A 72089-nucleotide genomic window follows, 5' to 3' on the forward strand; every position below is an offset into this window, starting at 1 on the left:
CTACAGGGCAGCATAGCAGATAACAGCCCATTCCCCACTTCTGACTCTTTCTTTCATTACAGACTGAAAAAACAAATACCGTATGCTAACACATATATATGGAATTTAAGGAAATAAATGTCATCAAGAACCTAGGAGTAAAACAGGAATAAAGACACAGACCTTCTAGAGCATGGACTTGAGGATATGGGGAGGGGGAAGGGTAAGCTGTTGCAAAGCAAGAGAGTGACATGGCCATATATACACTACCAAACGTAAAATAGATAGCTAGTGGGAAGCAGCCGCATAGCACAGGGAGACCAGCTCGGTGCTCTGTGACCACCTAGAGGGGTGGGATAGGGAGGGTGGGAGGGAGGGAGATGCAAGAGGGAAGAGATATGGGAACATATGTATATGTATAACTGATTCACTTTGTTATAAAGCAGAAACTAACACACCAGTGTAAAGCAATTATACTCCAATGAAGATGTAAAAAAAAAAAGAAAGAAAGAAAGAATCCGCCTACCATTGCAGGGGACACAGGTTCGAGCCCTGGTCTAGGAAGATCCCACAAGCCGTGGAGCAACTAAGCTCGTGCACCACAGCTACTGAACCTGTGCTCTACAGCCCGCAAGCCACAACTACTTAGCCTATGCTCCATAACTACTAAAGCCCACATGCCTAGAGCCTGTGCTCCACAAAAAGAGAAGCCACCGCAATGAGAAGCCCATGCACCACAACAGAGTAGCCCCCACTCGCCACAACTAGAGAAAGCCTGCAGCAACAAAGACCCAACACAGCCAAAAATAAATAAATAAATATTTTTAAAAAAATAGACGTTAATTTTATCCAATAGAAAACACGCTTTTATTCCCTTCTTTTTCTAGTAAAATTCTAAATTATTTAAACAATTTTCTACATCTAAAATATTACATTATACTTTGTCACGTGCATAAGTATGTGATCTTAAATCCAAAATAAAAATTCTGTCATCTTTAACAATAACAGATATATGATAATTTGATAAAAGAGTTCAATGATACAACTTGTACTATAATTTCAAAGTTTTCTATTATATTTAATTTCAAATTTTGTAACTCTTTTAGGTACTTTGAAAAATAAATCCAGTATACATGTGCACATTTCAACTAAGTAGAAATAGCCTATCACTATTCTCTGAATACCTGCTCATTATAATTCATGTTTACATATTAATGTGCAGTACAAATTTATAAACATGAACATATGAAACTTTGAAAGGAAATAATACTAGTCTTTTTCCTCTCAATATTTTATTGAAACGCCATGTTAAAATTTGGCCAGCACCACACATGTAAATAGTTTTAATACTGGATGTGTTTAAAATGTTCTGTATATTTATTTATTCTATGTTGACATCTAAACCATATTTATTTGCACAGTTTTAATACAAATTATCATTTAATTGCAGACCAAACCTAAGAAGATTAAATGTATATGAAGGCACCTATATCAAAGCAACAGCCACCAATGCCTAAGCTATGCATTTGGTTGTTTTAAATTGCTCTAATAAACATGTTAAATTCCAGTAAAATCAACTGGTAAACTGTTGCTGTATGCCAGGATATTATTGTTATTTTGGCTAAATAAAGATTTTTCTGCAGAAAGGCAACATATCCCTAAATTGGAGTATAAACATTGTACTTCCACCCTGTCAATTCAATTCACAAAATACAGTACATGCAATTAGACATTTCTAAGTATATTTAAATTTGCCTTTCCACACAAGTATATGTAATTAATAGTATAAGTATGCAATGATTAGATGTTCTTTATAGCATCCTTATTTTTGAGAAGAGGAGGGAGAAAAAGCAACATAGTATAAATTATTTTAAAACAAAACTAAACTAAAACCCCACTGGTTATATAAATTATAGTGTGACATCTGGAATTTATCAAATTGCATATTCAAATAAGGAAAGTATTTGTTATTGAAGTTTAATAAAGGGATAACAACTGTGTATTACCCTACTATATACATGGCCATATAGCAATATTGTCTCAAAGCATCTAGGTTTGTAATTAGAATTTTTGTATATTTTTGTAAAATATATTTTACATATTTGTACAAAACTTGTATTTCAATTATGCTTTGGCTTAGCATTCATCAGTAACTGTTAAAAGATACATGTTACCAGCTTTATGTGCACCGTGATTTTCCCCAATGTGCATACTATAAATGATTAGGATAATGAAAGGGAAATCTTCCATAATGTCCAAAAAAGATGCTTGTCTTTATTCATTGTTGGCACTTTTTCAAGTTGTCATCACATAGAACTCTGATCATTCAAAGACTGATTCACTGATTCATCCCTTGCTGATTCTAATTGTTCATTTATTTTTGTGCCATAGACATACTTAAACCTCACAAAAGAATGAAGTCATGTCTACTCCTAGACTGTATGTATAACCCATGCCTAATAACAGTGAAATATCATGAATATCTACCTTCATAACTTGAAGAAAATATAATTCTTTATTTTTGTAATACAGCGAGTAGGAGCAATGATATTAATGTTTGAAGACTCTAATATTATGTAATCTAGAATTATGTATTAGAATTTGAAATGTAATGTCCAGAGGGCATAACCCTTCTGTTTAATGAAACAAATAAGTTTTGATGTTCTAAGTTTGTTACCTAAAGTTATATTTTGGTGAGTAAAATATAATGAATAGAGGATTTATCCACTTAGACATATGTTCTGCAAACAGGCTCAAACTTGAATTCAAGCCCTTGATTTCATCTTGACTGTTCCACAAAGTAGAACCTTTCTGACACAGGAATTTGACTATAGGTCTCAGCTTGACTGGAGGTTGTGCAAAGATAAGGCAACATTCACTTATTTCCTGTCTCAATGCACAAATTTTACAGAGTTGATGAAAAGTTTATTTCCTCTATATTTATTTGAGGTAAGTCATATAACTAGGTCAGGTTAAGAATCAGATTTTATAAATATAGATAACTGAATTTAAATGATTTCTTTTGAATGGGATGAAAGGATGGATGTATATATATGGTCAAACCAAATGGAAATACCAGTTTTAATTATTAGACTTGGGAGTCTACTAAGTATCATTTGGCCACTTTCATTTGCTAACTATTTCATACCTTATCTAACTAGAGTGGCTTTAGATTTCTGTAGGTTTTTTAAAGCAAACCTTATATTTAGTTGACACAGCTGAAATTAATATAATTCCATAGCATTTTGTTTTTTATTCCATAATCATAGCCTCAGTTTACCAAGTTACTCAAGTTTTGCACCATCCTATTGGGTAGTAATTATTTATTATAAAATAGTAAGGGCACTAAATACAATTTGTGCATGAATTAGAGCTGTTAGCAAGTTACTCGTCTGTTTCCTGCAGATGAGTAACTTGCTCAGAAAATAGGGGACTGCTTACTGAACTTCTTAAGGTCTCTTCCAAGTCTAATTTTCTATAAAGAATTTCTCTTGGTTACTTCTTCTTTTTCAATTAAAATTATGAAATGACAATTTATGAACAATGTTTAAAAATGGCTTAAAATAGATGTCTAGTTTCTAGCCTTTAAATTTTTGCTCCTTAATATAAATCACCTTTACACATATAGTTCTGTATTATCAATTTTATATGGGTTACATATAGAAAAATTATCTGAAATATAAAGTATGGGGTATATGTACTTGAGCAGCTACAAAATTTATGCCGTCTCTTAAATAATCATTAAAAAGTAACCCAGAAATTTTCTGGATTTTGCAATCAAATTCTTTATGTTATGTTGTTAGTTGCTAAGTATCTGCCATCAGAATAAGTTTTACTACAATCTGATGCGGGAGTTTCTGCTTTAAAAAATCATAATTTATTTTAGTGGTAAAAGTTAGCCTACAGCTTTCCTGCTTTGGAGTAGACAGAAATAAAGTGTACTTTCTACTTTAATCCTTGACTTGATAAACTTGGGTAGTACAGGTTTTCTGCCTTAAAGATTTTTATAGCAGGTACCTAATTAGTCTGGGCCATAAATAATATTTCATCTTGACTAGAATACTCAGTTTGAATGTAACTATGTGCTGTTCTATCCCTAAGCCCAGAAGTGAAGGGGCATATCATTTTAATACATATATAAGAAGGTATATTTATAAGGTACATTTGAGAGGAAAAAACATTTTGAGCAAAATAAATAATAATGACATGCTCTCCCTAATATGTGTTGGAAAACTTTTAAAAAGCAGTTTATCAATGTCTTTAGTTTGTTAAGTCATACCATTGTGATATGAAGGGCCCTGGCTTAATAAATTGTAGAGCTAGTAGCATGAAAAATTAAAATTCAATTCATCTTAAGGATATAGAGGTTATATATAGGTTATACTTAAGTCTTCAGAAAATTTAGGACCAGGTGAAAGGAAACTTTTCAACTTCATAGCCTAAAATAAAGTCTCATTTATGTTACGCTACTTTTGTCCAATTTACCATGATTGATGCAGAGGACTGAAATTAAATTGTACCATTGTAATGATGTTTTCATATTTATGGATTCAAATATATTCTCTCCCTTCAAATCATAACTTCTCAGTCTTTTTGGAGAGCTACAACAATTTGTTTTTGTAAACTGTGTATACAAAATACCGGGTTTGGGGCTTCCCTGGTGGCGCAGTGGTTGAGAGTCTGCCTGCCGATGCAGGGTACATGGGTTCGTGCCCCGGTCCGGGAGGATCCCACATGCCGCGGAGCGGCTGGGCCCGTGAGCCATGGCCACTGAGCCTGTGCGTCCAGAGCCTGTGCTCCGCAACGGTAGATGCCACAAAAGTGAGAGGCCCGCGTATCACAAACAAACAAACAAAAAATACCGGGTTTGTTAAGGACTAAGTAAACAAGCATCACCTGAGAATTACCCAAAAAATAAAAGAGAATAAAAGATCAAATTTATTTAGAATACTTTGCTTTTCATTTAATCTTTGTGTTCCTTCAGGATTAAATGGTCCTTAGGCTGCAAATATTAATATTAATATTAGAATGTTTATGTCTTTATTTGTACCTTAAAATTGAGATTAGTAGTTCCTTCAACAGCAGAGTATAAAAGTATAATGCAAATGAACAATGAAATTTTTCTACAGTTACTAGATAGATAATTACAATGAAGCCAATATTCATAGATAAAAACTGTAATTGTTTCACTACCTTCACAGGAATTAAATCCACCTTCCTTTGGTCATTGTCAATATGCAAGAGGCAGTTGATGTGGTAAACAGGCTTCACTATAATTAGAGATTTCATCACCTGAAGTCACTTTTCACTGGTAGCCTACCTCATCAAACAATGTTTACTGAGTATCTTATTTTGAGGCCTAAGGCTACTGTAATCAGCCTTCTTAAGAACATATCATAAGGCACTTTAAATGCAGAATAGAGGAATACCCTCTGATAATGAAGCTTTTTAAGCCCATTAGCTCTTGACCTTTTTTGGCTACAAATAAAGAAAATATATGCTTACATGTAATTGTTTTAGAAACTTGACTATTCCATTAAAGGCAATGGTTAATTTTTGGATACCAACGAGCATGATTGCATTTGCCTTCTATTAAAGAAACTTGACTGTTTTCATTCACTTTGAGATGGTTGGTAGCATTTACCAGTCTAGATGGCATGGAGAAGTTGTACCTATAAAAGCCATAGGAAGGATGGAATGAGCAACCAATTGCTTCCTGGGCAATGGGGTTGGGTGATAAAATATTTCCAGGTGCCTGTAATCCATACAACATTTGACTGGAAGAATTAGATGCTTGTTGACACTGTCCATTGCAGTCTTCAGATGAACCGTATTTTGAATTGGTGGCCCCCAAGGAAGATAAAATGGGAACTTCCATCATGAGTGGGGCTAAAGACTGAGAACTGTTACTGCTTGCTAGCCTTTCAGGAGCAGGCAAGACAAGAGGCTGCTGTCGCCAAAAATTAGTTGGGCAAATCTTGTAGCAAAGGGGCAGGTTGATATTGTGTAGGTACACCTCTGGACAGGGCATTCCAAGGGAGCTTGTAGGTATGTGAAATGTTGGAGGGGAGCAAGGTGGAGAAAGCAAAGAGTTCAAAGGAGAGGGAGCCCCTCCACTAGAGGTCGCTGGAGATGAGCCATTGCTTCCACCTGTGAATGACAATGCAGTCAATGAACAATGAACTAAATGTTCCTACTGAATCAGTAATCATGTCCATAACTATCCCTGCTTCATTCTTAGATTAGCTTTCCTTGCAAGTTCACAGTCATTTTAAGTCCTTTGGAAAAGAACATTCCTCTGACCAAAGTTGAATATGGTATCTCTACTACAACCACTATTACTTTTGGCATTATTATTATGTATCATGCATTGAGCATTCACTATGCTTTAGAACTATACTAGGCACTTGAACAACATTTATTCAGTGAATTAAAAAAGAAGCCCAATTAAATATGATCCAGAGCCAATTATATCTTACAAGTAAAAGCTGTTTTTTAACCATAAAAAATTACTAAAATAAGCACTTGATTAAATTGAACAGTTTTTTTGAGATTTTATAGAAAACTTCAGTCTGATTAAAAATCAGTGCATATGAAAGTAATCTTATAAATTAAAATAACATTTAAATATATTAGTTTTTTTCTTATATGAAAATCATAGACGGGGAAATTTCCATAGTGTACTATATCAAGAGTAAAAGACAGTCTTGCAGGTTAAAAATACCAAGATAAAAATGAAAGTGTTCATATCAATGTTGCCAGGTGATCTTTTATGGTTGCCTAGCATCTACTAAAATTAGGGATAGATATAAGGTCCAGGAAAATCTAGACTTTACACCTTATATTTGTAAATATTTAAATTTAAAAAAAATTGGTTATTGACTGAACTTGATCAAATTTTGTGGGGTTTTTTTTAGGGGCTACTGTTTTTCTTAACTATTTTTGTATACAGACATAGGCTAATCCTTTATCAAGAGCGTGGCAAATATATTCTATAATTAAACATCCAAAAGTTATTAAAAAAAACTGGTACCCCTTTTCTTTGCAATTTGAGAGCATTCTGGACATTTTAAATAATTAAGAAAATTGTGTATTTTAAATTATCAATTAATGATCAAGGTTAGCATTATTTTTAAATTAGTGCACCATGTGTTGACTTGGATATTTTAAAAGCATGCTGCCTAGATTCTATTAAAGTGATACTACTAAATAAGTGTTCAAATTTTTCTATGCAACTCTCTAAACCAAATTAATACAGTCAATTGAGTGAAATATTTCACTAAATGATTAGACTTGATCTCTTCACATTTCAATTAGCTGTTATGGTATCATGTAAAATTCAAGCTAACTATAATGTGATGGTAACCTTCAATTCATGTTTAAAGACAAACAACTTTAATGGAGTTAAGACAAATGGGTAAAATGATTCCATATTGCTCACGAATAAAGATCTTCTATTTATCCTTAAATATCAGAGTAAATGAAGGTATGCATTCTTCCACCAGAAAGCAGGCATTGTCAAATTATTATTTAGTCATGTAATGTACTACTTGAGAACAAATACCTTGCAAATATTTTAAATGCTTACGACAATTAAACTAATTGCCATGGCTTAGTATTGTTTTCAACATTTATTTTCCCTAGTCACAACAAAAGGAAAATTAGAGTCAAGTGATGATGAAATTGAATGGGAGTCATTTTTATCATGTGCTGAAAGTTTCTCATAAAATATTTATTTCAATATCTAACATGCTTGCAAATAAGACCACTAGTGCACCACAGGCAGATCCTAAGGAATATGAGATAGTGAGATGCTGAAGAATCCAAGTGATTTCTATAGCTCTCAGGATGTATGATAACTCAAGAAGACACAAGGCAGTAAATCCACCATTACCACGTTTATGCTCTTTTCTTTCTTGCCAGTTACCCTCCCTTTTTGCTTCTTACCTCCTCATCAGGATAAATATACACCCACTTGATTTTAAACACACATTTTCTGGCATATACTTATCCACTTGTGTAGTATTTGTACAGAGGTTCTGGCTGTTGTTATTTCATTAACATTTACAAATAAAAATTAATAAAACTTTTCTTACTTGGTGTGTCTGCACCAAAAGTTTTAAAATCCAAAGTGAGAGAAGGCCTCCATGGGTAGGTCTCTAAAACCCCATCCAATACACCTCTGAAAAAGAGATTCAAACTTTAGCAAGTCCAGAATGCAATTCCTGAAAATAATAATTTGTGTAAGCTTTTGAGTTATTTTGTTATAGTTTTTAGGGGTGAATATCTGAAATGTTTTCCTTTTATAGATAGACTTCTGAATAAAATTCCCCGTGATTATTCCATGAATAAAAACCTAAGAATCTAGAATAAGCAATATCTTAAAAGTGGGTTGGGGAGGGAGTGGGAGGAGGCAAGATTTTGAAGACAAAACGTCCAGGTTTCTTTCTTACTACCTATTTATTAGTTACAAAATTTAGGGACTCAGTCTCTGAACCACAGTTTCCTTAGCTGTTATACCTGTGAAGAGGGCTATATAAATATTAGATGTGACTGTTATATCATTTACCTGTTTCTTCCGGGATCTCTAAATCCTTTAGCAAAAGGATTCCTGTCTATTTTCAGTTTGGTGATCTATGGATTCAAAAGAGAAAGAAAGATAAAGTCAGTACCCTCAGTAAAAACACTGTCACTGTTTCTTTTAATGGTTACAAAAACCACACAAGTTTTCAACATGTAATATGGCATGTTAAATAAATGTAAGCATATTGCTAAGTCAAATTTGAAATGTTTTATCTCCTGACACTCTTTGTTCTACTCTCCTTTCTATCCTTTCTAACACAAGATCCACACAATTCATAATCAATCTTGCCTTGATGACAATGCAATAATGCTATGAATTTCTTTTTAATTGTGGAAAATTCAATCCATATAGTACAGCTTCACTCTTTCCCTAAAGTTTCTCTGGAGCCATCCCTGCTTGCCTGGGACTTAGTTGGCTTTACCTGCTGGTTTTGGTAAGCTGTCACTGTGGTGAACTCAGTTTCTTTAAAGGAGAATGTTTTAACCCCTTCAGCAGGCAGGGACTGAATCCGGGACATGTCGACCCTGCTGTCCTGCTTCATCACATGCACACGGGGCTTGTACTTGTGCATGGACTGCAGAATGATCTGGAGGAGAAATCAGTGGTCAAATGCTGCCTAGTAATTGGCTTCCCCTCCCCCACACTGCCCCCCTCTCATCAGCACCCCCAACCTTCCCACACAAAAGTGAAGCTAAACCAGAAAGCCTAGGCTAGCCACACACAAGGACTTTTCTTTGCCATTTGGCCCTGGACAGAGGCCTTCAGGCATAAGGGGTTTCAGGAATGGGGCACCACAGCACACCAGAAAGCAGTGATTCCATTTCCAGTTGGGGTCCTTTCCTGCTTCCAAATGTGGGTGACCATGTGATATTCCCAAGTGTTATTGGGATCTAACTGCCTGCCATAAGTTCTCTGGGCTTAGGTAACTGATGGGAAAGCATTTGACATCCCCCACCTCCTAAGCCCAGGAGCATCCTTCTTCCTTTTGTGGCTGGCACAGGGCCAGGCCAAGCAGGGCAGAGGTGAGGTGCACCTGGGAAGAAGGTTCAAGATCTAGGTGACTTGAAAAGGCCTTCCATCGGGGCGGGTTGTGGAGAAGATTTTCACCATACCATGTCACACAGAAGGTGCCCATCATGGGAAGGCAATCAGAGCCCACAGTGATTGCCAGGGAGGCTGAAGTGCCAGAGAGCTCAGGGAAGCATTCCCTTTCACTGTCTCAGACTAGGCATCCTGGCTTAAACAAGTCTCCTTTGGTCCTCAAACTCCTTTCACTCACCATCCCCAACGCCCAGCACTCTCAGATGCCAAATAAAAGTCACAAGAGCTACTTTGGCCACAGGCCTAGAACTTGGACAGTTCCTAAAGACTACAATTAGCAGATCTGGAAGACACCTCCTTGGCTTCTCCAGGGTGACCTTCCGGCTGACACCTTGGCATCCCCCTCCTCTCCTCGGAACAAAGGATCGCACACACTTACATGGCCTTTGTCGTCCATCTCGTTGTTGGTGAGTTTCACGCGATCGAAGCTGATGATCTGACGCATCCATGTCTCTCCCGAACAAGGCGAGTCCGGGTGAACATAGAACCTGGGAGTGATGCATGAGTGGTCTGTATTCCCGGCTACCATCCACTGCGAGCTGTGATACACATACCTGAAAATGCGCGGAGTGTGGCTTTAGGCGCAGCGGGCCAAAGCCAGGAGCAGGGACTACCGCGATCCCGTCCTAAAGGCTTCGGCCAAGGTTTGCCTGCTAATCTCAAAGGCAACTAGTAAAAGATACAACTTCATTTCTAAAGATCGTCCAGGGATAGAAAGCAAACTGTAAATAAGCATATACGTCATTAAAATGTAGTGAAGTGCCAGGGCAAGTATAATGTCATGGGATTTCAGAGTCTGGTTTGCATTTCCTCACAGAAACCGCAACAAAAATTCATCTAACCCGTTTTACTGAGCAGAGACACCCGAAAAATCCTCCTGTCCTACAAGCGTCAGGGAAGAAGCAGAAGTGTGAGGGAAAGTGTCTGTGCAGCCCACCGCCACCAGACCAGTAGTCTTGGAAGCCCCTTTGTCCACAATGCTTTACATGAGAATACCCTCAAGGAACTCTGCCCGCTGCGGCCTCGGGGCTGATTTTCGCATTGTCTTCAATCTCAACCGCTAAATTATGCGCCGAATTCCCAAGCCAGCTGAAACGTGATAAGCAGCTTGTTCTGCTATTTCTGGGCTACGGCCCCAGCAGGCTCTTGAGCCCAGCCTTCTTTTTGCCCCTCACTCCCAGAATTGGGTGCGTTGCCGGCTGTTTCCTAGAAAGGCTAGGCACCCACTTCGGTCTAACGCTCACAGGCCGAGTGCGGGCAGATGCCGCCCAACCCCCATACCCCTGAGCTAAAGCGCTGGCCGACCCGAGCTTCTGGGCTGCCAGCAAAGAAGGGCCTCTTGGCTTTAGATCAGTTCGGCCACTTTTAGCCTGCTTTAAGTAGAGAGCTTACATCAAGAGAAAGGTTACTTGTATTCTCTGGGACCTGGCCTCCACTTCAGGGGAGAGGCTAAGGAAGGAAGAAAAATAGACTTAGGCAAGATAACTGCTAGACTAGCTTTGGATGGCAAATCAGGGCATCGCTCAAGGACCCTGCTGCTAAATTAGCACATCCCAGAGCCCGGTAGGGCCCCAGAAGCCCAGGTATTTCTCCCCAAATTCCTTTAAACAGCTTCCCTCCCAGATGCCTGAGCCAAAACCCTCTGCAGTTTGCAGAGCCAAGGCTAGAGCAGCGGGTAGGCAAGAGGTTTGGGGTGCACTGAAGCACCAGCTGGAACCTGTGATCCAGGAGTGAGAGGAAAGAAAAACAAGCCTGCTTTTCTCTCAGTCTGAACTCCCTGAACTCCAGTTTGAGGGAGAAAATTCAACTCTCAAAGCCCACAGGAGAGCAATTATCCCTACCATGATAGAGTTTTCAAAACAGCACTCTCAGGTTCCATAGATATGAATCCCCATTCCCAGCCTGTGGTACCCTCCTTTGGGCCTGGTTACCTATAGCGTTTGGAATCCACCGGCACCACATCGATGGCCACATAGTACTGTTTCCCTGGGTCCAGTCCTTTTATCTTGACCCGAACAGAGGGGAACATCCTCCTGTGGGAGAGAAAATAGCGACTGACCTGGGCGCTATTAGAAACATTTGGCGCCAGGGGGGGTTGGGGACAAATGAAAAGTAAAGGAATAAACTATACTCTTCTTATTCTAGACAGGTTCAGTGAATGAGATTTGCTACATGAGGAAAGATTGTTGGTTACATGTTTGATTGAACAAACTCAGGATTTTTGAGTGGATCAGAATATCCTTACCACAAGGCTTTGTCCACCCCACTTCCTATCACCACCATAATAAAAAGCTATAGAAGAAAAAGTAGGAAAGAAACAGCTGTGCCTCTCCCCTGAGTTTTCAGCGGTACTTTCTGTGAGGCAGATTTGGGAAAGACTGAAATTAGGAAGATTCACACACAGAAAAATTACCCAGCTGATGTGAAGAAAATGCCGCACAGGAAAAGGTGGAAGAGGGAAAGCCCCACCTCAAATTGACCTGGGCTCAGGACAGTGGGCTGAGAGCCTGCTAGATGGGATATTGTCCACTGATAACTGTGAGGCTTTAACAGAAAGGCCTGGCCATAGCTTAAGATGTGGGGGTGGCATCTGGCACCTGCCTTGGGAGATCTAATTTTTGTCATATACTACACAGGCAGGAGCTGCAAGAACGAGTTCTTGGAATCAGGGTGTGCAGGAAAGAAAGGCCGAGCCACTAACATGGGCCAGGCAAGGCCTAGTCTGGTCGATTGAGAGGCACTGGCTTCCAATACCTGTCTGGGGTGGGATTATGGGGAGAAGGGTACCAAAGCATAAAACTGGAGGCACCCATCTTATGAGAGCAGAACATTAAGTGCCTACTGTGTGCGGCCCTTGAACAGCTTGGGCAAAGCCGAACCTGCCCGCCTTGGTAATGATCATCTCAGTTCCAATGTCATGAAATCTCTTCCACAGCTCGGATCCTTGAAGCTCCACTTGGATAGAATCTTTTTCTTCCAGACTTCCGAAGCTGTTGCAGCCGCCGCTGCCGCCTCTACAGCCTGAGAAGGTAGTTGCTAAGGGCTCTGTCTTGGGTCGCTTTTCTGCTGGACACAGAGACGCTGAGAGTTTGAGAGAGCTTCGCAGTTCCCGCGCCCCCTTCTCGCTGACGCCTGTCTCAGAACAGACCGTCCTTGTCTCTTCCCCGGGAACCTTGGCGTCGGATCTCCAAATTCCCCACAACACCCACTCTGGCCCCCTGATGGAGAGAAAGGGGCCCAGGTAGCGCCCTGTGAAATGCATGACCCTTCTTCAAATTTGCCCATCCTCGTCTCTCTCGGAGACTTTTCGTCCCTGATGCTGAATCCCCTCGGGATCTGGGTCCATGCCCTGTTTTCTACCCCGAGAAACATTCACCCTCTGGCTCTCAGGGCTTCCGGGAGTTTGGAGAGTCTCGCTTCATAAATCTGTGGGGACCCTCCCCTTCACCGCAAATGAACCACAACACTATGGGCTTAACGTGGAGGCTCTGAAACTTCCCCCTACAGCCAGATGGCTGAGGTATCCCCGCCGCCCCGTACGCGGCCATCGCTGGGCCAAGACATCCTTTGATAGGGCTAGCCGCCCTCCTGCAGCGACGCGGCGCTAGTCTGAGACCTTCCGATCCAGCAAGCCATGGTAGCCGGCGCTGGGGTTTGGGCCGCGGTAGGGGTACTCACCAGGCTGCTCGCTCTTCCTTCCTGCGGCGCTGCTCCTTCTCTCCTCCTCCGCCTCTCCACTCTCTTTCTCAAGCAGCTCAAGTTGCGCCTCCTCTCTTGTGTCTCGCAGTTTTCTTTTGCTGGGTCTGCCCACCAAGGCTTCCACCGAGAAGGCGTGCGCCCGAGAGCTCAGAGCCATCCCTGGAGAGGGTGAAGAGAACGTACTCTGCAAAGTTTCAACCTGAGCTGGGTTAGGGAGGGAGAGGGTGGGAGGGCGCAGAGGACAGGCAAAGGAGGGAAAGCGGGAAAATCAGAAAAACCTGAAAACTCAGAAAACAATTTCTGAATCTATATTCAGGGGGAAAAATGTGTGTGTATAATTTTTATATATACGTATAGATTTTCTTTGAACAGACAGAATGAAAGGAGATTAAACTGGAGCCAGAGTCCTCTGGAGTCTAGTCCCCTTTCCCTTTTCGCTCTTCTCCCTCCCAGTGGACATGTGCGGAACATCAGTCCTCAAGTCCCAGATTCCCGGACCTGGCAGAGCTCAGAGACTGGCAAGCGTGGCCCTTTTAGGGAGCGGACCTGCCCCTAATGGCGGCTCAGGTCGCTCGGATTGGGAGATACTGTTGCATCGGACTGAGTGAATACCCGGCTGGTCATAGCCTTCACTGTTTGTTTTGGAAACTGTTGGAAGCATAAAAAAACACCGTGACACTTCAGAGACTGACGGGGAGGGGGCGGTGGGAGTGGGAGGATAGAAAGGGGTTGGAGGTTGACTGGAAAGGGGCTCAGGATAGTCTAGTGGGGAGGAGGGATACACAAACTTACTGTTTTGCATTAAATTGTGAAACTAAAAGACATGCGAAGTAATTGCCCACGGTGAGGGGGCCACTTTTCCAACAAAAGTGAAAATATTATTTAACCAAATCCAGAGAGATGTATAGGGGTCTTTTGCTCTTAAGTGAGTACACTGGGGAAACAAAGAGCAGCACAAACTTTCTGGGCCTGTTTGTTCTACAGTCTGGGTCTAAGACTAAGTGGACCCTGTACTACTCTGACCTCCCTATCCAGGCGGGGAAGTAAGAGCCAGTGCAGGCAGGAGGCTCCCAGATAACCACTTTCAATGATCAAGAGCAAACCTGGACCTTCAATCCCTGCCTCTACTGGAGCCCAATATTCCCCCACACAGCCTCTTCTTACTCGCATGACTTAATCAGCAAATACAGCCCAAGAACTCCAGGGCCATCAGCAGAGCACCAATCAGAATTGTGCTCCCAAGGATGTGACACCTCACAATGTTGTGCTCAAATAATTGATTCCAATATATCCTGAAATATCTCCCTGAGCTAAGTTTTACTTTTCCTTAAAATGGATAAAGACACCTTTGTGTCAAGAAGAGACTTGCCTACCACTTCCAAGGAGCATGTTTATGCATGCAGATGTGAGATGCCTGCCTGTGTGCTTAGGATTGGGTCATGCGCTTTTCATCAGCAATAAGAAATCAGGCACCCCTGGGCTCTCTTGCAAACTGCATCTGAATTATTGACATTTTCACCTTTTCAGAGAGCTCAGCTCTCTCATGTGTACTGAACTAAGCTGTAGTTAATTCCTGTTAACTTTTATCTGAGAGTAAAGTTATTGCAAGCCTCAGAACCAGCTTTGTGATCTGTTCAGCTGCCAAAGCACTGGGCTGTCAGGTACTGGGGGCATGAGGGATGTACATTTATGATAGAAGTTCATTTTCCACAGCTAAAAGACTCTTTTGAACATTCTCTTTATTTCAGCCAGAAACACCCATAAACCTTTATAAGATATTCTTCAGCCCACATGGAACATGCAGAGAGAGAGGCTCTGGGATGCACAGATGCCCACATTAGAAAGAAAATAAAGTGTTTTTGTTGACAATTGGAAAATCCTTACAGTAAAATGTTGATTTTGAATTACCAAAAAATGTTATAACTAGGAACATGAAGGGAATTTATCTCTTGAAAGAAAAATAAATTTGTGGTTAATACAAATTAAATATATTCAAAATCTATGGAGATACAGAGGATATAGATGTGCTTTAAGGGATATATGGTTTATAAAAGCTCTTATTGAATATGAAATCTGAATTTGCTTTAAGCAGATAGAAAGCAATTTTTAATTCTCTAATAAAAATTCTAATATTTTATTAACCACTATAAATAGGTATGTGAATTAACACATGCACAAAACAAGGTTGGCCCTGAAAATATTGCTTCTAATGAACTGTATGTGCAACAAAGTAGACGTTCAGATTTAAGCTAATGTATCTGAAAGCATTACGTTTCTCAGATATTTATGGCAGGTCAAGGGCAAAGATTCATGGCCTCTCTAGTTTTCTATATAGGAAATATGGGTTACTTGAAGAAAAATGTATGTGTAAAAGAAACTAAATCTGACTGGAGGAAAAAAATCCCCTGTGTTCTGCAGTACTTACTAATCAAAGGGATGATGTCAAACTCATATGAAGGGATTCCAACTGTCACTTTTAATTTACAAAAGAAAGAATGAAACACATTAAATGAAATATATAAATATTTCAAATATATACCTATATTAAGTATAAATAAAATGTTTTGAGACTGGTTGATACCTAGTGCCACACTTTGGCAAAAGTACAAGCAACTTCATGATAAAGATCATTTCCTCGAATTGTTATTCTTCCTACTCTCCCTTGATCCTCATTCTCCATGGTTAAGATATTTTGGCATACTTCCAAGCTTGTAGAATGTGAATCTGAAATAATTTGCTTATGATCATTTTTGCCATTTCTTGGGAAAAAGCTTACCAACGTCAAGAAATGCAGAGAGGCAGTCTCCTCACAACATAATTTGAGTACCCGAATTCCACTTTGCCTGAACTAGCTAAGTTGCTTACATAAATAAATCATCTTTGCTTAAATGAGTTTCAGCTGGGTTTTCATCACTTGCAAGCAAAAGAATCCTGACAAATACATCATCTTGATAAAAATTTGGAAAATCAACTTTTTTTTCTAGTTATTCTTTCTTCCTCCTCCTTCTTCAATACTACTGGTTCTGTGAATTGGGAAATTGCATGCTACACACTATCCCAGACTCATAAAACCTGGAAGAAAATTTGACTTTCTATGCAAATTACTAGCACCATGATAACTGACAAAAATGAATAAGGCTCAAGCAGTGTAGCACATAGGAGGACAGACTTTGGATTCAGACTGACCTGATTCAAATTCTGACTTTGCTACTTTCTGAGACCTTACACAAGTCTTCTTTTTTTAACATTCAGTCTCTTTCCTCTAAACTTTTGTTTTTACTTTTAATACCTTCATCACAGGGTATGTTTCTGTAAGTGTATATATCTGAGGGTTAGTGAAATAATATACACAAACCACTTAGCATAATGCCTGGAACATAGTAAGCACAGCTGTTTTCAATATTAAAAAGATGATGGAGGTTAATTTCGAGAATGTGTTAATCTTTAAGTTAACTATACAATTATAAATCCTTTGTGGCCAGACACTAGAAACAGAAGTTTATGCTAACACTGGCACACTCAACTTTTGTTTAAATCCTAAAGCAGATTCAAAAGTTCAGAAGTCTTTAAAGTAATCACCTTCCTTAAATTTGAGAACCATTTTAATAAATTAAGCTAATGAATTAAACAAAAATATTGGATTTGAGTTTCAAAAATCTATGGGAAATACATCTGTTAGAATACATATTCTGATCTGATTTTATCAACTTGATCTTTGGAAAGACATTTTTGCTATTTTACCAATGCAGTGTAAGTGTACGTTCTTCTTATAGTAGTAGATAAAATATATTAATTACAGGCCTCTAACATATAGCTGTGTTCTCACTCCAGAAAATTAAGAAAACTGGTCTAATTAATATTAAAAGTAATTCCCACACTGAATCCTTCAACTTCTAATAAGCTTACTTCAATATAATCTTTCAAGATTTCAGTACTTCAATGCATCTAGCAATTCAGTTATGCATGCCAAACTTTGTAATCCATGTTCTTAGGTAGAGTGGAGGAAGAAAGAACAGGGAAACAAATTCTTATATGTGTTCATTGCGTTCTCATGGTGACAATTGGGAAGTTAAATGCTTATTCTTGCAAAAAAGTTAGCTGAAGGAAAATTTATTCCTTTGAATTTAATCATGTCATGTGTTCATTAGATATCTGCTATCAAATGATGAAGGTCTTCCTATGATAATGATTATAACAGCGGTTTTGGGTTCATTATGCTCCTCATTCTCACTGAATTTTATATTAAAGGCATGCAACTATTTTTCCCATTTTTTTCTACTCAATTTATAACTTATGGCTGGTGGGTTTTTAAAAAATGTTGGATCTAGGAGCTTTGCCCACAGAAATATGAGGACAATTTTTTTCTTGACTAACTTTGGGCAGAGAAGATGAATGAAATAAAAATAAATAATAAGCCCAGATGTGGCCCTACTCTACAGTGATATGGTATTTGCCAGAGTAGGCATTGCATGTCCAGTTAAACGCAGCTGGGATTGACATCCAGCTGGTCCATGGAAAGGAGATCTTTAGGAATCAGGTACAACTTTAAGCATCTGATGATCTCAGATAGTATGACAAAGGGTTAAATACAATCTGAATGCTGCTGAAGGGTTTGGTTCAATAACCTGCTCACCCTGCAGGGCTGGGAAAGACACCACCCCTACCCTAGAGGGGCAGAGTGAAGCTCACGGCAAAGCCAATATACAGGGCACTTGAGCTGGAAAACAGCCAGGTCCGTGTGTGATCTTGGACACATCTCCATGGGTATTTGTTTCATTCTGCAGCCATTAAAGTAGAGGGGAGGATATTAATGCATTTGACTATCCTTTCTTACTCAAAGGATATATATATATATATATATATATATTTTATCCATTGTATGTTCCTAGTTAAAAGACACAGCTCAGAAACAGAAAAGTTAAGAGTTTTTTCTTAAATTTTGAGTGTTAATTACAATGTATCACTTGCAGTAGTGTCTCAATGTGAGCATTTTCTTGCGTTTGAACCCTGGCTCAGTTTAATGCTAAAAAGCAGGAAATTGCCTTGTGTATCAAGGCAAGGCTTTGCCTGGTAGTTTATTTATTTATTTATTTATTTATTTATTTATTTATTTATTTTTGCGGTATGCGGGCCTCTCACTGTTGTGGCCTCTCCTGTTGCGGAGCACAGGCTCAGCGGCCATGGCTCACAGGCCCAGCCACTCCGCGGCATGTGGGATCTTCCCAGATGGGGGTACGAACCTGTGTCCCCTGTATCAGCAGGCAGACTCTCAACCACTGCACCACCAGGGAAGCCCCTGCCTGGTAGTTTTTTAAACACCAGTTTTCTGTAAAAATAAAGCAAAAGATATTTGTTGCAATATCTGTTCTAGCATTTCAGACTATCTACTATATGACACAATTTTAAAAATCAATATCTAACATCTACAGAAGTACTGTTTGATAGTGAGAAATATTTGGTATTAGGCTGAAAGATTTTCCCTAAATCCATCAAAACACAAAAGGTAGGCAAACACCTACCCTGCCTATGCTTAAAGCCAATCTATGCTACTTTCACCCACTATCTTCCTTCCCAGGGTTCCTATGTTAATATTACTAGACATAAGCTGCTTCTGCATGAAATAAATATTTCTAGAGTTAGGACACCCTGATCAATACTTCCAAGCAGTAAAATGGCAGGCCTTAATAATAAAGCAATACAGATACATAAGGAAAGATACAAAACAGGAACCACTGAAAACAACAAGGATCTCACTTTCTGAATCCATCACGTTTTAATACTGGGGGAGAAAGAGAGTGTGAAGGAAAGGCAAAGTCAATGGTTACGTCTATTGACAAATAAATGCCAGCCTTTAATAAACTGGGTCCACAGGACCAGGATGTACACCCTGGATGCAACTCACTCTGGTCACTGCTCAGTTAGGGGACTGACTAAATCATCTCAGTGAAGCCAGTTAAATAATTGCCACTTCTCAAACTTCAGAATTTGTACCCCCAGCCTAAAACTTGACTCACCTAACAGCACCAAAAATGTTGATAGAAAGTTGTAATACACATTTTTTTGTGTTTTATTATGATGAATCCAGAGTCGTTTAAATTGTGTGTGTGCATATTTCTCATGAAAAGTGATTATTGAACTTTTTCAAGGCAATGATGCTAGTAACTCTTTGGAAAACAGTTGGATTAGGAGGTTCAGTGTACTAGCATTTTAACAAATACCAAAGCACTTGGTATCACTTCACAATTGATTTCCATTCTCAGATTATGGTCCTTGTCTGATTTATTTTATTACAAGGAGATGAATCTTTTAAACTCTAGCTTAAAAAGAAACCTAGTCATTACTTTCCATTTTGGCAAGCTTAAAACTCTGCAGTCATTTTCACTGACACACACATACATCCTCTTCTCTTTTCTTTGGCTAAGGACTAGTTAGAATGTCTCTTAATGTTTTAATAAGCTTTTAAGGCTGGAAGAAAATTTTCATAATAAACATTTTTATATGTATGTGTTTTTGTGTGTGTTTGTATTTTCAAGTAAGAATATCTGGAGACATATATGTAGAGAGTGATATGAAGTATTTTCAAGAGTGATTTCTTTTTTTTTTTACAGATGTTCCACCCTCCATTCCCCCTCATTTCATTTTGCCATTGAAAAAATTTAAAAGTCAGTTTTGAATGTTTTTCTTAGATGACAGTGAGTTTATCCAACACCGATTCTCCATTCACTTATCCTCTAGATGATGTCTTGATAAACTGTTGCCGTGATAGAATGTCTGGGCTCCCCAAGGCACCAGAGCTGGCTTGAGTTGAGCATCTTGGTTTGAAAGAGATCTCAGTGCATTTTATCAATTTCTCCTGAAACAATAAGCCAGCCTAGGTCAAACTGTTATGGAGGCATCTACTGATAGAAGACTCAATGGGTCTCAGTTTCCTTGTGTCTCTCTGTGTCTCTTTTTCGTGCCACTTGAATTTTTCTTTGTGTATGTTTCTGTCTCTGCGAATCAGTTTCTGTCATTATAACTCTTTTTCTCTTCCTCTTTTTTGCTCTCCTTCTTCTGTTTATTCATCTTTTCCCCTCTCCCTTTCTGTATTTGTCCCTTATATTCTTCCCCTATCAGTAACCCCAGAATGCCTCCATAAGTAGGAGGGTGTTGTACAGAAGCAACCGTAACACCTTACAGCAACCTCCCTAACATCCTTTTTACTCAGATGCCTTCTGTAGTCACCTTCTCTAGCTTGAAAGCAGGTATGTGAGCTGTGTGTGTGTGTGTGTGTGTGTGTGTGTGTGTGTGTGTGTGTGTGTGTGTATGTTTACGACACAGTCTCTCAACTAAAGCTCTGGTGAGAAAAAGCAGGAAAGAATAAAAGAAAGTGTCTTTTGGCACACACTGATGCTCCTTCCCCTCTCCCCTGGGGGTGGTCAATGCCACACATTTTGGGGTCTCAGGCCTCCTCCAGAGGGTGAGGGATTAAAGTCAAGTGAGTGCAAGATGAACTCAAAAAGTCAGCTGGCTCAGTGATCTGGAGCTCCTTGGGGAAGAGCCTGGGGAGAAAGTATCACAGCTCAGAGCCCTCCTGCCACCTCTTAGTGCTAGACACTTACCACTCAGTATACTTCTCTCAGATGTGCCCTCATCACAGACCACAGTCTCACCTTCCAGCAAGGCATGCAAGCCTCTTCCTTTTGCTCTCTAATCTGCCCTACATGAAGTCTCCTTGGTCTGGAGGCCTTCCCACAGCGACCCTGCCCAGGAGAAGGACTATTACTGGGTCATTTGGGTGTCATTGTATACCCTCAAAAGACAGGCCAAGTCTTACCTTTATTCATTTTAAGAAGATTAACATTCCACTTCAGGTCCCCTGAGAAGTAAAGGTTTCAGGATTCTTGTTACATAGCCCCCAGTTGAAGAAAATGAAACGAACAATTATGACTTTGCTGGACCTCCCAAACTTTATGTACTTGCCTAGTGATAGTTAACAGGAAGGGCAGATGCTGAGATGCATCCTTTCCTCTGAGGCGCCCAAAGAAAACCCACAGCCTGACCAGTAAGGCAGGGGCTTTTACCTAGGAGGCAACAAGTTGTTGGTCTCTGTGTCAAGAGACCAGGCTTTCCTCTGGTCTGAAAGCTGTCTCAGGCTGGGCTCATTCACTCCGTAGATGCCAGTACCAGCTGTCTCCACAGTCCAGAGGAGAGTGGCTTGGAGCCAGAGTACAAGAGAACACGATGTTCTGGCTCCCATTGGCCACAGCTGCACTTCTACTTCCTGTGTTGGACTGGTCCTGCACCTTCTTCCATGCAAAAGACCTGCTTTGACTCAAGGCCAGCCTCAATAACAGTCTGTGATCTCAGCCTTCAGGGCAGCAAGGTTTCGGGCTCCCGGCCTCTTTCCTCACCCTCCCTAGGCAGCTTGCCCAGCTGTGCTCTGATCTGAGCTGCAGGCAAACACTTCTTGGGAAAAATGCCTCCAAACCACAAGCAGATTGACCATACAAATTGAATCGGTTCATCTCCGCCCCCAGGAGCTGGAAAACCCTTTTCAAACCCAATCAACAGCAGCTCAGCAGCTCTGCCTGCGGCGCCCAGCTCGCGCAGTCGGCTCTGTTTCCCGGTGGTCCACTAAGGGACCTATTCAGTCTCAGCGATTTCACACAGACACCCGATGATAGGTGCCTTGGACAGCTCAGAAACTCTCAGGAGCCATGGTCCCTCCTCGGGTCGACCTCACACGCACATATCAAAGCCCTACACTTGGGCTTCCCTGGTGGCGCAGTGGTTGAGAGTCCGCCTGCCGATGCAGGTGGACGCGGGTTCATGCCCCGGTCCGGGAGGATCCCACATGCCGCGGAGCAGCTGGGCCAGTGGGCCATGGCCGCTGAGCCTGCGCATCCGGAGCCTGTGCTCCGCAACGGGAGAGGCCGCAACAGTGAGAGGCCCGCGTACTGCAAAAAAAAAAAAAAAAAAAAAATGCCCTACACTTCCCAAAGGAGTCAGTATACATATATATAATATATAATATATATATATATATATATATATATATATATATATATATATAAATCTCTAGGGACTCCCAGAAATGAGTTGGCCGAATGATTTTCCTGAGGCAGAACAGAATGTTTGATTTTAACTTGATTTATTTCTCTAGGGCAGCTCAGAGGGAATTGAAAAGGGCTAAGACCCTAAGCCGGAAGACTTTACTAGCACCAAGCGACCTACGGGGACAAGAAAATAAATGCTTGTTTTATCCTGGAGTGAAGTGTTTCCCAAGAAGACAGATTTCGAATCAGTGCGGTTTAATTGGATGAACGCCCGAGCATTTTTTTCTGCTGCGCGGAGCGCTAAACCTTCCAAGGAATGAGGGAAAACCCAGGAATCAGGCATTTGGCTACCCGCTGCGTCATCCTCTGTTACCTGGAAGAACCAGGGGCCTCCGTAATGAAACCCCTAAAACAGGTAAAGTGTGCGCGGATCTTACGTGGGAAACCAGATGCCAAGGAGTGCTACATGTTGTTTACCAAAATTTGGCACTAAATTATGGGGGTGCAATATGTTCCTGAGTTCCTGATGTTTCCAAATCACAGTCAACCACGCATAAATCTAGTTTTTCTTGACGATTTCCTGTGCAAGTTATAATTGTCTAAAAAAATGTTATTCTAAAGTAATTCTTCCAGCGAATATTTTCTCCTTCTCTCAAGGAAAGTGAAAAGAGGGATTTTATTTTTCGTTCATGACTTTCCTTTCATTTTATTTCAAGTTTTAAGCCCTAAAAATCAATGTAAGGAACAGGTTCCAGCCATTTTTGAAGAGAACTCAGAACAGGATTTTCCAACGGGGTCATTTCACATCCCCTAAAGAAGAATTTTGAAACACGGACAAACCTGTTTCTGCATTTTGAAACACAGACAAATCTGTTTCTGGTCCTGGTTTCATGTCGGAAAATGTGTTTCCTGTCCTAATTGGGGCTATTCACTTTTCGGTGATATTTAAAACGAGCCCGACTGAGTTGATGTTTGGTTAACTATGAAGGAAATGGCTCTTGATCAGGCAGGCAATTACCAACCAAAGCTGATCACTTCCCAAGCAAAACAAAGGAATTTGTAACTATTTTTCTTCTGCAGTAATGAACATGGCAGGCAATTATTTATGAATGAGATAAAGTTTTCCGTGTTGGTGAGCACCAGCAGGGCTAGGACCGACAGCGCAAACTGTCTTCCTGGAACCCAGGCCAGCCGCCCTCTTTTTTGTCTGTGCGGGGAGGGAGCTGAGTGCAAGTGCAGACAAGATCCCGCTGTGGCAGGGTCGCCACTGGCTGGAGCAGAAGAGACTTGTGGCTATCTTGTCAACTATCCCACCCAGGCAACTCAAGAGACCTGAGTCCTATTCCATCCCTCCACTCTCCGCTGTGAGTTCCATAGTGCTGGGTGTTGAGCAAGAGCTCAGTACAGTCAGTTGATACTTCACTTTTAGCCTTTGGGGTAAGGGATTCTGGGGCATCTGGCTTGATAACCTGCAGAGTCACACAGGTAGCCAGAGGGCAAGTGTTTGCCAGAAACCTGCCTCAGCATGCCTAGGACAGACCAGACGGAAGCTCTAGGTGTGCGCTGCCTGCATAGATATTGCAGTGATCTTCAACTGGGGAAAATTTTTGACATTCCAAAGAAACATATATTTTTCCCCATGACTTCAGCAGGTGCACTCAACTCCCAGTGGCTCCTAACAAACCATACTTGGGGAATAGAAGAGAACAAGGGCTTGGCTTTCCACAGTTCAGGCGATCTTGGCAGAGTTCTGGCCAGACATTGCGCCCAGGTGCGGAGCCTCTAACAATAACCACTGCCATTTTCTGAGAAGCTTGCTACTTTTTATTGCTTTATATAATCTTAATCCTCACAGCAACAATAAGAAATGAGGTAGGTAATTTCATTTCCCTATTATCCAGATGAAAAAGTGGAGGCCTAGGAAAATTACATTAGTGGTAGAGCCAACTGCCAATCTCCAGCTCTTCAATGAGCTTCCAAGAGCACTGTTCAAGGACGGAAAGTAAGGAATTTCTAAACCTTCTGCCACCTTTACATGGCCCTCTCCCAGTGCAGATGCCCTGAAGGGATTCACAGTAGGAGGGGCTTTGTAAAGCCTTGGGGTAAATCTCAGCTGCCAGCCTTTCAAGGAGTGCTGGCACCATTCTGTTAGCTTGCTTTTCTGGCCTCCACCCCCTGGTGCTGGCCTCCAGAGCAAACCCGCCTGTCCTGGCAATTTGCAGAGCTCTGCCAGGAGACTAGCTTTCTTCCAGCCAAGTTTATGACTGCCCTGTGCGCCCCAAAGTGCTCTGAAGTTTGGGGGAAAGGCTGCTACCACACATCAGGGCCTCCAAAATCTCTTTCCTATAATAGAAAAGCTCTGTCTGGAGCAAACAATCCTCCTCACAATCAATTACTTTAGGAAGTCAAAGCATAATCGTCACTTTCTGTCGTGCTTCTCTCAGTCTGTATTACGCAGTGACATCACCCTACCTATGATTCAGCTTCCCACAATCTTCCTGGACCAGAATAACCTTTAAATGATCACAGTCCGTGGGGTCATTGATTTATCAAGAATTTGACTTTGTGAGAAACCAAGAACGTTTCACCCAGTTCCTCCAGCTAGAACGTATCAAAATGCCAATTTTTAAATTGGGAACTTGAGGCTGTTTATTTTGACCATTCTCAGAAGAGGTTGACATTGGACATGATTAATGGAAAATTACAGGCTAGATTTTCAGACATTCTCTCTTTTACTTAGCACAATTACTTAACTGTTCAGATTAGACACTACATCTACTAAATACAAGTGACCAATTTTAGGTGCAATTAGTACATAAGCACTTAAGAGGCCCAACGAAATAACTTTGAAATTTAGGTTGCAATTTTTGTTTTATTGCATTTGCATATATATTTTGGCCTTTGAAACATCATTATTTTAAAAGGATCTTTCAACATTTTCTAAAACTCCTTTGAAACTGGAAATGATTATGAGACTTTTTTTTCACTATAGTAAATCTTAACCACCATTTTGGGGAAAGACAATATACTTTTCCATTCAGCACTCTGAATGAAACCAGTTGTTGAGATGATGTGATGTTGAAAAAAATCATTCTAAAATATAAGATTTTGTGGTGCATGAAGTATGTAATGCTTCCAAAAAAAAGTCTTTAAAAACTTAAATATTCCAATTTCTTTTCAACACTTTCATTTCTCAATACCTAAAAATAATCTATTGTGAGAGTTAAAATATCTATGCTTTAGTAAAATTTAGGCTTTATCCTTTGTAAAATCTTAATACACATACCCTGGATTCAAATTTTCAATGAAAAATTTTATTTTCAATATTTGAAAGCCAAGTTTATTTGATTAAAATCACAAACTGAAAAATGACTGATCTCTTGCTTAGGGTCATCCTAACAACTGAAGCAGATTGAACAGCAGATCTAATTGAAGAGATGCTGGTCACAATGACAACTGCCACAAAATGATCTTAACAAAAGAAAAGAAAGGTAGACCTTGTTACTTGATTGAAGAAATATTTACTGCAACCAATGGAGGGATTGTAGGGATTCCAAAATTTAGAAAACTTTAAAATGGAAAAAAGACTTACATATACAAAATCTAACCATACTTCGAAGGTCTTATTTTAGTACATTTAGTGATCTCTGATATAAGTATAAAGGACTTTCTTAGGTAGTAGAAGGTACTTGATGGTAATATCAAGTGTGTGTTGCTAATTAATATTGTTGTACACTTTCTTGGTTTCTGATCTTTCCCTAATTCTTAGTTTTCTGTTATTTGGTGAGTTTTTAATTTAGTTTCATTGTTATTACCTACTTGGTTTTACTTTTGTAATTGTGTCCAGTGTGAAAATAAAATGAGTGAAGAATGTTTCCATTATATAATTCCAATGTCATTCTCTAGATATACTTTCTAAATTAGTGAAATTTCCCCTTCCCCAGAGGTATATAGCAAATGTAGCTGTCATTATAGTGGCATGTAATTACAAATTTAATATTAAGAATTACTACATGGTCTTCTATATTTCATTCATGAATTATTTTTTCTCTTTTTATTGATACTGATAGAACCCAGCTGAGACACTTTTATCTCTAATTGCATGACAATTTTAAAGCATGTCAAATAATGTTTTATTTTTTTATTACAATACATTTCAGAAACTTGGACAAAGATCAACCAAATCATTTTAATTTTCTATGGTGAAAAATGAAAAGAACAACAGAAAAGGACAATTGGGATAATATAATCAGAAATATTTTTGAAGTGGATGTAGATTTATATGATATGTTGGACAACATTTTCTGTTGAAGTGGAGTAAAGTATATCTGTTATAGATTGGCTCAGATCATTATTGCATTTTGTAATTTTACTGAGTCATAATAAATTCATTTTATGCTATGTAATACACTCTGGTCAGTAAGCAAAAGAAATAAAATCCAAACTGAATTAAAATTATTTGAAACTGATCTATATGCCTTTAAAGGAAACATCTCATTTTCAAACTTGTGAATATAAACAATAATTCAATTATGCATTAAGTTTTCAAAAACTCAAGTGTAAATACTACAGCATAACAAAACTCAGCTGGGGGGAGATTGAATTTTTCTGTGATTCTACTAACTGCAATAAGAAAAAATGATGTCTAGCTTTCATGTAATAGTTGTTTGGGAAATCACCTGTACTTAATTTGGTAACTGATATTGTTATTCATTATGTTTTCATCTGATTATCTTAAAGCTATGGTTTTATACAGTGTCAGAGTTACTAATTTGATCCTAACACATTTCCCAATTCAAAATTTACTGTCATTAACCCACTCCATATTTGTATAATTATTTATAAGGTAGATCACAAAACTTGTGAGCATCTGACAAGATGCTAACAAGGCTTCCCCCTCCCCGGCATCACTATAGTTTTATACCTATAGAAAAGAACTGTGGTTTTCCTTAGAAAGTTTTCCAATGGATAAAATATAGCATTGACATTAAAGCATAGTATAGTCAGCCCTCTGTATCTGTGGGCTCTGCATCAGTAGATTCAATCAACCATGGATAGAAAATATTCAAAAAAAAATCCAGAATGTTCCAAACAGTGAAACTTGAATTTGCCATGCATTGGCAACTATTTACATAGCATTTACATGGTATTAGGTATTTTAATAATTTAACAATAGAGTAATATAGAGATAATTTAGAGTGTACAGGAGGGTGTGCATATGTTATGCACAAATACTATGTCATTTTATATAAAGGGGTTGAATATCTGGGGATTTCGTTATCCCCTGGCTCCTGGAACAAATCTTTATATACTGAGGGATGACTGTACTTAAGGTACCTGAGTTGGATCACACAGACCAACGTTGGAATCATAAATCTAACATTTAATTACCTGATAACTTTGAACAAATTCTTCAGCCTTTCATAGCCTCAAGTTCCTCATTTATATAATATGGAAAGAGTAATTAGTCTCATAAGGTCCTTATAAGAACAAGATAATAATAATACATGCTTGTCACCTAGCTAAATTTTACTGAACACTCATTAACAAAAAAAGCAACAAGAACAGTGATCATTGACCAACAACCAATAGTTTGAAGAGATGAGACAATTTCAAATTAATATTTTTTAAATTCAAGTTTGTATTGTTTTATAACTATTATCTATAGTTCAATCCCACCCTGGTTTAAAATAAAAGTGAAATAGTTTAATTTTTGATATCTCCACACTTTGATTAGAAATGAAAGCTAACACAGAATAGTATAATTTAAAAAACCTGAATCATGCACTCTGCTTTCCTTTCCCATAGATTTTGTTCTTACATCTTTACTGGAGTATAATTGCTTTACAATGGTGTGTTAGTTTCTGCTTTATAACAAAGTGAATCAGTTATACATATACATATGTTCCCATATCTTTTCCCTCTTGCGTCTCCCTCCCTCCCACCCTCCCTATCCCACCCCTCCAGGCGGTCACAAAGCACCAAGCTGATCTCCCTGTGCTATGCGGCTGCTTCCCACTAGCTATCTACCTTACCTTTGGTAGTGTATATATGTCCATGCCTCTCTCTCGCTTTGTCACAGCTCACCATTCCCCCTCCCCATATCCTCAAGTCCATTCTCTAGTAGGTCTGTGTCTTTATTCCTGTCTTACCCCTAGGTTCTTCATGACATTTTTTTCCTTAAATTCCATATATATGTGTTAGCATACGGTATTTGTCTTTCTCTTTCTGACTTACTTCACTCTGTATGACAGACTCTAAGTCTATCCACCTCATTACAAATAGCTCAATTTCGTTTCTTTTTATGGCTGAGTAATATTCCATTGTATATATGTGCCACATCTTCTTTATCCATTCATCTGATGATGGACACTTAGGTTGTTTCCATCTCTGGGCTATTGTAAATAGAGCTGCAATGAACATTTTGGTACATGACTGTTTTTGAATTATGGTTTTCTCAGGGGATATGTCCAGTAGTGGGATTGCTGGGTCATACGGTAGTTCTATTTGTAGTTTTTTAAGGAACCTCCATACTGTTCTCCATAGTGGCTGTACCAATTCACATTCCCACCAGCAGTGCAAGAGTGTTCCCTTTTCTCCACACCCTCTCCAGCATTTATTGTTTCTAGATTTTTTGATGATGGACATTCTAACTGGTGTGAGATGATATCTCATTGTGTAGATTCACATGCATTTGGAAGAAATAATCCAGAGGGGTCCTATGTTTCCCCCAATGGTAACATCTTGTAAAACTATAATACAATATCACAACCAGGATTTTGACATTGATATGATCCACTGATTTTGTTCAGCTTTCACCAGTTTTACACATATTTATTTGTATGTGTGCCCATATACATGTATTTAGTTCTATGCAATTTATTATATGTGGAGGTTGGTGTGGTCACCACCACAGTCAATATATAGGACAGTTCAATTACCACAAAGATTCCTCATGCTGCCTTTTTATAACTATACCTTAAAGCCTCCAGCTCCCCCCCACATCCATAAATGAAATATGCAACATGTAAGCATTTGGGATTGGCTTCTTTAATTTAGCATAATTTTTTGGAGATTCCTCCAAGTTGTTGTGTATATCAATAGATTGTTCCTTTTATTGTGGTACACCCATGGTATGAATGTACACAATTTATTTAATCACTCACCTATTGAACATCCAGTTGTTTCCTGTTGTTGGTGATTAAAAATAAATCTGCTATAAACATTCAAGTACAGGTTTTTAAAAATGCTCCTTTCTTCCAACACCACTCCTATGGCTTTTGTTTCCTCCACTTGCTCACCCTCTTGGATTGCTACAGATTTAACTACAGTTTTACCAATGCTTAACTGGTCATTTATCACATTCAAGATAACAGGAAGAATGATCAATGTGGTGACAAGGGATTAGTCTGGTTACTAGTTGTAAATAGATAGGAGTTTGCTTGCCTCCTGTGGTAAGTAATATTCAGCCCTTAGCCATTTTTCTTTTAAATGGCTGAGAGGGAGAGAACTAGAAAGTACATTTTAAGAAGCAGGAAGACCATGTTTCAAGTGGACATACAATAAAAGAGTATTTTATACAAGTTTTTGCAGTCATATATCATTAGTAAAAGTCAAAAGAATTGAATTGTATTACTTTCAACATTAAAAGCATACCTTAATTACTTGATACTAAATATTGGCATTTGGTTTTCATTTGGAGTTCTCAAAAGAAGTTTAGAATACATAAGGGTAATTTCAAAAGCTTTATCAATTTTAACACAATGCACAGACACAATCATTTTTAAGAATTTGGATAACATAGAAGGATAAAACATTTTGCCTAGATCATCATTCTTCCTATCAGAGTCAGCTACTTCCACTGCTTTTCACTTTTCTTTGAAAGAAAATCCTGCAAAAATACTGTTTTCTTACTCTACTTTGACACTGGACTGAAGTTTTGGCTCTTTCACCTTTGTTTTTTCTTTGCAGGTTTTCCATATTACATAATCAGACATTGGAGTATTTTGTTTTGTTTTTCATCTTAGTGAATGACTATTTTATAGACCTGGATTGGCAATAACTATTTACTTTACTCTCTAATATTTATAAAGCAGATCTTCATGTAACCAGATCAACAAAGCACTATGACTATGGGCCATCAGCTGGGGCTTACAAATATTTTTTAACAGTGGAATTTAAAAAATTTTAAAGAGCATTTATTACAACACAATTTTAAAAACTCATCACAGTTGATTTAGTCTCTGAAGTGTGTAGATTAACTGAATTCCCTGAAACTTGACTGCTTGAATGTTTTTCAATTACCATTATAAACACTGAGGTTCTGAATTTTGTCAGTATTATATTAGCATAGGGAAATTAGCTGAGTTTCAATGGTCAAAGTTCTCCCTCCTCCCACAGTAATGTAGTCTGCTGTGCTCCAGCTGCCTACCTGGATACCTAATTCCATTTTGAGAAAGATACCCTTCCGTTTGGTACAAAGTATATCTAGTGCTGTCTGCATAAAGGTTTTGTTCATAAAAGGATAATTGTCATTAGAAAATAAACCAGGTTTAGAATTCAGCAAAAATCACTGTTATAGTAGAGCTTATAGAGTTTATTTCAGGATATGATGATTTCAAAAATATATGCAAAATATATAATAAATATCTTCTATGTAAATAAAATTGATTTGAAAATGTACAGAAATAACCAATTACTAGGACATTTTTGAATATATATTGCTGGAAATTTATAGGGTGGAATACAAAGTTGAAATTAATAAATCTTAGAAGTATGGAGTGACATTCTAAATGTCATATTTTGTGATATTAAATATCTTTAATTATAAAGCAACTTTAATTTACAAAAATAAAATTTTACTTTGATATTGTATCTATTAATTACTTGAAACAAAATCTATTTCAACAAGTATCCTTGTGTTAATTAAAATTTAAATTATGTTTTTAACATGTAACATCAATGAGGAAGGGGAGAAAATTTAGGGTAGTGAATTTATGATATTAAACATAGTAGAAATATTCTAAAGCAATATAAGACTGTGAACTTGTATTTGACAAATAAATGCAATAATGAGATAACTTGTATATTGAAAACTTTGTATTCACTAAAATACAATGGGTTACATTAACACACTTTCAAGGCCCTGTCACTGATAAATACATGCTTAAGCTGCTTCACCAAAGATAGTTTGACTATTTAGATTCAATTATTGCCCATTATCAAATTAAACCATTAAAACATTTTAGGGACAAATCTTTCATTTTAAAATATTGCAAAGACTAGGTAAACATTGGCAAAAATACCTAGTAGCTTATTCTGATTCCTGTGATTTAACTTTCCTCTCTGTTCTCAAATGTCACATCCCTAAGCACAGCTTTAATTTCATCTTCCAGTTTATTTTCCCCTAATGAACTTTTATGAATATCTGTCCTTTTATTTATATATAATGTATGCTTAAGTGCTGAACTATGGCTAGTAAAAAGCAAGATTAAATCTTAAGTGAACTCTACCCTGAAAACCTCAGGGAAACCATGTGCTAATGTGCATAAAATGAAAACAGGATCCTGAATATTTCTAGTTTTTCCTTTATGTTTTGGTTTACTCTTCTCATTTTACTATATTATGGGGGAAGTTCTTTCAGTAAATACTAATTCTTCCTACCTTTCCATCCTATTCCACAAGGGTTAACAGGATTTTGCTTTATATTTCTGTTGTTATTTCCAAGTAGTTGTTTATACTCCTTTGGTTTAGTGAATGATAATTGTTTGAGCAGGAAGGTTTTTTTTGCTTATTTGCTGTAGTTTACTATTTAGAATCAATATGTAGTTTGATTAATTATTTTAAGAGATGGGTCTCTCATTTTGGTCTTTTTATGTAGCTGAACCATCCTTCAAGCTTTGGAGTAATATATGTTTTGGCACATACCTCTACTAACCAAATTTATTCACAATGTAAGATGTAAATGGAGAGGGACTATATCACTTTTCTTATCAGCAAAATTCAAACAAAACTAAAACAAAAATATTCTCTAACCTTGTAATCAGAGAGTAGAATATTCAAAATGTGTGGAGGGTAACTCTTAGAAGTTAATGTTAGGAATTGTGGGCCTTTTCTGTACATATTCCTTATTTTTATGGTCCTTTGAAATATGTTTCATGAAAGAACAAAATAAAACCCAAGAAGAAGAATTAAGTGATGTGGAGATAGCAATCTACCAGAGAAAGAGTTCAGAGTAATGACTGTAAAGATGATCAAAGAACTTGGGAGCAGAATGGATGTACAGATGAGAAATTATAAGTTTTTTGACAGAGAATTAGAAAATATAAAGGACAAACAAACAAAATTAAAGAATAAAATAACTGAAATGAAAAATACACTAGAAGGAATTAATAATAGACTAAGTGAGGCAGAAGAACAGATCAGTGACTGGAAAACAGAAATCACAGATTGCTGGAAATCACTGTGGCCAAACAGAAAAAAGAAAAAAAGAATAAAAAGAAACAAGGAAAGTTTAAGAGACCTCTGGGAAAACATCAAAAATGCTAATACTTGCATTATAGAGGTCCCATAAGGAGAAGAGACAGAGAAAGGGCCTGACAAAATATTTGAAGAGATAATAGCTGAAAACTCCCTTACCCTGGTGAAGGAAACAGTCACCCAATTCCAGAAAGTACAGAAAGTCCCATACAGGATTAACCCACAGAGGAATGCACCATGGCACAATGCAATCAAAATGACAAAAATTAAAGATAAAGAGAGAATTTTAAAAGCAACAAGGGAAAAATAGCATACAAGGGAATCTCCATAAGGCTATCAGCTGATTTGTCCATAGGCCAGAATGGAGTGGCACATTATACTTAAAGTGATGAAAGAGAAAAACCTACAACCAAGAATACTCTACCTAGCAAGGCACTTGTTCACATTTGATGGAGAAAACAAAAGCTTTACAGACAAGATAAAGCTAAAAGAATTCAGCACCACCCAACTAGCTTTACATAAAATGCTAAAGGAACATCTGTAGGGAGAAAAGAAAAGGCCACAACTAGAAACAAGAAAACTACAAAATGGAAAATCTCACTGGTAAAAGCAAAAATACAATAAAGGTAGAAAATCATCCATTCAGAGAGCTTGTAGGGAGGTTAAAGACAAAAGTAGTAAAATCATTTGTATTCACAAAAAGCAGTTAAGGGATACACAAAAGAATTAGATGTAAAATATAACATCAAAAACCATAATCATGAGGGGAGGAGAGTACAAATGCAGGGTATGTAAAATGTGTTTGAAATTAAGAGATCAGCAACTTAAAACAAGCACATATATAGACTCCTATACAGAAACCTCACAGGTACTGCCAAAAAAAAAAAATCTGTAATAGATATACACACACAAAAGAAAAAAGAATCCAAACATGACACTAAAGATAGTAATCAAATCTCAAGAGAAGAGAGCAAAAGAAGGAAACGGAACAAAAGACCTATAAAAACAAATTCAAAACAATGAATAAAATGGCAATACAAACATACATATCAATAATTACCTTAAGTATAAACAGACTAAATGCTACAACCAAAAGACACAGACTGGCTGAATGGATACAACAACAAGACCCATATAATTGTTGCCTACAAGAAACTCATTTCAGATCTAGAGACATGTACGGACTGAAAGTGAGGGGATGGAAAAAGATATCCTATGCAAATGGAAACCAAAAGAAAGCTGGAGTAGCTATACTTATATCTGACAAAATAGACTTTAAAATAAAGATTGTCACAAGAGACAAAGAAGGACACTACATAATGATCAAAGGATCAATCCAAGAAGATATAACAATTGTAAATATATATGCACACAACACAAGAGCACCTCAATATATAAGGCAAATGTTAACAGACTAAAAGGAGAATTTGACAGTAACACAATAATAGTAGGGAAATTTAACACCTCACTTACACCAATGAAAAGATCATTGAGAAAGAAAGTCAATAAGGAAATGCGGGCCTTAAATGACACATTAGACCATATGGTCTTAATTAATTTTTTATATGCCTTTCCTCCAAAAGCAGTAGAATACACATTCTTTTCAAGTGCACATAAAATATTTTCCAAGATTGATCACATGCTGGGCCACAAAGCAAGCCTCAGTAAATTTATGAAAACTGAAATCATATCAAGCAACTTATCTGACCACAACACTATGAGGGTAGAAATCAACTACGAGATTTAAAAAAATGCAAAAAACACGAACACAAGGGGGCTAACCAATATGTTACTAAACAACCAATGGCTCACTGAAGAAATCAAAGATGAAATCAAAAATTATCTAGAGACAAATGAAAATAAAAAATAATGATCCAAAACCTATGGGACACAGCAAAAGCAGTTCTAAGAGGGAAGTTTATAGCAATACAATCTTACCTCAGGAAACAAGAAAAATCTCAAATAGAAAACCTAACCTTACACCTAAAGCAACTAGAGAAAGAAGAAGAAACAAAACCCAGAAGTAGAAGAAGGAAAGAAATCAAAAAGATCAGAGCAGAAATAAATGAAATAGAGGCTAAAGAAAGAGAAAAGATCAGTGAAACTAAAAGTTGGTTCTTTGAAAAGATAAACAAAATTGATAAACCTTTAGCTGGACTCATCAAGAAAAAAAGTGAAAGGGCCTAAATTAATAAATTCAGAAATGAAAAAGGAGATGTTACAACCAAAACCACAGAAACACAGAAGATCAGAAGAGACTGCTACAAACAACTATATACCAAGAAAACGAACAAAGTAGAAGAAATGGACAAATTCTTAGAAATGTACAATCTCCCAAGACTGAACCAGGAAGAAATAGAAAATACTGAGAGACCATTTACCAGTACAGTATCAAAAAACCAGCTCAATCAAAAAATGGGCAGAATGGGACTTCTCTGGTGGAGCAGTGGTTGGAAGACTGCATGCCAATGCAGGGGACACGGGTTTGAGCCCTGGTCCAGGAAGATCCCACATGCCGCGGAGCAACTAAGCCTGTGTGCCACAACTACTGAGCTCACGTGCCACAGCTTCTGAAGCCCACGTGCCTAGAGCCCGTGCTCCACAACAAGAGAAGCCACCACAATGAGAAGCCCATGCACTGCAACGAAGAGTAGCCCCCACTCGCCGCAACTAGAGAAAGCCCACGTGCAGCAAGAAAGACCCAACACAGCCAAAATAAATAAATTAATTAATTAATTTTAAAAAAAATGGGCAGAAGACTTAAGTAGACGTTTCTCCAAAGAAGAAATATGGATGGCCAACAGACACATGAAAAGATGCTCAATATTGCTAATTATTAGAGAAATGCAAATCAAAACTATAATGAGTTAACACAACACACCAGTCAGAATGCCCATCATTAAAAAGTCTACAAATAACAAATGCTGGAGACGTTGTGGGGAAAAAGGAACCCCTCCTACTCTCTGGGTGAGAATATAAATTGGTGCAGCCACAATGGAGAAAATCTGGAGGTTTGTTAAAAAAATAAATCTAGAGTTACTGTATGATCCTACAACCCCACTCCTGGGCATGTACCCAGAGAAAACTCTAATTCAAAAGATACACACACACCAGTGCTCACTGCAGCACTATTTATGGTAGCTAAGACATAGAAGCAAACTAAATGTCCATCAACAGATGAATTGATAAAGAAGATGTGGTATATCTTTTATTTTACCATAAAAAATAATGAAATAATGCCATTTGCAGCAACATGGATGGACCTAAAGATTATTATATTAAGTGAAGTAAGTCAGACAAAGACAAATAGCATATGATATCACTTATATGTGGAATCTAAAAAAATGACAGAAAAGAACTTATTTACAAAAACAGAAATACAGTCACAGACATAAAAATAAAACATGGTTTCTAAAGGGGATTGTGGGGGCGATGGGGGGAGAGATAAATAAGGAGTTTGGGATTAACATATACACACTACTATATATAAAATAAGTAAATAAGAAGGACCTACTGTATAGCACAGGGAACTATATTCAGTATCTTGTAATAATGGAAAAGAATCTGAAACAGAAGATATATATATATATATATATATCTTTAGAAGATATCTATTATATATATATATATATATATAACTGAATCACTTTGCTGTACACTTGAAACTAACACAACATTGTAAATTAACTATAGTTCCATTAAGAAAAAGACTGCATTGTATTGGAATCAGTATAAATACTCAATGTCACAAAATAAAGTCCAAAAGTAGGCCTATAAATAATCAGTCAATTGATTTTCAACAGAAGCACCAAGGTAATTCAGTGAGGAAAGAAGAGACTCTTTAAGCTGTTGGAATAACTGGGTACCTTTACATTAAAAAAGTACATCAGCTTCTACCTCATACCATAAAGAAAAGTTGATCCAAGATGAATCACCAAACTAAACATAAATTCTAAGAGTTTCAACATTCTAGAGAAGACTTAGAATACATTTTCACAATTCAGGCAAATATTTTTTAGAGAACTTAGCAAAAGCACTAAGCATAAAATGAAAAATGGTAAATAGTATTTCATCAAAATTAAAAACATCTGCTCATCAAGGAATGCCATTGCCTAAATGAAAACTCTAACCTAGACTGGGAGAGGATATTTGCAATGCACATAATCCAAAAAAGATATCTTAACCAGAATAAATAAAGAACTTCTACAATTTGATGATTTTTAAAAAGGAAAACCAATTTGAAATACTTGAATAGACACTTCACAGAGGAAATATATGAATGGCTAATTAGCAAATGAGAAAATGCTCAACATCCAGTTATCAGGAAAAAAAGAAAAAATATATCACTTTACATAAGCTTGAATGGCTAGAGTTAAAAATACTGATACATGAAATGTTGGTAAGGATGTGGAGCAAATGGAACACTCACACATTGCTTGTGTGAGTGTAAAATGCTACAACCACTTCTGAAAACAGAAAAATTATAAATATAATTTTTATTACTTGTATCATATTATGTATTTTTACATAATCTATTGTGTATTATATCTATTATATACATAATACCTCAGCAATTCACCCTAGAAAAATAGAAATAGAAACCCACAAAAATAGTTGTATAATAATGTTGAAGACAGTTTTATTCACAGTACCTAAAAGCTGTACACAACCAGTATATCCTTAGGTAGACAGATAAATAAATTCTGATATGGCCATGAAATGGAATACTATTCAGCAGTAAAAAACAATGCACTACCAACACATACAATAACAAAAATATGACTTAATCTCAAAAACATCTTTTGTATTTGGCTTTTTTGAGTCAAAAAAGCCAAATACAAAAGAGAACATACTATATACATCCATTTCTAAGAAGTCCTAGAAAAAGCAAAATTAATCTAGGGTGAAAAAAGTGAAATGATGATTGCCTGTCAGTGTCTGGGGATTGACTGTAAAAAGCCATGAGGAAAATTAATGAGGTGATAAAATCATTCTATACCTTAATTGGGTTAGTTATTACAAAGGTTTATATATTTTTCAAACCTCATTGTATTCTACACTTTGAAATCTGAATGTTTTGCTTCATGTAAATTACTTTTTTAAAATAAATAATCAAGAAAAAATGAAAAGGAAGAACTATGAGGAGCATTAGCCTGTATTTTACTTAAAAACAAAATTCTCATTATGATGTTTTGACCTTCTTTTTGGCTGGGGAGAGACTACCCCTCCCAGGGTGAGCCAATTCTTAGAGTTAAAAAAAGCTCATCTGGAATTTGGTTTTGATATACAAACTAACCAGTCCAGAGCCATACCTCCTCTATTTGGCCCACACATGCCAGGAGATAATATTATTCTCCCTTAATCATCTAAGTGCCAGATGCCAGGCAGCTAGAGATAGCCCCCTATAGACAAAAGCCTATTGAAATTACTCAAACTAGCCAATCCTAAGCTGCTTAGCTTTCCCTGATTTGCCTTTCCTGCAGAAAACTCAGTAAAGGCAGTGGTCTAAATATTCCCTTTGTTCCTGTCTTCTGCATCCTGAACACCCTGGTGTTTTTCCCATGTGGTAATGCATGGCATACCATGCCTTCTCTTTCTATAATCTGTGATTATAATAAATGTTTTCCTGAACCTCTCCTCTGTCTTCTCTTGTGGCCTCACATGAATGATCATTTCATAAAATGACACAAAATAAAGCCCAATCAGATTACAAAACATAGTGTAAATATTGGATAATTAAATCAGTGTGATACTAAAAGAGATAGACTAACCATTTGATTAAAGTACATATTCCATATATAAGCTTATACATGGAAACAATGTGAGTAAAAACAAACTTTGTAATACATAGTTTGGGGCAACTGGTAGTGATCTGGAAAACAAATAAAGCTATATCCCTACCTCAAACCATATACCATTACATATTACAAAGATTGATAAAATTGACTAAATGAAAAAAATTTAAACCTTCATTAAAAAATACCCTATGCAAGGTGCAAGAGGGAGGAGATGGGGATATATGTATATGAATAGCTGATTCACTTTGTTATAAAGCAGAAACTAACACACCATTGTAAAGCAATTATACCCCAATAAAGATACTAAAAAAAAATTTACCCTATGCAAGGTCAAGGACAAATGACAAATTGAAGGTAAGCAATTCATGTGACAGAAAAAGATCTAACATTTCCAACATAAAAAATTCTCATAGAAGTCAGAAAAAAAGAAAAATATCTTAATATGGAATGGAGAAAAAACATGGACAGACAATTCAGAGAATAAGAAATAGAAATTGTCCTTAAAACATGAAAAGATGCTCAACCTCACACATAATAAGAGAATAGCAAATTGAAACTACACTGAAATACCACTTCCTTTTAGATTATAACACACTCTTTCCACTTTATGATGAAGAATTATAACTTACAGGAAAAGCAAAATTTCAAATGTATATGTCCTTTGACTCAGCATTGCCACTTCTGGAAACAATCCTGCACAACACACACACACACACACACACATACATGCACACAAGCACACATCAAACAATATATGTGCAAAGTTATTGATTGCAAGATTGTTTGTAATAGACAAAGTCTGAAAACAATTCAGTGGACACCGATGGTGGACTAGTGAAATTACCCATGTTTCATTCACAGAATGGAATATATTGATAGTATAGTTATTAATAACAGATAAGAAATATCATGCATGGCAAAGACCTCCAGGATATATCAAGTGGAAAAAAAGCAAACTACAGAGTAACGTATAGTATGGTATCTTTTGTGCAAAATGGGAGGAAAATAAGAACATTCAAGTTCATTTGTATTTGCATAAAGAAAAAATGGAAGAATGTATAAACAATACTAGTAAAAATATGTTCTCACTTCAGCAGCACATGTATTTTCAGTATTGAAATTGGAACTATATAGAGAAGATTAGCATAACCCCTGCAAAAGTATGCCACAGAAATTCATGATGTGTTTCATAGTTTGGGGAAGAAAAGAAACATTTACATTCATGAAGCTAAAAGATCCCCAAACTGAATCAACCAAAAGATGATAATGAGACGTATTATAATCAAATTGCCACAAGTCAAAGACAAAGAGAGAATTTTGAAAGCAGTGAGAGAAAATCGACTCTTCACATATAAGGGAGTGCTCATAAGACTATCAGTAGATTTCTCAGCAGGAAATTTGCCGGCCATGAGATAATGAGGTGATATATTCAAAGTACTGAAAGAAAAATACTGACAACCAAGAATTCTATACACAGCAATATTACCTGTTAAAATGTAGAAGAGATTAAAAATCATTCCTAGACAAACAAAAACTGAGGGAGTTTGGCACCACTAGACCTACCTTAGAAGAAATGCTTTAGAGAGTTCTTCAAGTAGAAAGAAAAACATGCTAAAGAGTAACATGAAAGCATTTGAAAGTGTGAATCTCATTGGTGAAGCTAAATATATAGACATACACAGATTAAATTAAGACTGTAATGGTGATGTGTAAATTACTTTTTACCCTAATATAAATGTTAAAAATTTGTTAATAGATAAAAAATACAAATATAAGCAAACTCTGACTATAAGAACACAAAGTCTCTGGGGTGGAATAGAAGTGTAGTATTTCAGTATGGGATTGAAGTTAAACTATTATCAACTTAAAATAGAAGTTACAACTATAAAGATAAATATGCAAGCTTTGAGCTAATCTCAAAGGAAAAAAAAACTACAGTAGATACCAGGAAGGTAAAGAGAAAAGAATCAAAGAAAATCACCAAATAAAATCATCAGAGAACAAAGGAAAATGGCAAGAGAGGAAGAGAGGGACAAAATAGACAGAAAATAATTAACAGAATGGCAATAGTAAGACTTTACATAATTTTCTTAAGTGTAAATGAATTAAACTCACTAATCAGAAGGCACAGAGTGACTGAATGGATTAAAAAAAACCAAGTTCCAGCAATATGTTGTCTACAAGAGACTCACTTTAGCTTTAAAAGCACAGATAGGCTGAAAGTTAAGGGATGGAAATAGATATTTCATGCAAAGGGTAATCAGAAGAAAGTGGGTATGGATATAGGGAAAAAAACAGACTTGAAGTCTAAAACTGTCTCTAGAGACAAAGAAGTTCATTATATAAGGATAAAAGGGTCAATTCAACAAGAAGATGTAACAGTTATAAATATATATGTACCTTATGTCAGAACATCTAAAAATATAAAGCAAATATTGATAGATTTGAAGGTAGAATTCCACAACAATACAGTAAGGGTAAGGGTCCTCAAATATCCCACTTACAATAATAGATAGAATATCCAGACAGAAAATCAATTTAAAAAACCCAGCTGCCTTGAATAACACTATAGACCAAGTATACCTAAGAGACAGAACTTACAACCAACAGGAAAATACTCATTCTTCTCAAGCACACACCGAAAATTCTTCAGGATAGATCAAATGTTAGGCCACAAAACAGTCTTAGCAAATTTAACAACACCAAAATCATTCCAAGTATCTTTTCTGACCATATGGGAATAAACCAGAAATCAATAACAGCAAGAAAACTGGAAAATGCACAGATACATAGAAATAAATCAACACACTTGTGAACAACCATTGCACCAAAGAGGAAATCAAAAGGGAATTTAAATACTATTTTGAGACAAATGAAAACAAAAACACAACATACTGAAATTTATGGGATGCATCAAAAGAAGTACTGAGAGGAATGTTTGTAGCAATGAATGCCTACATTGAGAAAGGTGAAGGTGCCCACTCTTACCACTCCTATTCCACATAGTACTAGAAGTACTAGTCAGAACAATTAGGCAAGAAAAAGAAAGTTCCTCAAAACATTAAAAATAGAACTATTTTATAGTCCAGCAATCTGTGTATATGACCAAAGAAAATGATACCAGAATCTTGAAGATATTCTTGCACCTGCACTCCCATGTTAACTTCAGCATTTTCAAAATATCCAACATCAGAAACCAATCTAAATGTCAGTGAATGTATGAATATATACAAGTGAATATTATTCAGCTTTAGAAAGAAGTAAATTCAGCCATTTGCGACACCATGGGTAAATCTGGAGAATATTTTCCTAAGTGAAATAAGCCAAACACAGAAATACAAATACTACATGATCTCACTTATATGTGGTATCTAAATTAGTCAAACTCATTGAAACAGAGAGTAGAATAATGTTCACCAGAGGGAGAAATGGAGTGATTTTGTTCATGCTGCATAAAGTTTCAGTTTTGCAAGATGAATAAGTTCTGGATATCTAATGTCCAACAATGTGACAATAGTTAATATTGTATTGTATGCTTGAAATCTGCTAGAGAATAGATTTAAATGTTATTACATGAACACATGCACATGAAAGGTGACTATATGAGGTGATTAATATGTTAATTAGGTTGATTGTCGTTAATATTTCATAATGTCTACATATATCAAATTATCATATTATACACTTTAAATGTATAAAATTTTTAATGGTTAATTATACCTCAAAAAAGCTGAAAGAAAATAATGTCCTATGTATGATGTGAGGATGATAAAACATGGTGGATGTGAACAGGGATGGGGAACCAGATCTCTGTACGTATTTATTTTTCTAATGTTTTGAATTTTAGAATATGTCCATTATGCAAACATTAAATTAAGAAAACAATAAAGAAAAACTATGAAAGACCTAACCTTTAGCTTTGGCTAGAGGGAGGGCCACTTATGTGAAAAACAGGAAAAGGAAAGTAGATTGATTAAAATGTAGTCAATAGCAATTAAAGAAATGTGCTGTATACAGATAGCTCAGTCAAAGATGCATACCCTAAGAAAACCATAATTCAAAAAGAGTCATGTACCAAAATGTTCATTGCAGCTCTATTTACAATAGCCCGGAGATGGAAACAACCTATGTGTCCATCATAAGATGAATGGATAAAGAAGATGTGGCACATATATACAATGGAATATTACTCAACCATAGAAAGAAACAAAATTGAGTTATTTGTAATGAGGTGGATGGACCTAAAGTCTGTCGTACAGAGTGAAGTACATCAGAAAGAGAAAGACAAATACTGTATGCTAACACATATATATGGAATTTAAGAAAAAAAGCTCATGAAGAACCTAGGGGTAAGACAGGAATAAATACACAAACCTACTAGAGAATGGACTTGAGGATATGGGGAGGAGGAAGGGTAAGCTGTGACAAAGTGAGAGAGTGGCATGGACATATATACACTACGAAACGTAAAATAGATAGCTAGTGGGAAGCAGCCACATAGCACAGGGAGATCAGCCAGGTGCTTTGTGACCACCTAGAGGGGTGGGATAGGGAGGGTGGGAGGGAGGGAGATGCAAGAGGGAAGAGGTATGGGAACATATGTATATGTATAACTGATTCACTTTGTTATAAAGCAGAAACTAACACACCACTGTAAAGCAATTATATTCCAATAAAGATGTAAAAAAAAAGATGCAGGGCAGTTAAAATATGACAAATAGTAGAATAGTAATTAACAAGAGTGGCAAAAATCCAACATAGATTCTTTGAAATAGGAAAATATGTGCTTGTATAAAGCAGAATATAAAGAAGGAGTTAAGGGGAAAGGAAATATTGATCTAGATGAAGAATCAGGGAATAAATGTAGGACAATGGTTTATTGGGGCTCGAGAAAAGATAAAGTACACAGATTAAAGAGAGGTACAAAAGGAAGAATGTAAAAAATGATAAACACAAATAACTTTTTTAGATGAAGCTGGGGTAGATGAAAATACATTTTCTGTATACTTAATAAAGAAAGATTTGAGGTCATCAGCTTGAAGGACAGGGTAAGTAAATGGGATTTAAGGGGGAAAAGATATTATTGTCATTGTGAAACATAAGCCAATGAGAAGATGAGGCATGTAAAATAGGATTGCTAAACTATGGTCAAAGCTAAGATTCAGCTAAAACACAAAATCTTGGACTGTACTACATTTTTCCACTTTTAGGATGATATTCTAAACAATATTCTAACAAAGATGTGAAGAAGCAGAAGGGGATTAGTATGTGTTAAATCCCTCAAAACCTGAAGGGTAAGTACTGTTATTATTCACATTCTACAGATGATGAAATTGAAGCTTAGAGTCAATAAGGAATTTTCCTACAGACACTCTCCTAGAAAGTGGTAGAGTCAGAATTCAAACACAGGTTGATCTGACTCCAATGTTCATGTTCCTTATCACCAAGCCTGGCACATAGAAGGCATTCACGGAGTACTTTTGGAATGACTGTCCACTAAGAATATAAATAATAAATTATGGAAATAAACAACATTGGAGAATGGGCAGTCAAAATTAACAAATAGCAAAAGGTAATACAAAAAGTTGATTTGTTGGAGAGTAAAACACTGAAATACTGCTAAAACATTCATCAAATATTTAAATCACTTTCCAAATCTCTACTGGAACTTGAAAATGCTGAGATAATGTTAGGTATATTTAGAAAATAATCTATGAAATCTATATAAAAAATCTGTCAAAGTAAAAATATATATTGCCTTAAGGATTGAAAAATTTTATACTTCTCCTAAACTTATAAAATAAAATATCTTATATATAATCAGCAATTATAGAGTGTAATAACTGTATGCATGCTCTTATCAAAAACAGAAAATATTGAAGATTTACTTGGTTGATATGACATACACACATATAAATTGGAAACATGGTGAAAACAATTATTTACACACACACAAACACGCAATCCTCTACATATGTATGTGAATAAACACACAGAAACTTATGAACCTTTTGAAAGCATCAAAAGAACTATTGTTCAGAGGCAGGTCTTTCAGGCTGTACTTGCACAGAGATATAACATTTATCCTTAGTAAATTAAGCTTCACATGCAAATAAAACTGTTCATCTGCTACTTGGAAAAATAGAGAAAAATCTTTAAGCTTTTCTCTGGGATTAAACTGGACACTTTCATTAAAAGTACATTGTGTTAGATCACTAAAATGATTGACACATGTCCAAGAATCACATCACATGGCCAAAGTACCATAAGAATATTTTTAGTTTCGTTGCCCTTGCTTTTGGAGTCAGATCAAAAATAATCATTGCCAAATTTATGTGAAGGAGCTTATTGCCTATGTTTTCCTTTAGGATATTATGTTTTCAGGTCTTATGTTCAAGTCCTAATTCCATTATGAGTTAAGTTTTGTGTATGGTGTAGGTTTGTGGTCCAGTTTCATTCTTTTCATATCCAAATTTTCTAATATAATTTATTGAAGAGACTGTCCTTTCCCCATAGATTATAATAGGCTACTTTGCTGTAAATTAATTGACCATATAAGGGTGGATTTATTTTTCAGGTTTCTCTATTCTGTTCCATTTGGTCTATGTGCCTGTTTTCATGCAAGTAATATACTGTTTTGATTATTATATATTTGTAATATAGTTTAAAATAAAAAAAATATATGCCTCTAGTTTTTTTTTCTACCTTCTCAAGATAGCTCAGGGTATTTTTTTCATATATAAGTGTTCACAGGAACTTTATTTATAATAGCCCCAAACTGGAAACAGTTTAAATATTCACTAAGACATGAATGGACAAACAATGGTGATATAACAATAAAATGGAAAACCACTTGGCAAAAAAAAAAGAGAAATGATGAGGCAACAAACATGGATGAATCTCAAAAATATCATGCTAAGTGAAAGAAGCTAGATATAGGAGAGAATCTGCTGTATTATTCCATGTATATCAAACTCTAAAAGAGACCAATCTAATCTGTTGTAAAATAAATCAGAATAATGATTGCAATTTGGGAGAAAAGATAGACCTGAAAGGGGTGTGAGGAAACTTGCTAGAGAGATAGAAATTTTTTAAAATCTTATTTTGGGGTTATGGTTACAAAGTAATTTAATTGGTCAAAACACATTGAATAGAACACTTAACATCTGTGCATTTTATTGAATGAAATTATACATCAACCAAAAATGAGATGGAAATATAAGTGCCAATATCTAGATATTAGGAGTCTTAGGAGAGTAAAATAAATCAAGGGAGGAGATATTTGAAGAAATAATGAAGATAACCTTGGAACTGAAGAAAGATGAAAGATCTCAGTTTCAAAGAGTGCCAAATACACCAAACAGGATGGGTAATGAAAAATACACACTTAGAAATATTAGAGTGAGTATCAGAAAACAAAACATTCTAAAACTCTAAAAAAAGAAAAAAGAAAAAGAGACCACTTACAAAGGAATAAGTTTCAAAATGAATTGACCAAAACAACAAAGGAAAAGAATTTGAAGTGAGAATTTTATATCCAGCTAAACATCCATTCAAATGTTAAAGGCTAAAAAAAGTCAGAGCATTCAATGGCTCAGGTTTAAACAAAAATACAGTCCTCCCTCGAAAAACATTTTTTTTTTTTTTTTGCAGTACGCAGGCCTCTCACTGTTGTGGCCTCTCCAATTGCAGAGCACAGGCTCCAGATGTGCAGGCTCAGCAGCCATGGCTCATGGGCCCAGCCACTCTGTGGCATGTGAGATCTTCCTGGACTGGGGCACGAACCCGTGTCCCCTGCATCATCAGGCAGACTCTCAACCACTGCACCACAAGGAAAACCTGAAAAACAATTTTTGAAATAACTAGCTCAGTAATGGAAACAAATTCCACAGATAATACTAGAGATTTGTGAAAGCTGAACAAATAACTTAGTAAAGTTTAGTGTTTTAAAAAAAATTACCAGATCAAAGAAAAAAACAAGTGTGTATATATATATATATATATATATATATATATATATATATTTAAACAACTCAGAACTGAAAAATCTAGACAAATTTAATGTGCTGTCATGGGAGCTCAAGACCATGTCATTGAAGAGTATAAGGGCTGAAAGGGAAGAGAGAGACCAAGGGGTAGGAGAAGATGCTAATTTTGTCTTTGTAAGGAAAAGCTACAGCTATTATTTTTGTTTTTAAATTTTTATTTATTTTTTACATATATCTACACTTTTTCAAATACTTTTCCCATTTAGGTTATTACAGAACATTAAGCAGAGTTCCCTGTGCTATACAGTAAGTCCTTGTTGGTTATCTACTTTAAATATAGCAGTGTGTATATGTCAATCCCATACTCGCAATCTGTCCCTCCCCACAACCCTTCCCCCTGATAACCATAAGTTCAATCTCTTAAGTCTGTGAGTCTGTTTCTGTTTTGTAAATAATGTGGTTGGTATTATTTTTTTAGATTCCACATATAAGTGGTATATGATATTTGCCTTTCCCTGTCTGACATACTTCACTTAGCATGATAATCTCTAAGCCCATCCATGTTGCTGCAAATGGCATTATTTCATTCCATTTAATGGCTGAGTAATATTTCATTGTATATATGGAGAATGTCTTCATCAGTTCATCTGTCGATGGATATTCAGGTGGCTTCCATGCCTTAGCTATTTTAAACAGTGCTACAATGAACATTGGGGTGCCTGTATCCTTTCGAACCAGGAGTGGGATTGCTGGATCATATGGTAACTCTATTTTTAGTTTCTTAAGGAACAACCATGTTATTATTCTCCAGAGTGGCTGTACCAATTTACATTCTCAGCAGCAGTGTAGGAGGGTTCCCTTTTCTCCACACCCTTTCCATCATTTATTGTATATAGAATTTTGATGATCTGACTGGTGGAAGGTGATATCTCATGTAGTTTGATTTGCATTTCTCTAATAATTAATGATGTTGAGCATCTTTTCATGTGCCACTTGGCCATCTGTATGTCTTTTTTTGTAGAAATGTCTGTTTAGGTCTTCTGCCCATTTTTTTGATTGGGTTTTTTTTTTTTTTTTTTGATATTGAGCTGTCTAAGTTGTTTGTAAATTTTGGAGATGAATCCCCTGTTGGTCTCATCGTTTGCAAATATTTTCTCCCATTCTGTGGGTTGTCTTTTCATTTTGTTTATGGTTTCCTTTTCTTTGCAAAAGCTCTTGAGTTTGATTAGGTCGCATTTGTTTTTGTTTTCATTTCCCTTAAGAGACAGGTTGAAAATGATATGCTGGGATTTATGTCAGAAAGTGTTCTGCCTATATCTTACTGTAAGAGTTTTATAGTATCCAGTCTTACATTTAGGTCTTTAATCCATTCTGAGTTTATTTTTGTGTATGGTTTTAAAGAATGTTGTAATTTCATTTATTTACATGTAGCTGTCCAGTTTTCCCAGCACCACTTATTGAAGAGGCTGTCTTTTCTCCATTATATATTTTTGCCTCCTTTGCTGTATATTAATTGGTCATAGGTGCATGGGTTTATCTCTGGGATTCAAATCCTGTTCCATTGATCTGTATTTCTGTTTTGGTGCCAGTACCATACTGTTTTGATTACTGTAGCTTTGTAGTATTGTCTGATGTCAGGGAAACTGATTCCTCCAGCTCTGTTTTTCTATCTCAAGTTTGTTTTGGCTATTGGGGGTCTTTTGTGTCTCTATAGAAATTTTAAGATCCTTTAAATCTAGTTCTGTGGAAAATGTCCTTGGTCATTTGATAGGGATTGCATTGAATCTGTAGATTGCTTTGGGTAGTATAGTCATTTTAACAATATTGATTCTTCCAATCCAAGAACCTGGTATATCTTTCCATCTGCTTGTGTCATCTTCTATTACTTTCATCAGATCCTTATAGTTTTCAGAGTACAGGTCTTCTGTCTACTTAGGTAGGGTTATTCTTAGGTATTTAATTACTTTTGATGAAGTGGTAAATGGGATTGTTTCTTAATTTCTCTTTTTGATCTTTCATTGTTAGTGTATAGGAATGTAAGATATTTCTGTGTATTAATTTTGTATCCTGCAAATTTACCATTCATTGATGAGCTTTAGTAGTTTTCTGGTAGCACCTTTAGGATTTTCTATGTATATTATGATGTCATCTGAAAACAGTGACATTTTTACTTCTTCCTTCCAATTTGGATTCCTTTTATTTCTTTTTCTTTTCTGATTGCCGTGCCTAAGACTTCCAAAACTATTTTGAATAAAAGTGGTGAGAGGGGACATCCATGGTGGTGCAGTAGTTATGAACCTACCTGTCAGTGCAGGGGACATGGGTTTGAGCCCTGGTCTGGGAATATCCCACATGCCACAGAGCAACTAAGCCTGTGCATCACAACTACTGATCCTGTGCTTTAGAGCCTACAAGCCACAACTACTGAGCCTGCATGCCACAACTACTGAAGCCCCCATGCCTAGAGCCAGTGCTCTGCAACAAGAGAAGCCACCACAATGAGAAGCCCATGCACCAAAACAAAGCATAGCCCCTGCTTGCTGCAACTAGAGAAAGCCCGCACACAGCAACAAAGACCCAACACAGACAAAATAAATAAATAAATAAATAATTTTTTTAAAAAAATGGTGTGAGTGGACATCCTTGTTTTGTTCCTGATCTCAGAGGAAATGTTTTCAGCTTTTCACCATTGAGTATGATGTTAGCTGTAAGTTTGTTGTAAATGTCCTTTATTATATTGAGGTATGTTCCCTCTATGCCCACTTTCTGGAGAGTTTTTATCATAAATGGGTGTTGAATTTTGTCTCAAGCTTTCTCTGCATCTATTAAGATGATCATATGTTTTTTATTCTTCAATTTGTTTATGTGGTGTATCACACTGATTGATATTGAAAAATACTTCTATCCCTGGGATAAATACCACTTGACCATGATGTATGATCCTTTTAGTGTATTATTGGATTCCAATTGTTAGTATTTCATTGAGGATTTTTGCATCTATATTCATCAGTGATATTGGCCTATAATTTTCTTTTTTGTGTGATAACTTTGTCTGGTTTTTATACCAAAGTGATGGTGCCCTCATAGAATGAGTTTGGAAGTATTCCTTCCTCTGAGATTTTTTGGAATAATTTCAGAAGGATAAGTGTTAACTCTTCTCTGAATGTTTTCTAGAATTAGCCTGTAAAGCCATCTGGTTCTGGACATTTGTTGGGAGTTTTTTAAATCACAGTTTCAATTCCAGTACTTCTGATTGGTCTGTTCATATTTTCTATTTCTTCATGGTTCAGTCTTGGGAGATTTTACTTCTCTACGAATTTGTTCATTTCTTCTAGGTAGTCCATTTTATTGGCATATAGTTGCTTGTCATAGTCTTATGATCCTTTGTATTTCTGTGGTGTCTGTTGTAACTTCTTTTTCATTTATAATTTTATTGATCTAGGCCCTCTCCCTCTTTTTCTTGATGAGTCTGGCTAAAGGTTTATCAATTTTGTTTAACTTTTCAAAGAATAAGCTTTTAGTTTCATTGATCTCTTCTACTGTTTTCTTTGTCTCCATTTCATTTATTCCTGCTCTGATCTTTATGATTTCTTTCCTTCTCCTAACTTTGGGTTTTGTTTTTCTTCTTTCTCTGGTTGCTTTATGTGTAAGGTTAGGTTGTTTATTTAGATTTTAGATTTTTCTTGTTTCCTGAGGTAATACTGTATTGCTATATTCTTCCCATTTTGAACTGATTTTGCTGCATCTCATAGGTTCTGGGTCATAGTGCTTTGTTTTCATTTGTCTCTAGGTATTTTTATAAATTTCCTCTTTGATTTCTTCAGTGAAGAAATGTTTGCTTTTGCTTTTTTTTTTTTTTTTTTTGTGGTATGCGGGCCTCTCACTGTTGTGGCCTCTCCCATTGAGAAGCACAGGCTCCGGACGTGCAGGCTCAGCAGCCATGGCTCACGGGACCAGCCGCTCCGTGGCATGTGGGATCTTCCCAGACTGGGGCACGAACCCATGTCCCCTGCATCGACAGGCAGACTCTGAACCACTGCTCCCCCATGGAAGCCCTCTATTGGTTATTTAGTAGCATATTGTTTAGCCTCCACGTGTGTTTATTTTTTTTACCATGTTTTCTTGTAGTTGATTTCTAATAGCATGTAGTTGGCAAAGATGCTTGATATAATTTCAGTCTTCTTAAATTTACTGAGGCTCAATTTGTCACCTAGCACATGATCAATCATGGAGAATATTCTAGGTACACTTGAGAAAAATATGTATTCTGCTACTTTTGGATGGATTGCTCTAAAAATATCAATTAAGTCTATCTGGTCAAATCTGTCTTTTAAGTCCTGTGTTTCCTTATTAATCTTCTATCTGGATGATCTGTCCATTGATGAAAGTGGGGTGTTAAAGTCCCCCACATTATTGTGTTACTGTTGATTTCTCCTTTTATGGTTGTTAGAATTTGCTTTGTATATTGAGGAGCTCCTATGTTGGTTGCATATATATTTACAATTGTTATATCTTCCTGTTTAATTTATCCCTTGATCATTACGTAGTGTCCTTCCTTGTCTCTTATAACAGTCTTTAATTTAAAGTCTATTTTGTCATATGAGTATTGCTACTCCAGCTTTCTTTTGATTTTCATTTGCATGGGATAACTTTTTCCATCCCCTAACTTTAAGTCTGTATGTGTTCCTTTATCTTAAGTGGGTCTCTTGTAGACAGCATATATATGTTTCTTGTTTCTGTAACCATTCTGTCTTTTGGTTGTAGTATTTAATCTGTTTATGTTTAACGTAATTATTGATATGTATGTTCTTATTACCATTTTCTTAATTACTTTGCATTTGTTTTTGTAGGTGTTTTTTCTTCCCTTCCTCTTTTGCTCTCTTATCTTTTGATTTGATGACTAACTTTAGTGTTTGTTTGGATTCTTTTTTTTTTCTTTTTTGTGTGTACATCTATTATAGATTTGTGGGTTTTGGTTACAGTGAGGTTTTGATATAGCAGTCTGTATATAAACAAGATTGTTTTAGGTTGCTTGTCTTTTAATTGCATATGACTTTCCAATATTCTACATTTGTGTTCTCTTCTCACAATTGCTGGTTTTGATATCATATTTTTGCACAGTTGATTTCCTACCTTTACTGTATGTTTGCCTTTACTAGTGAGTTTTCCCATTTGTAATTTTCTTGTTTCTAATTTTGGCCTTTTCCTTTCCATTTAGAGCAGTTCCTTTAGCATTTGTTACAAAGCTGGTCTTGTGGTGCTGAATTCTATTAGCTTTTGCTTATCTGTAAAGCTTTTGATTTCTCCATCAAACCTGAATGAGAGTCTTGATGGGTAGATTATTTTCTTCCTTTTCATCAATTTAAATATATTGTGCCACTCCCTTCTGGCCTGCAGAATTTCTGCTGAGAAATCAGCTGATAACCTTATGGAAATTTCCTTGTACGTTTTTTGTTGCCTTTCCTTTGTTTCCTTTAATATTTTTCTTTGTCTTTAATTTTCATCAATTTGTTTATTATGTGTCTCAGTGTATTACTCCTTGGATTTTTTTTTGTCTGGTACTCTATGAGCTTCCTGGACTTGGATGATTGTTTCCTTTCCCATGTTAAGGAAGTTTTCATCTATTATCTCTGCAAATATTTTCTTAGACCCTTTGTTTTTCTCTTCTCCTTCTGGGACCCCTATAATGCAAATCTTGGTGCGTTTAATGTTTTCCCTGAGGTCTCTTACTGTGTCCTCATTTATTCTCATTCTTTTTTCTTTATTCTGTTTCATGGCAGTGATTTCCACCATTCTGTCTTCCATGTCATTTATCTGTTCTTCTGCCTCAGTTACTCTGCTATTGATTCCTTTTAGTGTATTTTTCATTTCAATTATTGTATTCATCTCTTTTCATTTGTTCTTTAGTTCTTCTAGTTCTTTTATATACATTTCTTGTATCTTCTCAATCAATGCCTCCATTTTTTTTCTGAGATCTTGGATCATTTTCACTCTCATTACTCTGAGTTTTTTTTTTTTATTATTATTGTAGATTGCCTATCTTCACTTAACTTAGTTGTTCTTCTGGGACATATTCCTCTGCTGTCTCCTTTTGTCTAAATTACTGTGATTGTGGTTTCTGTTCTGTAGGCTGCAGGGTTGTAGTTCTTCTACTTTCTGCTGCCTGCCCCCTGGTGGATGAGTCTCTCTAAGAGGCATGTGCAGACTTCCTGGTGGGAGGTACTTTTTCCTGCCCACTGGTGTGTAGAGCTGGGTCTTTTGCCTCTGGTGGGCAGGGCCGTGTCAAGATGTGTGTTTATTATCCGGCAACTGTTTATTCAGGAAGACTCTAAGCAGCCTGTCTGCTGATGGGTGGTGCTGTGTTCTTGCCTTGTTGGTTGTGTGGCCTGATGCATCCTAGCACTTGAGCCTACAGGCAGTTGGGAGGGGCCATATCTTAGTGAGAAAATGACAGCCTCCTAGAGGGCCCACACCAATGAGCATACGTCAGAGCCACCACTGCCAGTGTCCTCACAGTGAGCCACAGCCAACCCCTGTCTCTGCTGGGGACCCTCCAACACTAGCAAGTATATCCAGTGTCTTACATGGTCATTGCTTTATTCCTGGGTCCTGGTGCACATGAGATCCTGTGCGTGCCTTCCAATTGTGGAGTTTCTGTTTCCCCCTGTCCTGTGGAAGTCCTGTGGTCACCCCCTGCTGGCCTTCAAAGTCAGACTCTCTGGGGCCTCCTCCTCCCATGGACAGACCCCCAGGCTGGGGAGTCCAACATGGGGCTCAGAACTTTCATTCTTGTATGAGAACTTCTGTGGTATAATTATTTTCTAGTTTGTGAATTGCTCATTTGTCATGTATGGGATTTCATTTTTTCACAATTGCACCCCTCCTACCATCTCTTCTTTGTCTCTTCTTTTTGGCTTCTTCTTTTTCTTTGGATGTAGCTTATCTTTTTTTGGTAGGTTCCAGCATTTTTTTTTATCAGTGTTTGCTTAGCAGTTAGTTGTGATTTTGGTGTTTCCATAAGAGGGGGTGAGCTCAAGTCCATCTACTCTACCATATTGCCTCCTTCCTCCTTACTTACTTTATTTTTAAATCTTCATAGCAAAAGCATTCTGAATCTACTACACACAGGAGCCAGGAAGATTTTCCTAAAACAGTGAATAGAGCTATGTTATTTTTCAAGTCAGTCAAATTTCTTATGGCTCTTCTTCCTAAAGAAGGGTCTGTATACTCCATGTAGATAGATATCTTTCTTGGATATCTGAGCCAAGGGACAACTGAGTCTAGAAGCAATTTCCCAGCCTGAAGAAATGAGGAGCAGGGTCAGGCTTTTCTTTTGTTTTCCAGTAGGTGTTATTATAACACAAGTTTTTTATTCCTTTTACCTGAGCTGTCTCTAGTTATATTTGGCATTCTACCTCCCACTGCCTCTGTCAGAGGTGCTCCTCTATGACCTCATTATTGCTTCTTTTGCCTCCATGGTCATTGTTACCTTGCTGCTGTCAGTGTTGCCTGCATCACTCTCTGGGGCGCCAGGACAGTGTGCTCTTCCACCAAGACTGGGATCCTTTGAGTTGCAGACTCCACCACCACATTGGCTGGGGAGAGTCTGTGGGAGCTGGGCTCACATGGATACCTCTGCTCTGTCAGGTGTTGTAGGGTTCATGGCCTCTGCTGTTGTAAATGGGGTGTAGGGGGCAGGAATCATGAGGGTCTTTGCAGCTTGAGGGATAGGATCTCAGACCACACTGTCACTGTTTCCCAGATACCGGTGGCTGAGGACACCACTGTGGATGGGAGGCTGGGGTTATGTGTGCTACCTCCCCTGCTGTTACTGGCTTCTCTGGGGCTATGAGCTCAGCTGTTGTAGTCAGAAGGCTGGGAATACCAGCATGGTCTCCATCCTTCCTCTGGTTCTGCCTCCTCTATGTGTTCCACTCCATCCAACTTTAGATGTACAGATATATGGACTTCTCTGGCATCCTGGTGTCTTGGGAACAGGTACTTTGTTGAGTTCTGGATGTTTTACTGGTTGTAGCTTTAAAGGAAGAGAGCCACACACAAATTTGCCATGACCCTGACATCACTCATGGCATCAAAGCTTGATATCACTTTGTTTCCAATAACCATGATTTGTTATTAGTGCTTGATGTTGGTCATTGTTGTTTGCTTGTTTAGTTATTTTTCTAAACTAGTTTTGTAAAGACTGAATACTTTGTAATATGTGGCCACTGAAGTTTGTGATTCACTTGCTAACTGGTCAAATAGTTATTAGGTAGTGGTCTTAAAAACACCTGGAACCAAAAAAGAAAAAAAAAGGGAATAAAAGAAAAAAAATTCTCAGCCTTTGCAGATTGGCTTTGTGTTGAGACAGTACTTCATGTCAAACTATTACATTTACAATTATGCCTTAGCCAAATTTAATTCCTGCTTAAGAGAGCCTAAAGATAAAGGCAAGGTATAAAATCTTAGCATCTTCTCAGGCCTTTTGTGAACATGCGCTCACTGTCAATAGCAACTAGCACCAGGAATGTGAGCTGTTATCTTCATAACCACTGTCTATTTGGAGTTTGGGAAGGTAGTTGTGCAGTTTAAAAGCCATAGAGCTTTTTATCATAAAGCACCATCTTCTTTATTCATCAAGCATACCTTTAGTTCTTTTGAGTTTTTGACTAGATTCAGAGCTATGCAAAAATTTATTCTGACATAATTTGGGGGATGGACCAAACTCTGGAATTACCTAGTCTATCATTTCTGATCATGTCACCAGCTGTATTCTACCATTACTTTTATGTTGGAAAAATAATTCTATCTAAATCATATAAGGGGGAAAAGAAGTAATATCTGTGTAGCCTACAGCATGCATATGTACTGTAAGTTAGTGATTGTAAATTCAATAAATTAATATAATTTAAACAAAGTCTGTAAGTAGATGAATTGCCTTACTTAAACACTTTCTCCAATTTTTTGTTTTACTTTAATTTTCTTCATTTAGTTGAAGTTGAACTGGACTTAGTTATTCTTACTTATCATAGTTCAAAAATAAATTAAAAAGAAAGCCTATAATTTCAAGTTTCCTCTTCTTGGCATAAGAACTAGTTGGAATAACTGAATATGCAGTAGTAATCATTCTATCTTGATCAAACTGCATAGAACAACTGTTTTCTAGTGGAGTCTTGGACCACGAGAAGTATAGACAGGGATTCAATTCTTTCAGGACAAAATTATGGCTGAAAATAAAAGATAAAACTCTATAATTTTATTTGAAATGTGCAGCCAAGATTTCTTTGAATGTTTTATTTATGTAGCTTTATATTCATGTGTATATCCATGTGTGTGTGTGTGTGTGTGTGTATATATATATATATATATATATATATATATATATATACCCAAACTGGTATTTATATATATACCAAATCTGACAGATGCAAGAAATAGAATATCATCTAGAGCTTCAGGAGAGCACAGCCCTACTGACACCTTGATTTTGGACTTCTAACTTCTAGAATTGTTATGAATAAGGTTCTGTTACTTTAATTCATCCAGACTGTGGTAATTTGTTATGGTAGACATAAGTAATTAGTACAACCACCAACCTAGAAATTAACATTCAAATAAATAATCCGTCAAAAATGGAAGTGATATAAAGACTTTCTCATAGAAACAAAAATCGATGGCATTTAAAACCATCAGAGCTGCCCTAAAAGAAATGGTGAAAGAAGGTCTCCAAGTAAAGGAAATATTGTATACATCAGAAAATCAGATATAAAAAAAGAAAGTAAAAGCATTGGAAAGTAAATGAATGTAATGGAAGTAAAGTATTTATGATTCTTAATTTCTCTAGTAGATAATGTTCAAATTAATAATAATAACATTTTTGTTGATTACAGCATATGAATAAGTGAACTGAATGATAGCAATGTTATAAGAATTTGGATGAAGGGATAGGGAATAGAGTATTATAAGGAACTTACTCTACCTGTGAAGTTTTATACTATTATTTGTGAGTGGCCATAGTTTAGTTAGAAATGTACATTGCATACTGCAGGGCAACAACTAAATACTTATAAAAAGAAATATAGTCAGTATGCTCAGAGAGGAGAAATAGATTTATCTAAAATGCTCAATATGAACCAAAAAAGGTAGAATAATAGAGAAAGAAAAAAAAATCAAACAAGTGCAAATAATAGGAAACTATTATAAGCATGGTAGAAGTTAATCAAACCATATCAATAATCGCTTTGTGAAATATCCAAATTCACCAATTAAGTGATAGAGATTGTGAGTGAATAAAAAACAAAACCCAAATATAGATTAATTATTAGTACTTTACCTAAAATATAAAAACAAAATAGGTCAACAGTATGGGGGATAAAATACTTTATATTCTTTTTCAGAAGATAGATGTGGAGAGAAAGAATCCTAACTGATTCTATGAGGCCAGTATTACTTTAATACCAAAACCAAAGACATTATAAGAAAACTACAGAACACTATGTACATGAACTAGATGCAAAAATGCTCAAAACAATATTAGCATAACAAATTACAGAATGTAAAAAAGAATTATACACCATGACCAAGTGAGATTTATGCCAGGTATGCAAAACTGGTTCAACATTCAAAAATCAATTACTCCTGCTACTTTAACAAATTCATTGATCTGCTTCAGTAGTTTTCTGATAGCATCCTTAGGATTCTCTATGCCTAGTACCATGTCATCAGCAAACAGTGATAGCTTTACTTCTTTTCCAATTAGGATTACTTATTTCTTTTTATTCTCTGATTCCAGTGGTTCAAACTTCCAAAACTATGTTGAATAATAGTGGTGAGGTTGGACAACCTTGGGTTCTTCCTGACCTTAGAGGAAATGGTTTCACTTTTTCACCATTGAGAATGATGTTAGCTGTGGGTTTGTCATATATGACCTTTATTATGTTGAGGTAAGTTCCCTCTATGCTTACTTTCTGGAGGGTTTTTATCATAAATGGGTGTTGAATTTTGTTGAAAGTTTTTTCTGCATCTATTGAGATGATCATATGGTTTTTCTCCTTCAGTTTATTAATCTGGTTTGTCACATTGATTGATTTGTGTATACTGAAGAATCTTTGCATTCCTTGCATTCCTACACACTAATGATGAAAAATCTGAAATAGAAATTAAGGAAACACTCCCATTTACCATTGAAACAAAAAGAATAAAATATCTAGGAATAAACCTACCTAAGGAGACAAATGACCTGTATGCAGAAAACTATAAGACACTGATGAAAAAATTAAAGATGTACAGATGGAGATATACCATGTTCTTGGATTAGAAGAATCAACATTATGAAAATGACTATACTAACAAAGCAATCTATAGATTCAGTGCAATTCCTATCAAACTACCAGTGGCATTTTTCACAGAACTAGAACAAAAAAATTCACTATTTGTAGGGAAACAAAAAGGACCCTGAATAGCCAAAGCAATCTTAAGAATGAAAAATGGAGCTGGAGGAATCAGGCTCCTGGACTCCAGATTATGCTACAAAACTAAAGTAATCAAGACAGTATGGTACTGGCCCCAAAACAGAAATATAGATCAATGGAAGAGGATAGAAAACCCAGAGATAAACCCACAAACATGTGATCACTTTATCTTTGATAAAGGAGGCAAGAATATACAATGGAGAAAAGACAGCCTCTTCAATAAGTGGAGCTGGGAAAACTGGACAGCTACATGTAAAATAATGAAATTAGAACACACCCTAACACCATACACAAAAATAAACTCTAAATGGATTAAAGACCTAAATGTAAGACCAGACAATATAAAACTCTTAGCAGGAAACATAGGCAGAACACTCTATGACATAAATCACAGCAAGATCCTTTTTGACCCACCTCCTAGAGAAGTGGAAATAAAAACAAAAATAAACAAATGAAACCTAATGAAACTTAAAAGCTTTTGCACCTCAAAGGAAACCATAAATAAGACAAAAAGAAAACCCTCAGAATGGGAGAAAATATTTGCAAATGAAGCAACTGACAAAGGATTAATCTCCAAAATTTATAAGCAGCACATGCAGCTCAATACCAAAAAAACAAACAACCCAATCCAAAAGTGGGCAGAAGACCTAAATAGACATTTCTCCAAAGAAGATATAAAGTTTGCCAACAAACACATGAAAGGATACTCAATATCACTAACCATTAGAGAAATGCAAATCAAAACTACAATGAGGTATCACCACACTCCAGTCAGAATGGCCATCATCAAAAAATCTGTAAAGAATAAATGTTGGAGAGAGTGTGGAGAAAAGGAAACCCTTTAGCACTGTTGGTGGGAATGTAAATTGATGCAGTCACTATGGATAACAGTATGGAGGTTCCTTAAAAACTAAAAATAGAACTACCATACGACCCAGCAATCCCACTACTGGGCATATACCCTGAGAAAACCACAATTCAATAAGAGTCATGTACCACAATATTCATTGCAGCTATATTTACAATAGCCAGGATATGGAAGCAACTTAAGTGTCCATCAACAGATGATTAGATAAAGAAGATGTGGCACATCTATACAATGGAATATTACTCAGCCATTAAAAGAGATGAAATTGAGTTATTTTTCATGAGGTGGATGGACCTCAAGTCTCTCAGACAGAGTGAAATAAGTGAGAAAGAGAAAAACAAATACTATATGCTAACACACATATAAGGAATCTAAAAAAAAAAAGGTTCTGAAGAACCTAGGGTCAGAATAGGAATAAAGGTGCAAATGTAGAGAATGGCCTTGAGGACATGGGGAGGGGGAAGGGTAAGCTGGGATGAAGAGAGAGTGGTATGGACATATATACACTACCAAAGGTAAACTAGATAGCTAGTGGAAAGAAGCTGCATAGCATAGGGAGATCAGCTCAGTGCTTTGTGACCACCTAAAAGGGTGGGATAGGGAGGATGAGAGGGAGATGCAAGAGGGAGGAGATATGGTGATATATGTATATGTATAGCTGATTCACTTTGTTATAAAGCAGAAACTAACACAACATTGTAAAGTCATTATACTCCTATAAAGATGTTAAAAGTAAACAAATATATAAATAAATAAGACTAAAGTCTAAAACAACAAGAAAAAAGACTCCAATAAACACAAAAGAAATTTTAAAGAAGAAAATAAGTGGGTGGGGGGAGTCATGACATACAGAAAAAATAACAAAATTGCAGAAGAAATTGCTTCATTGTCAGTAACTACTTTACATGTAAATGGATTAGGCTCTAAATTCAAAATGCATAGATTGGTACAATAGATGAAAATACATTAACTAACAATATTTTGTCCAAAAGAAACTCACTTCAGGTTAATGAACCAAATGGTTTGACAGTGAAAGGAATGAGAAATATATTCCATGTAAGTAGTAACAAAAAGAGTTGAGGTGCCTACATCAATATACAAAAGGGACTTTAAGTCAAAAACTGTTACAAAACACAAGGAAGGACACTATATATTGATAAAAGTGTCACCTCAATAATATAATACAATTATAAACATATATGTACTGAATATCACAGCTCCAAAGTATATGAAGAAGACATAATCAAAGGGACAAGTAGACAGCAGTTAAAAAATGGAAATTTTATTACTTCACTTTCAATAATGGATAGAATAACCAGATAGAAGATCAATATGCTAACAGAACATTTGAACAACATTATAAACCTATTAGACCTGACATATATATATAGGACACTTACTTCATAACAGCAGAAAACACATTTTCTCAGCGCTAATGGAACATTCTCCAAGATAGGCAATACTTTAGGCTACAAAACAAACCTTAATACATTTTGAATATTAAAATCATACAGAGTAAAAATTTTCTAATAACAATGAAATGAAGCTTGAAATCAATAATAGAAGGAAAAGTGGAAATTTCACAGATAAATTAATTAATATTTATTTAATAAAGAATCAGCTTAAAGAAAAAATCATAAGGGAAATTTAAAAATATCTTGAGACCAATGAAAAGGAAAATACAACATAAAAAAATAAAACTTGTTGGGATGCAGCAAAAGAAGTATTACAAAGGAAATTTACATTTGTAACTGTATACAGTAAAAACAAGAATAATGTCAAAGATAACCTAACTTTACATCTTAAGGAACTAGAAAAGAAAGTGCACACTAAACTCAAAAATATCAGAAGGAAGGAATAATGCATATTAAAGTGGATATAAATAAAAGGGCATAGAAAGGAAACAGAGAAAATCAAGAAAAACAAAAACTCGTTCTTTGAAAAGATAAGTAAATTGACACGTCATTAGTTATATTGGCTAAGGAAAAACAGAAAAGATTCATATTATTAAAATTGGAGATAAATGTGGGAACATTATGGAAATAAAAAGGGTTATCAGAGAATAAGAACATTTGTACATGCATTAGAGAATTGAATCTAGGGGACATGGACAAATTCCAAGAAACAAACTATATTAGTCAGCTCAGGCTGTTATAATGAAATACTATTTACTGGGTGACTTAAACAACAGACATTTTCTCATAGTTCTGGAGAAGGGAAGTATAAAATCAGAGTGTCAACATGGTCAGGTTCTAGTGAAAGTTCACTTCCTGGCTTGCAGATGGCCATCTTTTAGTTTTACCTTCATATGGCAGAGGGAGAGCTTGCTCTCTTCCTCTTCTTAAAAAGTCAGAAATCCTGGACTTCCCTGGTGGCACTGTGGTTGAGAGTCTGCCTGCCGATGCAAGGGACACAGGTTCGTGCCCTGGTCCAGGAAGATCCCACATGCCATGGAGCGGCTGGGCCTGTGAACCATGGCCACTGAGCCTGCACATCCGGAGCCTGTGCTCTGCAACGGGAGAGGCAACAACAGTGAGAGGCCCACGTATAGCAAAAAAAAAAAAAAAAAAAAGCCAGAAATCCTAATTACCTCCTAAAAGCTCTATCTCCAAACACAGTAACATTGGAGGTTAGAGCTTCAACATATACATTTTGGGGGACACAATTCAGTTCATACCACACACTAGCTATCAAAGCTGAATAAAGAACTAGAAAATCTCAGTAAAGAAATAACTAGTAAGGAGGTTGAGTCAGTAATCAGAAACCTCTGAACAAAGGAAAGTCTATACCAGATGGCTTCACTGTTGAATTCTACCAAATATTAAAAAAAAAATAATGCCAATTATTTTCAAATTCCTTCCCTAAATAGAAGAGTAGTGGACAATTTTTTGACACCTCTTAACTCATTCTATGAGGCCAGTATTATTCATATCTCGAACCAGACAAATATATCATAAGAAAATTATAGACCAATATTCCTTATGATTTGTGATGAAAAAATCCTGAACAAAGTACTGGTAAACCAAATTCAGCAGCACATTAAAAAGATTAAACACCATGAAGTGAGATTTATTCCTGAAATGGAAGGATAGTTCAACATATGAAAAATTATCAATGTAATATACCATGTTAACAGAATGAAGTGGAAAAAATAAACATCAAATGATCACCTCAATTAATGCAGAGAAATGATTTGCCAAATTCAAAACCACTTTTTGTTATCAAATACCAGAAATAAACCAGTAATAGAAGGTGATGTCATCATTATAGTAAAGCTCATTTATGAAAAGCCCACAGCTAACATTATACTCAATAATGGAACACTGAAATCTTTTCCCCTAACATAAAGAATTAGACAAGCATGATCACTTTTTCCATGTCTATTCAACATAGTATTGAAAATTCTAGTCAAAATAATTAAGCAGGAAAAGAAATAAAGACGTCAAATTACAAAATTATAAAAGTAGTGTTAAAATAATCTGTTTGCAGATAACATGATCTTATATGCAGAAAACACTAAATAGTTCACAAATAAATGTTAAAACTAATAAACAATTTCAGCCAAGTTACAATGTACAAAATCAGCACCTAAAAATCTGTTGCTCTTTTATACAGTAACATGAAACCCCCAAAAAGAAAACAAATAAATAATTCCATTTATAATAGCATCAAAAAGAATAAAATATTTTTGAATAAAATTAACCAAAGAAGAAAACTCAGTGTACACTACAAATTTCAGAAAATTGTTGAAAGAAATTAAAGAAGACATTAATAAATGGAAATATGTCCTGTGTTCATGAACAGGAAGATGTAATATTGTTAAAGTCACAATACTATCAACAGTGACCTACAGATTTAATGCGATCTTTATCAAAATCCCAAAAGCAAGTTTTTATTTAAAAATTTATACTAAAATCCATAAGGAATCTCAAAGGACCCCAAATATGTAAAACAGTATTGAAAAAAGAGAATGAATTTGAAGCACTCACATTTCTTATATTAAAAATTTATTACCAGGCTTCCCTGGTGGTGCAGTGGTTGAGAGTCTGCCTGCCAATGCAGGGGACATGGGTTCATGCCCGGGTCTGGGAAGATCCCACATGCTGCAGAGCGGCTAGGCCCACGAGCCATGGCTGCTGAGCCTGCATGTCCAGAGCCTGTGCTCCACAACGGAAGAGGCCATAACAGTGAGAGGCCCGCGTACCACAAAAAAAAAAAAAAATTATTACTAAACTACAGTAATCAATACAGTGTTACTGGCATAAAAATTAATATATAGATCAAGCAACTAGAATTTTAAAAAATCACAAATAAATCCTTGCATATACAATCAATTGATTTTTCTATAAGAGTGCCAAGGATATTCAAATGGGAAAGGAGAGTCTTTTTAACAATTGGTGCCTGGAAAACTAAATATTCACATGGAAATAATAAAGTTGGGTTCTTACCATACACCATATGTAAAAATTTACTTGAAATGGAACCAAGACTTAAAAATAAGAGCTAAAACTATAAAACTCAGAAAAAAACCTTGGGAATTCTCCATGGCATTGGATATTATGAAAATTTCCTGGATATGACATCAAAAGCACAGGAAACATGAAACAGAGATGTTTCATTTCACCAAACTTAAAACTTCTGTGCCTCAGACAACTGTATCAATATAGTGATAAGACAGCCCACAGAATTGGAGAAAATATTTGCAAATCATATATTTAATAAGAAATTAACATCTAGGTTCAGTTTTGGAAGTTTGTGCTTTTCTAAGAATGTCCATTTCTTCCAGGTTGTCCATTTTATTGGCATAGAGTTGCTTGTAGTAATCTCTCACGATCCTTTGTATTTCTGCAGTGTCAGTTGTTACTTTTCCTTTTTCATTTCTAATTCTGTTGATTTGAGTCTTCTCTCTTTTTTTTTTTTTTGATGAGTCTGGCTAATGTTTTATCAATTTTATTTATCTTCTCAAAGAACCAGCTTTTAGTTTTATTGCTTTTGCTATTGTTTCCTTCATTTCTTTTTCACATATTTCTGGTCTGATCTTTATGATTTATTTCCTTCTGCTAACTTTGTTTTTGTTGCTCTTCTTCTTTCTCTAATTGCTTTAGGTGTAAGCTTAGGTTGTTTATTTGAGGTGTTTCTTGTTTCTTGAGGTAGAATTGTATTGCTATAAACTTCCCTCGTAGAACAGCTTTTGCTGCATCCCATAGGTTTGGGGTCATCGTGTTTTCATTGTCATTTGTTTCTAGGTATTTTTTTGATTTCCTCTTTGATTTCTTCAGTGATTTCTTGGTTATTTAGTAGCATATTGTTTAGCCTCCATGTGTTTGTATTTTTTACAGATTTTTTCCCCTGTAATTGATATCTAGTCTCAAAGAACTGTGGTAGGAAAAGATACTTGAGACTATTTCAAGATAGCTAGTCAGAAGCAGCTGCATAGTACAGTGTGATAGCTCGGTGCTGTGTGATCACCCAGAGGGTGGGAAAGGTAGGGTGGGAGGGAGACTCAAGAGGGAGGGGATACGGGGATATATGTATGCATATGGCGGATTCACCTTGCTATACAGCAGAAACTAACACCACATTGTAAAGAAATTATACTCCAATAAAGATGTTTTTAAAAAGAAATTAACATCCAGAATACATAAAGAACTCCTACAATGCAAGAATAACCAAAAGAAATCAAAAACCCAATTCAAAAATAAGCAAAATACTTGAATAGACATTTCTCCAAAGAAGATATTACAGATGGTCAATAAGCACATGAAACATGGTCAATATTACTAATCATCAGGGAAATTCAAATCAAAGTCACAGTGGGATAACAGTTTATTCACACTAAGATGGCTATTATGAGTTAATGGAAAGTAATTGTTGGTGAGAATAAGTGCTGTGAGGAAATGGAAACTCTTGTGTATTGCTGGTGGGGATATAAAATGGTGCAGCCACTGTGGAAAATATACTGTGATTCCTCAGAAAGATAAACATAGAATTGCCATGTCCAGTAGTTACATTCTTGATATATGCTCCAAAGAATTGAAAACAGGGAATCAAACAGATATTTGTACAACAATGTTCCAAAGATGAAAACAACTCAAATGTCCTTCAATGGATGAATGAACAAAATGTGGTACACATACAATGGAATATTATTGAGTCTTATAAAGATGAAACTGACACATGCTCCAATATAAATGAACTGTGAAAACAATATGTTAAGTGAAATAAGTCATACATAAAAGAACAAATACTTTATGATTCCATTTAACAAAGACTCCCTCTTTGACCAAATTTTAGTCAGGTTCCTCTGAATCCTCCTCCCAACTAGGCCTCAGCCTTTGGACCATCTTTGTGTCACCCAACTTTATCAAGAATCTTGCTGACTTATTATAGTAAGAATCCTCTAGCCTTATTACCCACCATATCTGATAAAATTCCCTATGATCCACCATTCCGCAGGGCATATCTGATCACCTTGGCTTGCCTTCAGCAAAAATTCTGTGAAGTTGGTTTATCCAGAAATGTCCCTTAACCCTGATTTTTCCCCATATTAATTATTCATCCAATGACACTCACTCTAATCCTTGGCTATAAATCTCTACTCTTTCATGCAGTATTCAGAACTGAGTCTAGTTCTATACTGAGGTCTCTTTTGATCTATTTTTATAGTTCTGAACTAAAATCTGTTTTTAATCCCTTTAACTACTGTCAGGCTCTGGTTTATCTTAGATACACTTATATGAATATCTAGGATAATCAAATTTATAGGTACAGAAAGCATAATAGAGGTTTCCAGAGTTTGGGGGAAGGAAGAATGGGGAATTATTTTATAATGGGTACTGAGTTTCTGTTTGAGTTGATGAAATTGTTCTAGAAATGGATAGTGATAATGGTTTCACAGCATTGTAAATGTATTTAATGCCACTAAACAGTACACTTAAAATGGTTAAAATGGTATATATTATGTATATTTTTTAAAAGAGTGGATACAGGGCGCAGGGAAGAGGAGAAAATCAAAAAATGTTATCACTGGGCAAAGCTAAGACAATTTAAACATCAATATTAAGTACCATTAAATTATAACCCAAAGTATAAAATAAATATCTATAATTCAATACTTAATACAAATAAATTATTTAATGCATGAATGAGTGAATGAATAAATAATAAATAGATGGAAGAGAAAAAATAAATCTTCCATGAAGATGAAATCCAAATAATTTATATATGCTCTCTGCCCTCAAGGAGGGGAAAAATAATTCACCACATAGTACCTTCCTGCCAAAGATTAAAGTATAGAAATGGAGAATATGCATAACTTTACAGCAGAGAAACCTGATAAACATTACTTCAGTCAGGTGACCAACATTAAGATAAACATTGATAAATCATCTTGGAAATATGTACCCTTGATATTATGTGATAAAAATGATACTTCTCTTCTCCTCCCAAATGTTCAATGGTACTTTGCTACTGTTCTCCTCCTAAATGCTCATAATCTCTTTCTAACTTTAGTGGGTTAAATGCCAGTTGGACTTCAAATCTATGAGAGAATAGATCTGCTGTTTTAAGATACCAAGTTTGTGGTAATAATGTTATGGCAGCCATAGAAAACTAATACATTAAACATGACAAAAAGTTAAGAAAGTTCAAATCGAAGTACATTTTACAAAATACCTGACTAGTAATCTTCAAAACAGTAAAAGTCATCAAAGACAAGGAAAGTCTAAGAAACTGTCACAGCCATAAGGAGCCTAGGGAGACATTAAGACTAAATGTAATATGGTATATTAGATAAAATCCTATAATACAGAAAGGGTATTAGGGAAAATGTAAGGGAATCTAAGGTGTGGACATTAAGGAAGTTGGATCAAGATGGCAGAGTAGGAGAATGTGGAACTCAACTCTCCCCATGAGCACATCAAAAATACATAGACATGTGGAAAAATTCTCACTAAAAGCTAACTGGAAACTGGCAGAAAGACTGTTCTACAACCAAGGCTGTAAGAGAGATACATGTGGAATTGGGTAGGAGGGGAAGAGAAGTGATTGGGTCGGGACCTGTGCCCCTGGGTGGGCACTCAGAGAAAAAGGTAAAATAAGTGGGTGGAGACCCTCTCTGAGGAGTGGGCAGCTCAAGCCACATATTGGGCACCCCAGTTCTGGGGTCTGACACTGGGAAGACAACCCCCCTTGGCTTGTTGGAGGACCAGTGGGCATAACACAAGGTATGTGGGATGCCTGGACTCTGCTCGTGAGGAGAAAATGCATACTGGCTTGCTCCTGAATCAAGACAGAGAAGGCAGATTGAGGACTGTGCTAGTGGCTGCCTGATTTCCCGTGATCATATTGCTGAGTCTGAGCCTGAGCTGAGCAAATGCTCCAGTTCTGCTTACTTCATGTCACAGCACCACACTTGAGTGAGGGCCACCCTAACTGGGAGGAGAGCTTGGCAATGGATGCAGAGGTTACTCAGACCTGAGGCTGCATATGGGTGGGGTGGGGTTGGCCATTACAGGCACCTACATGTTCAGTGCATCAGGAGAAATGCTGATCTCTGACAGAGACCAGACCACCACAGGCTGTGCCCCAACAGGAGTCAAAAGCATGCATTGGCCCCTCTTGCACTAGCATTGCTACCATTTGGGGTAAGCGTGTTGGTGCTGGAAGAAGAGAGAGCCAACTCAGACCTGATACTCAGGGCTTCTGCTCCAGCAACTTGGGATCTAACACTGCCTTCCATAAGGTGATGATGGCCACTGAGCATAGGGGAAGACCCACCACAAACCTGACTCTGGCCCTAGTCCCTTCATCTCCAGCCCCAACTACTACCAAGGTGATAGCTGCCAGAACACCATGAGGAAAGATGTGATTTCTGTTTACATTAAATCCATCTCTCCAACCAAAGGCACTGCTCACATGCAAACTGTACATGGATGCTCCCACATAAGGACACCAATACAAGATTGCAATGAGTAACTGTTTTACTTAAATTCATGGAGACATAGACAGTTAAGCAAAGTGAAAACAGAGGAACTGTTCTCAATTGAAAGAACATGAGCAAACACCTGAAAAATTAAATAATGAAAGACAAATAATTTACTGGATAAAGAATTCAAAGTATTAGTAATAAGAAGGCTAACTGAATTAGGGAAAATAATAGATGAACATGGTGAGAATTTTAACAAAGAACTAGAAAATTTTTTAAAAAAATAAAAGAACCAGTCAGAACTGAAGAATAAAATAACTGAAATGAAAAACAGACTAGAAGGTATTAACAGCAGACTAAGTGATACGGAAGAATGCATTAGTGACCTGGAAGATAGAATAATGGAAATCACTCAAGCAGAACAGGAAAAAGAAAAACAAAAATGAGAAGAGTTTAAGAGATCTCTGGTATAATATCAAGTATGACAACATTTGCCTACTAGGGGTCCCAGAAGGAGAAGAGGGAGAAGAGGGATAAAAATGTATTTAATGAAATTGTGACTGAAAGCATCCTAAAACTGAAGAAGGAAACATATCAAGGTACAGGAAACACAGAGGGCTCCAAAAAAGATGAACCCAAACAGATCACAACAATATATATCATAATTAAAATGGCAAAAGTAAAGATAAACAGACAGTTCTAAGGGCAACAACAGAAAGAGTCATGTACAAGAGAACTCCCAAAAGGCTATCAGCTGGTTTTCTTTTTTACTGAAGTATAGGTGATTTACAATGTTTCAGGTGGACAGCAAAGTGATTCAGATATATATATATATATATATATTATTTTTCAGACTCTTTTCCATTATAAGTGATTGTAAGATATTGAATATTGTTCCCTGTTCTATAGAGTAGGCCCCTGTTTATCTATTTTATATAGAGTAGTGTGTATCTGTTAATCCCAAATTCCTAATTTATCCCTCCTTCCCTTTTCCCTTTGGTAACCAAAAATTTGTTTTCTATGTCTGTGAGTCCATTTCTGTTTGTAAACAAGTTCATTTGTATCATTTTCTTATATTCCACATATAAATGATATCATGTGATATTTGTCTTTCTCTGTCTGACTTACTTCACTTAGTATGATAATCTCTAGGTCTATTCACATTGCTGTAAATGAAATTATTTTGTTCTTTTTTATGGCTGAGTACTATTCCATCATATATATATATGTATATATATATGTGTGTGTGTGTGTGTGTGTGTGTATACCACATCTTCTTTATTCATTCCTCTGTTGATGGACACTCATGTTGCTTCCATTTCTTGGTTATTGTAAATAATGCTGCTATAAACATTGTGGTGAATATATCTTTTTGAATTAGAGTTTTCATCTTTTCCAGATGTATGCCCAGAAGGGGGATTGCTGGATCATATGCTAGCTCTATTTTTAGTTTTTTAAGGAACCTCCATATTGTTTTCCATAGTATCTGTGAAATTTACATTCCCACCAACAGGGTAAGAGGGTTCTGTTTTCTCTGTACTCGTTCCAGCACTTATTATTGTGCATTTTTTCATGTGCCTGTTGGCCACCTGTATGTCTTCTTGGAGAAATGTCTATTTAGGTCTTCTGCCCATTTTAGATTGGGTTGTTTGTATTTTTCATATTGAGCTGTATAAGCTGTTTGTATGTTTTGGAAATTAATCTCTTGTCGGTTGCATTGTTTGCAAATATTTTCTCTCACTGCATTGTTTCCTTTGCTGTTCAAAATCTTATAAGTTTAATTATGTCTCATTTGTTTATTTTTGTTATCAGCCAATTTTTCTGCTGAAACTACAGGCCAGAAGAGAGTGGAACAATATATTAAAAGTGTTGAAAATGGGGCTCCCCTGGTGGCACAGTGGTTGAGGGTCCACCTGCCGATGCAGGGGACACGGGTTCATGCCCCGGTCGGGGAAGATCCCACATGCTGCAGAGCGGCTGGGTCCGTGAGCCATGGATGCTGAGCCTGTGCATCTGGAGCCTGTGCTCCACAACGGGAGAGGCCACAACAGTGAGAGGCCCACGTACTGCAAATGAAAAAAAAGTTTAAAAAGTGTTGAAAAGGAAAACCCTGTAACCTAGGATACTCTACTTGGCAAGATTATTATTTATAATTGAAGGAGAGAGAAAGAACTTCTCAGATAAGCAAACACTAAAAGAGTTTATCAATATTAAACCTACCCTAAAAGGAATATTAAAGGGTTTTCTCTAATTGGAAAAGAAAAGTTTATAGCAAGAAGTAAGGATCTATAGGAAATGAAAAAGGCAAATATATAGTAATGGCTGTGGATCAAACACTTAAATAGTATAGTATGAAGATTAAAAGACAAAAATTATGAAATAAATCAATTATAACTTCAGTAATGTTAAGTATACATTAACTATATTTTACATGGAGATGTAAAATATAACATCAAAAACACAAAAGGTTGGGGAAGGGAGTAATATACATAGATGTTTTAGAATGTTTTTGAACTGAAATGACTACCAGTTTACCAAAAAATGTACATATAGTTATAGGTCAACATATATGACCCCCATGGTACTCACAAACCAAAGCCCTAAAACAGGTACACAAAAAACTAGGAAGAAAGGAATACAAGTACACTACTAATTATCAAATCAGAAGGGATGAAACAAAAAGAAGAAGAAATGAACAGAGAAGAACTACAAAAACAACCAGAAAACAAGTAAAAAAACATGGCAATAAGTACATACCTATAAATAATTACTTTAAATGTCAATGGAATAAGTACTCCAATCAAAAGATAACTGACTGGATAAAAGACAAATCCCTTGTATATGCTGCTTATAACAGATTTAATTCAGAGCTACAGATACACACAGACTGAAAATGAAGGGATGAAAAGAAGATATTTCATGAAAATGGAAATGACAAAAAATGGGGGTAGCAATATTCATATTGGACAAATAGACTTTAAAACAAGTCTATAACAAATGACAAATATAACATTATATATTAATAAATGGATCAATACAAGAAGAGGATATGCGTTTGTTAACATATATAGCACCTAAACATATGAAGCAAATATAAACAGACATAAAAGTAGAAATTGAAAATAATACAATAATAGCAAGGGACTTTAACACCCCTCTAATATCAATGGAAAGATCATCCAGACAGAAAATCAATAAGACAACAGTGGTCTTAAATGACACAATAGACCTGTTGGAGTTTATAGCTATCTAAAGGACATTCCATCCAAAAACAGTAGAACACACAATGTTTTCCAGAGCCCATAGAATATTTTCCAGAATAGATCACATGCTAGGCCACAAAACAAGTCTCAACACATGTAAGAGGATAGAAATTACAGCAAGCATTTTTTTCTCATCACAACAGTATGAAACTAGAAATCAATTACAGAAAGAAAAAAATGAGAAAAGCACAAACAGATGGGGACTAAACAACATGCTACTAATAAATCAATAGGTCAAGAAAAAAATCAAAGAGGAAATCAGAAAATACCTTGAGATTAATGAAAACAACTTTCTAAAGTCTATGGGATGCTGCAAAAGCAGTTCTAAGAGGGAAGTTTATAGTGATATAGGCTTTCCTCAAGAACAAGAAAATCTCAGATAAGCAACCTACCTTACCATGTAAAGGAATTAGAAAAAGAACAACGAAATCCGAAGTCAGCAAAAGAAAGAACATTATAAAGATCAGAGAGAAAATAGATAAAATAGAGACCAAAAATATGAGAGAGAAGATCAATGAAATCACCAACTTCTTTTTTTAAACTAACCTCTATTGATAAACTTTTAGCCATGCTCATCCAGAAGAAAGTAGAGAGGGCCCAAATAAAATAAGAAAATAAAGAATAGAAATAACAACTAATACCACAGGGATACAAAATATCATACGAAAAACTATGAACAGTTAGATGCCAACAAATTGGACAACCTTGAAGAAATGGACAAATTCTAGGAACAAAGAACCTGCAATGACTGAATAAGGAAGAAACAGGCAATTTGAACAGACAGAACACTAGTGGTGAAATTGAATTAGTAACGAAAAAATTCCAAGCAAACAAAATCCCAGAAATAGACAGCATCAAAGGGGAATTCTACCAAACATAAAAAGAAGAATAAATA

General features: G+C 36.3%; 1 protein-coding gene and 1 pseudogene across 1 annotated transcript; one reads left to right on the top strand and one right to left on the bottom strand.

Moving 5' to 3' along the window:
• Window positions 1-5056: 5056 nt before the first annotated feature.
• TBX22 (T-box transcription factor 22) lies at window positions 5057-13687 on the bottom strand. The gene is made up of 8 exons (XM_067722839.1): window positions 13343-13687; window positions 12544-12727; window positions 11596-11697; window positions 10044-10218; window positions 8985-9149; window positions 8549-8613; window positions 8076-8161; window positions 5057-6129 (listed from the first exon to the last, which is right to left on the bottom strand). Exons 1-8 carry the CDS (start codon window positions 13518-13520, stop codon window positions 5516-5518), a joined length of 1569 nt encoding a protein of 522 aa, XP_067578940.1. The 5' UTR covers window positions 13521-13687; the 3' UTR covers window positions 5057-5515.
• A 26089-nt stretch (window positions 13688-39776) lies between these two features.
• LOC137217657 (U6 spliceosomal RNA) lies at window positions 39777-39875 on the top strand (annotated as a pseudogene).
• The last annotated feature ends 32214 nt before the right edge of the window (window positions 39876-72089 follow it).

Source organism: Pseudorca crassidens, chromosome X, assembly GCF_039906515.1.
Source record: "Pseudorca crassidens isolate mPseCra1 chromosome X, mPseCra1.hap1, whole genome shotgun sequence".
Classification (NCBI taxonomy): domain Eukaryota; kingdom Metazoa; phylum Chordata; class Mammalia; order Artiodactyla; family Delphinidae; genus Pseudorca; species Pseudorca crassidens.

Bases quoted from the DNA above. Each gene is read 5' to 3' on its own strand.
- TBX22 (XM_067722839.1), bottom strand. From the start codon at position 13,520: ATGGCTCTGAGCTCTCGGGCGCACGCCTTCTCGGTGGAAGCCTTGGTG. The intron at 12,728-13,342 runs GTGAGTACCCCT...TGTGTCCAGCAG, and splicing joins AAGGAAGAGCGAGCAGCCTG to AAAAGCGACCCAAGACAGAG. The intron at 8,614-8,984 runs GTAAAGCCAACT...TTGAATCCATAG, and splicing joins CAGCTTACCAAAACCAGCAG to ATCACCAAACTGAAAATAGA.